Raw genomic sequence first — 62307 nt, 5'->3', positions numbered from 1 at the left:
GATGATATTATCTAAATGAATAAGAGCATACACACAGACTTTTAAATCTCACATACAAAAATTCTCTTGCAATCTAAGCTTACAATTCCCTAAACTAGTCACATGAGTTTTTGTAAAACACTAATTTTGATCTGGTAGAGAAGTTTTGTGGGTTGCGGTACTGAGCTTAACGTGCCCTAGTTTCAAATAGTAGGGCAATGGTCTCATAGTTTCACTCGCAACTTTCATGGATTTTCTTGTTCAACATACTCCTTACTTACACCGTCACAATTTCTTGCGACTTTAATTGATAAACATGACATAAGGGTTTTAAACCTAACATAAGGGTTTCCATAGTGCAGTGTTAATTGAGAAATTTTTTAGGGCTTAAAATGCCTTGTTTCATTCCTTGGATTTGAAATCTCATCAAATTGTAGTAGCTTTTGCAATTTCGATTAAGTCTGAGTGTTGGCATGCCTAGAAATAATGTGCTAGTTCAAATATTCCAATGTACACCATCTAATTTAGAAACTTAATTAGTCATTATATTTACTTTTAACTCACATTTTTCTTCCTTTTATTTGACTTTTGATTTTTAAAATTGATTGAAGATTTAGTTTTTAAATTAATGTTTTAAAAAATTAGTTTAGCTAATAGGATATTTGTGGGAGGAGTTGTTATTTTTTAAATATATTTTTATATTTCTCATATTAATATTTCATAATAAATTTTTTGATGGAGTTTTTTTAAATGATTATTTTATTTATATACTTAAGCAACTTTAAATTAGTTTAGTTTTTAGTTTTTATAATTATTTTATTTTATTTTTTACTATTCATTATATAAGTGTTATTTTTTAGATGAAAATTTATTAGTATATAATAAAATAAATAATATTTATTTAGTTTATTGAAAGAATTAAATTTTATTTTCTTTAAATTAAAAATTAATTTTAATTCAATTTATGCAGATTAAATTATAGTTTTAAAAAGTATTAGTAAAAACTTATCTCATTACAATCATAAAAGCATAAAAGTTTGGAACTACTAGTTTATATTAGTTTAGTTTTTTATTTAAATATAATTTTTTAGTTTCTATAATTTATTTGTTAGAGACGTTTTTTTTTATATTTCTCTTATTAATTTAAATCATAATAGATTTTTTTATGGGAATTTTTTTTTTTTTAATTTCATATTTGATAAATTAAATTTAAATAAATAATATTTATTAATCTATTTTAAAAGTAAATATTATGTTATTTAAATTGAAAATTATTAATAATCTAATTTGTTCGCATAAGATTATATTAAAAAATATTATTAATAATTTTATTATCGAGCACCTATCGACTTATCGTTGCAAACATAAAAGCATGCAACTACTAGTTTTAATTCTTAGTTGAAGATCATAGATACAATTCTAAATATACATGATTCCTTTTCTTAAATCTAAATTTAATATTACAATCAAGTCAATAGAATTCAAACTAGTTGATATTCTCTTATTGAAGTGTACAATATTCAAAATTGAATAATAAGGTGATGTATACAAGTTCTTAGTTAATTTTAGATTGTTTGATAGCTTGAGCATGCATGTCATTTGATCATGCATAGGTTGGATCAACTCATGTCATTTGATCAAACAAAGATTAGATAAACATATGTAGCCCTAAGATTAGATTTGGGAATATACATTGTTTGTAGCATGCTATTAACTTGATACAAACTTGCAAAACTAATCAAGGGACTTAACTAAGATGAAAGTTAGCAAGCTACATGACTTCCATTTCTTAGCTAGCAATTTCTAATGATACGTTCCGAGTACACAATGTTGATTAACAACTTAGAGACCCAAATTATACAATTAAATATTACACATAGCATTCAAGATCACATAAATTGATTTAATCCCAAAAAATCTAAATAATTGTACTTTACTATAGATCTACTATCATAGGCCTAGTAACAAAAAATAATAATTTAGAGATTGTCTAGAGATATTGGATTACTTTTTGTTTCCTATTAATTGTAATGTAAGAAAATTTCAAAACATATGATTACATATGTTTTCTCATGTGAAGAACAAAAACTTGATTACAACTTACTAAGATAAAAGGGGACATTAACAAAAACCACAACCTATATATGAACTATACAACATATATAAGCTATATGATTACCAGTAAAGGAGTTGTAATATAACACCAAACTTCATTGAGGTTCCTATTCACCCAAGTTGTCCATCCTAAAGGTCCATCCATCCATTTCAATATCATGTTATGCTGCATATAGGCTCTATATGTGCACTCATCGTCATCATTAATGTGGGGTTGTGGCACAACATCTAAAGGGATGACTACTAATGTGACTACAGTAATTGGTATATTTATGTCTTTTCTCTCCCTTTTTTTCATTACATTCATTTCTTTTACAAAGTTATTCTACCACTCCCAAAAGGAGCCTTTTCTATTGTGGACCTGGACCAAGTCTAACCGTGGAATATTTCCCACCTAAATATTCTCACTTATTTTCTGTGCAATAAGTCCAATTTTTTTTTTTTGTTTAGCCATCTTCATGACCACTGCAACATGAACAACAATGCTATGAAAAATGAGTCTCCACAAAGACTCAGTATGGTGCATAGCTCTACTGTTAAAAAATCATCATTGCATAGTTTCTAAATGAACCATAGAGCTTCAATAGATGAATAGACCAAAATAAATTACAGTTCTTAGGATTTTTAATAGGCAACCTATGAAGGATTCTCCACATGAAATGGTTCTTCTTAGGGCGGTAAAAGCACAAACCTGTGTCACCTTTTCTAAAGGAGAAGTGATATCAGAATTTAAAGTCTTCAACTTTAACGAAATAAAAGTGGCATTTGTGCTTAGAATTTGAAGATGATGTAAACTAATGAAATGTGTAAAATTGGATGAAGTTTATGTCTATAATTTTTTTTAAATATATTGAGTGAAAATTTTATTTATTTTTGAATTTTTAAAGTGTATTTTTGAATTTTTTAAAAATACTAAAAATATAGAGTTTTTTTCCCGTCAAACAAATATATGCAAATATTCATATTTTGGTTTGATTTTGGAATATGTTAGAGTTAACATGTATACCTAGTGCACCGAAAAAGAAAAATTGAAATTTGGCTAATATTTTTGAAGTTATAACTAGTCAAAGTCAAAGTTATCAGAAATAGACAGTTTTTTTCTCCCGTCAAACTTTTTCCATCAAATCTACATATTTTTTAAAACAAATTACATATTCTTGAAGAAGACTCTCTCCTCTACTGTAGCATAAAAAAAATTAATTTTTTAACATGATTTACTATTTTTTTCTTATTTTTGAATAGACATCTTCCTGAATCTTAAGATACCTACTTGTAATATTTTCAAATTATAACATATTATTGATAATCAAAATTTTAAAAAAATTATATGATCATAATTGTGACTCCGAGAACTACAAAAGTATATTTTTAGTTTTTAAAAAAACTTCAATTTAGTAGGTCGAATTGGCCTTCAAAGTGAGAGGTTTACAAAAGTTCTAATTTTTGCTTGTTTGGCTGCCACATAGACTGTTTCGGTCAGAACTGTTTCGGTCGGAATAGTTTCGGCCGAAACAGTTCCGGCCGAAACACCTGTCGGCAGAGTAAATCGCCAGCGGTTAATGTGACTATTTGATATTTTAAAAAAATTGTTTTTTCTTTTAAAAAAAATTAAATATACAGGGATGACGAAAATTGGAAGAGGGTTTTCAAAAGACAATTAATTTTGAAGCAATTTTCAATAACTATTCTGCAGATTTAATCAATATTGCAAAGGATTGAATATTTTGAAGGTATTTTTTTTCTCCTCTAATTATTTTTATTTTTATGTATTATATATTGAACCATTAGCTAATATTTAGTGAAATCTAAATTTATTTATTTTTCTTTCTATAGATTGAAATATTCAATGGGTAGTAAAAGGAAAAGATCAAGGAAATATGATAGAAAAAGAGATGACAAAATGAAAGGCCATACAAACATGATCAAAACCAACATATTGAAATTCCTGAACATGATGAGATTCATGAAGAAAATGAAAGTAATGAAGAGGAAGAAATTGGCAGTTCTATTGATAGAGACAAATTAGAAAGCATAAAATTTTTGATGGATTTGGATGAAGAACTACTTTTTAACCAAATTCCATTAAAAGATATGATAAATGATAACACTATCAGAAAGCATTATCAGAACATGTGGGATGAATATTTCAAGGATAAAAGTATATTTGGATAGGCACAATTATTTGTCAAGTTATTTAGGAGAAAAGATATGAGACCTGTTTTAGAGTTGTTGGGTGTTGATAATAGGAAAAGCCATGCCCATAATATTAATAAAACAATAGTTGAAAACTTGCAAAATGCTTATAACAAAATTGACAACACAACTCGAGGAGGTGATTTGAGTAATGCACACAAAGCATTGATGACTACTATATCTAGTAGAAAATTGATACATAGAAAATAGGTACGTGCAATTTCTGATGTACTGCATATATCTAGAAGAACTATCCAGAGATACATCAAGAGGAGAAATATGCTAGATGATAACATTGAGAATAACTAGGTGAATATTTGTAGAGTTCCTCGAAAAGACAGGATTTTTGAAGAAGTAAAAAGACAAGTTATTGAATTTTGGACCACACATTCTCGTGTTTCTTCCAAAAAGCGTGAAACTATACAAATTAAAGATCAAGAAATAGGGGCCAAAATTGAACATCCAAAACATTTCATAGATATAACTTAAAGTGAACTTTTTGAAGCATTCAAACAAGAATTTTCAAATGTCAAAATATGTCAGAGAATGTTTGAGAGTTTACGTCCTTCCTTTGTACACATAAATAAGATGCGTGAAACTTGTTGTTGTAGAAATCATGTTGAATTTGGTCTACACTTGCAATCATTTAAAAAAGTTATGGCAATACTTGATCCTAATTTGGTCATCCCTAGCAGTACAACACAATTTGTGAGGTCCATATTATCTGATAAATTAGAAGATTCAGATGAATTCAAAGTGCAATGCATCAAAAATCAGTGTGAAGATTGTGCAGATTTACACAAATTTTCTGAAATTATGCAAATTGAGAATATTAATGAATCCACACCAATTTCATGGATGAGATATGAATATGAGACATACCAAAATAATAGAGGAGATGAATCCAAAAAAATTGTATTGAAGGAGAGTGAATTGCATTATGATGAGTTCATGGCCAAGTTCTGTCCATTGATATATCCACATATCCAACATTGTCATGGTGCACGATGGCAAGCTAAACAGTTTCGTGATTCCAAAAATTGTTTTCCACCTAGTTGTATACTTTCAGTTGTAGATTTTTCTGAGAATTATACATTTGCACCTCATACAGAGCTCCAAAGCCAATATTATCATTCTGAACAAGTTGCAATATTTGTGCAAGTGACCTATAGACATGCACAATTTGAGGTGGATCAGATAGAAAGATTGGATGAAAATAAACGCATCATCATCAAAGAGGTTCATTTCTATATTAGTGATGATAGAGTTCATGACAAGAGTTATGTGGCTCATTGTTTTGCAATGTTCTTTGAAGATCTCAGAAATCGTGGAATAAATGTTTCAGAGCACTGGATTTGGTCTGATGGATGTGCAGGTTAGTATACACTAAATAGTTACACATTTATTTAACTTTATTTTAACTTATATTTATTTGGACATGTCTATTTCTATTTGATATATGTACACGAATAATTGTATATAATTATCATGTTTCATGTTCACAGGACAATTCAAATCCGCAAAAGCATTTAATTGGTTAGCAATCCAACATGCTAGAACCAATGTTAGGTTTTTATGGAATTTCTTTGAAAGTGGACACAAAAAAGGGGAGCATGATGGAGCAGGAGCATGTATAAAATGTGTGCTTCGACAACATGAACTTGCAGGTAAATATATGCATTTTTAAAATGTGCATGTTTAATACTCTAGTAGCATATATTTTTAATTTTATATATACATGCATATTGTATGTACATACAGGGAATAGGATAGAGAGTGCAAATCAAATTGTTGAATGGTGCAAAGTTCATTTTGCTACTCGAGATACTGAATACAATAAGCGTTACTTTTGGGAGGTGAAAGGTGAACTAAGTTATATTTATTTTTAATGTATTTTTCAAATCAAGTTGAGTTTTTAATTAAATATTTATTTTGTAATATGACAATTATTTTTTGTATTTGTAACAGATATAGATCGATCTAATCCTTACAATTGTCAAACGATTCCTGGAATTAGAAGTTTACATCAAGTGATGACTACAGGAAACCATAAACCTCTAGTAATTAAAGTAAGAGAGAAAACATGTTTTTTTGATGACTGCATTAAGGACAATCTAGTGAGTGCATGTGAAAATATTGGGAATGGATATGTTTCACATTGGGATTTGAAGGAGATAGTTAGAAAGCCTCCTTTTGAAGATGTTGACATTGACATTGACATTCATGATCCTGTATATTTAGCTAATTATGAGCGCATTTTTGATTTAGTTATGGAAGGTTTGTGTGCATATATACATATATATAAATTAATATACATGTATATTTGTTTTAAAATTAATTTATATTTATCTTTTTATATACATGCAGGAGATTTTTTGCAGTTCAAGCCTTACCAGATAATGCGGAAAATGTGGACTATTATCTTTTAAGATGCATAAAAGCAAAACACAAGTTGCTAGAAGGAACTATAGATGTTGATGAACAATCATATCCAATTGGATCAGTTGTTATTGAAGGAACATATTATCAACAAACAAGGGTAATTGATAGTGGTATTGAATTTATTGAATACAAGCCTGGAGAAAAGGTTTTACACTACAATAACCATGTTATAGCAACCAAATTACAATTTGAACAATACAAAGAAAAGGGCATCGTGGAAATCAAAAGTGGAAATTTCCTATTGAAGAACATGAAAAACTTCTAGAGATAATAAAAAGTAGAGAGGATCCTAACAATACATTGTTTGTGGAGCTCTAGTTTACCTATGTACTTATTGTGGAGCTCTAGTTGAGTTATGCATGTATAGCTCTTATACTTTCATATTTAATATTGACAGGATATTTGTTTTTATAAATTTTTGTACATTGGATCATTTATCTTGGATATGCAAAATTAGACATGTATTGTTATTTTTATTTAAATTCGACATGGATATCTCATTTAAGACTAGGTCTCTTAGGACCTCCCCTTAAGACAACCCCTTTAGTATTTGTATGTAGTTATATGTACATTGTTTATGTTTTCTTACATATGATTGTTAATGTTGTTATTTATTTATGTACATATAATCTTTAAATGTTCTTATATGATACATTCTTTATGTTTGTATATAATCATTATGTTCTTGCGTGTATTAACTTTTACTAATTAAATGTTGTAACATGCATTCTTTAGGTCATGCTCTTTATATGTTCTTAGATGCATATGTTATATGAACTATGTTACATATTACATACATTATATTTTATTAATTAAATGCTGTTAATTATAGTTAATTAAGAATGTATGTCATTAAATAGAGTTAATTAAGTCATTAAATAGAGTTAATTATTAAGACATTAAATATAATTAGATTAAATATAGTTAATTATAGTTAATTAAGGCATGTGTCATTAAATATAGTTAATGCATGATCTACATTAAATATAATTAGACTAAATATAGTTAATTATACAGTTAATTAAGACGTAACATTAAATATATGTTATATTCTTATGTACATCAACCATTAAAATTATATAGTTAACTATACTTAGATTAAGGCATTTAGATGAATAACTATACATATACATGTAAACTTGAATATTGGAAACATGAATAACATATAGAAACATGTGCATAACACATACATAAGTTACATAAAAGATGAAGACATCAAAAGATCAATAAAATAGACATGTACATTAAAAGATCAATAACATACATGTGCATATATCTAGAGAATATAATGCACCCGTATCAAATGTATAAAAATAGATCATGCATCAAATGTCTAGAAATAACATATATAAAACATCAAAATCTCCATATAAACATGTATCTAGGAATAACATATAAAACATCATTTAGTGTCCATGATATAAACATGTATCTAGAAATAACATATAAAACATCAAAGTGTCCATATAAACCATGTATCTAAAAATAACATATAAGACATCAAAGTGTCTGGATATAAAATGTATGCATATGGAAATAACATATAAAACATCAAACTATCCATATAAATTATATGTATCTAGACATAACATGTGTGTAATAAAATAAAAGGCCACATATGATCTAATCAACTACATCCCTCCTCCTGATCCTGGGCCTTGTCCCCAAAAGGGTCTATTAGCTGCATATGAACCCTGTGTCAAATGATAACTTGAACCATTTAATTATGTGTACAGACAAATTATATCAAGATCTACATGTATATAAATCAAATATATATATATATTTAAATTGTAACATACCTAGGACTCACGACGTGTAGGATTTGTCGGTGTCTGCAGATCATCAAAATGTAACATACTATCACTCAAACCCTATAACACATACACAAACACACACATATACATTAATTTAAACATAGAGACATATTATTTACTATAATAAAAATAAATCTAAACATATAGAGATATTTACTGTAGCATTATGTAATGCTCTGCCGATCTAACTGATATCTGAATCATGTAATGAAAAAATAGTATCAGCATCCAAGTCAATAGTGCGGCCCTGATCTGAAAGCATGGAAGTAAATAGACTAGGCTGTATGGCATTGAGATCTTGAGTAGGGCGGGGGGGGTGCTATAGCGTCCTGAGCAGCTGGGGCTAGTGCTATAGTCTGGGCCTATGTAGCAGTAGGAGCAGTAGAAGGTGCAGGAATGTCCTCCTGCCTCTGTGAATCCTCTAGGACTGTTGTACGTGACAAAATATGTCTAATCTGAGAGCTCATGTCACGAAGTGGAATCCCTGAGAGTGTAGATAATGCTCGATATGCATCTAAAAGATCAGATGCTAAATATGATGCCAAACGATGTAATGCATCCACCTCTAAGACTGCAGAAATGTCTACAGGAGAAGGTATGTCTACAACTCCATAATCATCATCAACAGGTGTGCTAGATGATGCAGCTATGGGAGCGGTACCTCAAGACCGTAGCATATATCTACCACATTGATTAGAAGAAATATCGTGTAACTGTGTGGCGACAATGGCGATGCTCAAAAAAATATGTGTCCTAATTGTGTCATCAGGAACACTCTCACCTGCAGTAGCCATCTGTGGACCTCTCGGCATAACCAAAAGGTTTGAACCCACCATTGCCCATTTGTTAACGGGCGCAAGAGTGTCTGCGGGTCTAAATCTATTAGAAAGTCTCCCCTGACCCTGCCCACATGCCCTGGATAATCTGTATAGTCAACATCATAGTGTAAATGAAATTCTGCAAACAATTGTTTGCAGAAATATAGGGGGAACTCATCCTTCTATGGCCATCTATGATGAGTAGCTAACCAACGAGGATACATCAATGGTGTGATGAGTGGATCAGTACACTTCGTCGTAGAGTAGCCTCTGACTCTGTGACAATCTACATAAGATGGAAACATGGATTTCACCATGCCGGTGGAAACCTCAGTGTCAATCTGTGTGTACTTCACAGTGCTAGTGACACTGTGAGATAAAGAAGAATAAAATGTCTCAATGCTCATATCATCAAAAGGGTTGTATGATTCAACTGTCTGAATCATATGAAATAACTCCTCTCGCATCGCTGTGACCTTCTCCCTATTAGGGAGGGTGGTAGAAGAGGAAAGTGAGGTATCCAAAACCTGCATAGCACGAGATAATCTCGCAACTGTATCTCTAAATAATTGTTGTCTATCATGAGTGGAGGAAGTCGATCTACGTGTTGTACCAGACTCAGCACTCTGACCCCCACCATGAACACTGGCATCCCCTGAGGATGCAGGAGCATGATCCCCAGAACTGGATGCCATAATGTATATATGAAAATAAATATGAGGATATGAATGTGAAGCTACAAGAGTGATAAATATCTAAAGATCTGCACATGCATATATATACAAATATAAACATACAAGTGTATTTAAAGTAAAATAATTAAAAGTTAAATTTAATTTGAAACACATGTACATATAAATACACAACATTAATTGTATGGTGCTAAATTCAATCATGTAACATACATATGTATTTTAAAACAAATTATCTTAGAGACCATATCTAATGTACATTGTAACGTGCTCATGCAAATGTGAAAAATAAATATTCGTACATGTACATGTATATGCAATAAAAATAAAATAAAATTTCTTGATTAAATGATAACTAAGTGTACACATGTATACATGCAATAAAAAAATATAATTCTTGACTAAAATCTAGATTTTGATGTAAATGCTTTGATGATTATGGGAGTGTAGATGAGAGTTAGGACATAGGGATAAAAAAATTTGTTACTAGATAAGTAAATGAGTTTAGTTAGCAAATGTTAGTTTACAATTTAGAACTCATGACTTAATTTAGTAGTTTGAATTAGAGTTAAGAATGTTAATAAAGTAAATGGGATATAGTTTTATTAAGGTTGATAGTAAGGTCAGTCTATTATGTGCTAGTAAACATATGAATACCTATTACAACCTATAACAAACGTAATGACCTAGTAGGAGTCCTTAGGTCCCCTTAACATATATATGGATAAAAATACCTAAAAATGTATCATAAGAGGTCGTTATGTGTCATTTGGTAATGTAAGAATCATCATTACCTAATAAGACCTATTATATCCTAATAATACATATTAAGACTTATTAGAACCTATAAAAAATAGTATGACCTATTACAACTCCTGTGTCCCCTTAAGACAACATGTATGGATAACGTATTGAAAAACACAGTTGACATAAGTGATCTTAATGTGTTGTTTGGTAATGTAAGACTCATTATTACCTGACAATACCTATTATGTGCTAGTAAACATATGAATACCTATTACAACATATAACAGACGTAATGACCTAGTAGGAGTCCCTAGGTCCCCTTAACATATATATGGATAAAAATACCTAGAAATGTATCATGAGGTTGTTATGTGTCATTTGGTAATGTAAGAATCATCGTTACCTAATAAGACCTATTATATCCTAATAATACATATTAAGACTTATTAGAACCTATAAAAAATAGTATGACCTATTACGACACCTCTGTCCCCTTAAGACATAGATGCATCGATAACGTACCTAAAAACATATCATTTAACTGATCTTAATGTGTTGTTTGGTAATGTAAGACTCATTATTACCTAACAATAACTAGTTGTTAAAATGATCATCATCAATATCTAAGTGTGGTTCATTCGGTTAGTAGAGGGCCTATGTTATGGTTAGAATGTGGTATGGGTTATGATTGTAGTTAATATAGGGTTATGTTAGAAGGTGTATTTAATGTCAAAATTAATTTCACCATAAGATATTATTGTTTCACCTCTAGATCCATCAGGTTATGTTAAAAACTGAATAATGTCCCCTAAAGGTTTGCTACATTTTTTACTAGTGTTTTTCTACATGTTTACCTCATGTTTTTCTATATTTTTAAACTAATTTTTTTGACATTTTAACCTAATGTTTTTCTATATTTTAACCTAATGTTTTTCCTAATGTTTTCTATATTTTAACCTAATGTTTTTCTACACTTTTAACTAATATTTTTCTATATTTTAACCTAATGTTTTTCCTAATATTTTTCTATATTTTAACTTAATGTTTTTTCTACGTTTTAATCTCATGTTTAACTACATTTTTGCTAACAAATTAATTTAAATACCATTCTAAAACAATCTTAAATAGTTTAAATAATTTAAACATATTAAAAAATAAACAATTTTAAGTATTTCACTCACAAAATAGGTCAAAAACAACTACTTTAAGTATAATTAACATCTATTAATCAAAAAATACGTTTAAAAACTATTAAAAAATGGAGATGAAAAAACCATTAACCAGTTACGGCTGAAACACTTGACCTTCTCTCTAGAAACCGCAACAGTGACAATGATAGCCGTTAGAGGTTTACGACGATTTTATTGCGATTTGGGGTTTCGGATATAACAGTTTCGGCCAAACGGATTTTGGCCAGAATGGTATGAGCCATTTAGGTGCGCACAAACACCACGTATGTTCGGCCGTACCCATTCTGGCCGAAACGGTTAAAGATATCACGAAAGGTGACACAGGTTTGTGCTTTTACCCTAGGGTTTTTTGGTTTAGTTTAAAGTTCTTCCAAGGTTTTATTCTAGTTCACTATATTCAAATAAATGCTCCAACAAGAACTCAAATAGTCAAAGATCATATTATTATTAGTGAGAAATCTATAAAGGTACTTGGCTTTAGAATTGGAGAAGGGAGTGTCATTTGGCAACTTGAGGTGGGAGATCCTGTCTTCATTGAACCCACAATTTATGGGAAGATTTAATTTTCTATAAGCATCTCTTAGGATGGAGTAAGTCCTACATTGAGATTTAAAAACATAATAGCTTTGCTACACCTTCTTAGAACTAAGGGGCTTCTCATTTTATATGATATCCACAAATCATTTAATATCTTTAGCTGCCCAACTTCAATAAAAGTGTCCTTGTAGTAATGCTAATTTTTTTTCACCATGTCCCAAGCTCCATCACACAAGATTTTTTCGACATATCAAGTTATACTCATTAGTGAGTCTATTATTTATTACAAACTGGCTAATATTCTCCTAGCCTTTCTCAATATCCTTAAATACATTGGACCCTGCTATCTTGAATGAAAAGTTACCAGATAAAATATCATTTAAATGTAGAACCTTCCATGAAGATCCTATAACAGTGACAACCCTTGCTATATTATTTCGCACCAAAATCTTTTTGGTTTCATCTCCTTGAGGGGATTTATCCATCCATTTATTATCAAGGGTAATTCCTAGGACACTCAAATCCTTAAACCCCATTCCCCCTACTTACTTTCTCAACATGCACCATTTCCAATTACCAACATGTCTTTTTCTTCTTTTTTTTCCATCTAACCATAGGAATTATCTTATTTATATTTATGTAGATAGTTGAACTAAGCTTGATTGAATAACCATGAAAATGTATAGAAAGTTGCGTAAGAAGATAAATCCTTTTGGAAAATTTTAGAATCTCCTAGCTAGAGACTGATAATGAGCATTCCATTTACTGATTTTTTTTATCAATCTTTCCTTTGATCCACTCCCACATCTCTTTCAAATTTGGATTTACAAAGAAGGGAATTCCAAAGAACATAATTGGTGTTTAGGACCTCCCCAATAAAGTGAGAATTTGTGACACCATCCACAAGTATTCATCCCACCCCTATAAGCTAAAAGTGCAACACAATTTCAACAAACTTTTCTATGCAAGGGATCCCAACAAACTTTTTTGTGCAAGCGATCCCATTGATTAGGAGCCTTTAATGATGGCTTATAGCTTCCTACTTGTAATGTGCAAGGGAATGAGTGAAATGTGATGATTTTGGCTCTCAAATGAACCAAGAAGAGTGACCCTTGCAAGGTGCATTACAAGATGGAAGATTCAATAGAATAGAAGCAAGAATGCTAGTGTCCTTCCAATTGATGATGCAAATGCAACTAAGATGATAATGCAAAGACTAAGCTATGAGGCAATGAAAGAACAAGGAAAGTAAAGCTAATCTAACAAGATCAAGCTTACTATCCCCTAATTATGCTATGTGAGTTAAGCTACAATGCAAGTAAAAAAAGACTAAACTAGTATGTAAGTGAACTAGAATGATAATGCAAATAAGACTGCTCAAGTGCTCAAGTGAAAGTACAGTAGCATAACAATAACATGAATTCCAAAGATATGAGAGAGCCTCATTTTAAATATCAATAGACGGTTAGAGATTAAGAGGCAAAATCTACGGTAAAAAATAATTCTCATTTTGACTTTGTGCACAAGATTCTCAAGAGGCAAAGTCAATGGTTGTGTTTAAGAGACAAAAGATGTGTGGAGGATATTCAGAGACATAGATAATCCATTCACCTTGGAAAATGTGCATTCAATGTGTAGACAAAAGTCATTTTCTTTTATTTTTAAATTAGGAAAATCCTTTTTCATGTGCACACATAGAAGAAAGGGGATTTATTTAATTAAAAGGGATCATATTCTTCTAATTAGATAAAGACTTCGGATAAGTTGGTCAAACTATAGGATAAAATCAAATAAATGATCAAATGATGATTTGATCAAGGATAAATGACTAATAAATTATGAAAAATTGATTTTAAGCATAAGACATAGCCTAGCATAGAGATTAAAATGTAGAAAGTGAGGCTTATAGTTTACTAGACCAATTTTGGGTTATTGCATTTGTCCCTCTTTGACTAATGTGTGAGCATCTAGGAATACATTAAGTCAAATAATGATGATGTCAAGTTGACTAAGAGAAGTTTTGACTTTGAACTAGCAGTGAACAAAGTGTAGTGACGTAACTAATCTTGAACTAGTAGTGAACAAAGGCTATCAAGATAGTAAGATAATTCCAATGCACAATTTGAAGCAAAAACTGATTAGTTTATGCAACAAATAAACCTCTTCTTTAGAGACTTTATTAGATATAATCTTGCTAATATTCTCTGTGAAAAATCTCATGTCTCCTCCAACATCCTCAAAGGTGAATAGTTTACTATATAAAAATAGATGAATTCTTTGAGAATGACATCTTGACTTCTGAATTCCCTGTCATTTTCCTAGATACATTCAATCCTTGTTTTATCTTCCTTACATTTGAGAATTTGAAATAAGTATTAAACCCTTGATCCTCATGAATGGCCCAATGGAGCCTGGATATTTTCTTAGCTCCCTAAATGTTCATATTTTATAGCTTCTTAAGGGAGTCCCTAGTTTGAGTTAAGACCTCCTTATCCTCTATACAAGAAGTTTCTTGGTGGGTTGTTTTGCATGGTAAAACTATGACTATAGAAAACCTTGTTAAGAGAGGCTCCCTATTAGCTAACATATGTATGGACTTTGTTAAAAAGAGGAGGAAAGCATTAATTACTTTTGGTGTAAATAAGTATTTACTTATTACACTTACTTAAGTTTTACTTAGGTTAATGCATTATTTAATTATTTTATTATTATTTTAGGTGAGACACTTAGGAGTTTGTGAACTCTCATTGAGTTACGCAACTCTAATTATGCACATGGTGTCTACAACACAGGAGTATGCATCATTCATTGAGTTGTCATGATGACAACAAAGATATCCGCACTCCTAATTTAGCACATGTTGTCTACTCCACTGATTTGCATGCTACACCATTGTAGGCTTATCCTCACATCATCGCACTTAATCCCGTGCTTAATGGAGGATAACCCATATCTGGTGGACATGTGCCTAGTTCTATGACATATCATGATGCTAACTTCTATGCATTCTAGAAGCTCTCCTGAAGCCTTTATATTCAGGCACTCCTAGTGTACTCTAAATGCAGTTATTGAATGAATATCATCATTCTGATCATACTCTGTCTATTTTGGTCTACTATGTGCTTGTGTTGAGTTCTTTAGTTCTTGGTTGAATTCTGGCCTAAGCCAAATTCTTACAATTACCTATTTCTACATTGTGAGTTTATTTTTAATGTTTGGGGAAATGGTTTTGCCAAGCTAAAACTATAGTGGGTTCAATTAAGACATTCAACAATTCACCATGGATTCCTTTTCTTTGCACCCCCTCATTCAACATTTTTGGCAGAAAATCACTCCCCATATCCATTGGTGCATTTGGAACAAAGATAGCAACAATTTTTTTAGGGATTCAGAACTACCCTCTAATGTTGTGCTTCAACTTGGTCTCAATTTTTTCTATGAGAACATCTTGGTCTCCAACTGGAAGAGCCTTGGCCTTCCCCAATTTTTACTATCATTCAATTTGCCAAGGATTGGAACCTCTTAAAGGGGCTTGATAGCTTTGATTATAAAAGGTTGTTCAAGCTAGGACCACCAAAAGGCTTCCCCCTAAACCTAATTAGGTTAAGATCAATTTTGATGGAACGATTAAAAATGAGGCTAAGGTTGGGGGGAATCCTTAGGGACTACAAAGGACAAGTTAGAGCTACTTTTTCATGTTCCCTACTTGATCGTGCACTATTAATCGAGTTGAAGGAATGACCCTCCTCTAGGGTCTCAAAATTGCTCTCTCCATTGGAAATAGGATATTTTGTGGTTGAGGGTGATTCAAAAGCCATAATTGATACTATTAAGGGTAAGTTCCAAGGTCGTTGGAAGGTTGATAGTATTTTGAGAGACATCAAAGGTGTCCTATCTAGATGTGGTGAAACCCATATTAGGCACACTTATAGAGAAGGGAACTCGATGGAGAATTCCATGGGTGTAATCAGTCTGCAGTTGGAGGGTTTACAATATTGGCACATTGTCAATTGACTTCTCAAGTCCATTCAACACCTAATTTATGTGAAATAGTGTAACACCCCTTGTGTTCACAATGATGTGTAACCACACTCATATTTTTGGACTTAGCTTTGGCATTATCGAGTCCACCAAAGATCTTCCCAAAGTTGCCATTCTTTCAAATTTTAAATTATTGATTGTGATTTATTGCCAACTAGATCACATGTTGGGCAATGTACTTTCAAGGATTATTTGGCATCATGTCAGTATTTATATGCCACAATTGAGGTTCAATCATCGTTTATTATGCATCTATCTTAGAAAGGTGGATTTTGATAATTTGCGCTATCGGTTGGATTTCCTTGGATTTCACAAGGTTTTTTTCTTATTATTTACTCAACTATTATGACTTTTATTACGTTTCTTCATGCACTCATTTCTAGTTGAGGCCTTTGAACAATTATTGTTTGGGCATGCTTATTTATTATAAAAATTTAATTCCTTACATCTAACACTTTCATTTTGCCCTTGTATTTTCTCTTTGCTACGTCAACTTCTTTGTGTTTTTCTTTCCCTATTTTTTCCCCCTTGCTCTCTTCTTGAATCATGGGGGTTGATAAACATAAAATTGAACCTTGTAAACTTGATGATAAGTACAAAAGTGACCTCATGGTGATGTTTATTTGTAGAGAGGGTAGTCTCCCTTTCATGGAAAATATTAATAGTTATGGTGAGCATGTTTCTCATCATTTCATCTCAATTTGGAATGAGCAAACCATTTTCGTTAATGGTATCACCTTTGAGATCAATGAGGAGGTTATTGGGAAAACTACGAGGCTCTTCACAAAGGGAAAAAAGTGGAAACATACGAGCCACATCTCAGACCAAGCTAGTTTGAACCAATTCTTTTGGGTGCTTGATGAACAACTTAGCTAGAAGCAAAGTGGCTTTAACTATGTTACACTTATATTTTTCTTTAGCCTTAAAGTCAAACATTTAAGTCATGGGAGTGCCCAAGTTGAAGTTGAAGTTGAACTTTCGGGTCAGTTCAACTTCAAGTTCAGTGATTTCATAATATAATTTTGAGTGTTGAAGTTGAAGTTGAAGCTTCCAGCCAGTTCAACTTCAACTTCATGTTCTGTCATTAGCACAAAATGTTAAAAAAGACCAGTCATTTTGCTATTCATCAGCATTCCTATTCACATATGGGGAGGTTGAAGTTGAAGTTGAAGTTTCAAGTCAGTTCAACCTCAACTTCAAGTTCATGTTGGAATCAGCGCAAAATGCAATGTTCAGTTCGAAGTTTCAGTTTCAGCCCTAGCAATTAGAAGTTCGAGAATCATTATGATTCAATCAAGATTGGGATCTTCAAAATTATATTTGAAATGGTGAATCCTAAAAAGAATCCATGATTCTTAAGTTCAAAGCTCATGGACAATTTCGAGTATGCAGTTCACAGATCAATGGCCCAGATTCAGCAGTTGGAATTTGTGGTTCAAATTCAAAATCAAGCTTAGATCCTGTTTCAAGGTTCCAAGTCTAAGACCCAAGGACAGAAGAGGATGGTGGATAATGAGATGAGATGGAAGTCAAAGGATATCATTGTTATCTACCATGAAAGATGCATTGATGATAATGGAGGATATGAATTCAAAATCGGGCCTTATTTCATTATAAGTAATATGTTTTGGCTTTCTAGGCACTTGATAAATTCGTAAATGAATATGGGCATTTACGGTGGAGACATAATAGGAAAGCTGACAGGAATCTATATATGCTAGTAACTGTGAGGTCATAGATCTTTGCATGAGCTTGAAGACACTCCAAACCTAACAATAAGAGAGGCGGCACTGGAGATTATTCAGCTAATAAAAGATGCAGTTGAAGTTGATTATCCTGAATTTGTGTAATGCACGGGAATCTTAGCATTAGCAGGCTCTTATGCAACTTACAATTATATTCCAACATGTGATTTATGTTTAGGTATTGGTTTATATACTATTATAAGTTTTAATATAGCTTGTAACCACAGATTTCTAACAACATTAAAATAACAGTAACAATGCGGGGGGCATAACTTTTAGCTCCATAGTTGAATCTGATTGAATTTTGGATATGTTACCCAAAATCAAGTTTTCTAAATCTTCACCTAAGCGATCTTCAAAATTTGACCAAGGTCAAAAGTTATAATGGACTGTATGCAGGTCTGTCAACATACCAGCCATTGCAAATATTCTGCAGTAAAAAAAAAATTCATGTTGCAGGGCCCACAACTTTTAATCCGATTGTCAGATTGAGCTGAATTCTGTATATGTTTGAGGAAACCTAATTAACTAAATTCTCTCAAAGCTGTTTTGTAAGATTCTTGACGGATCAAAAGTTATGACTATTTAAGTGCAGCAGTATATTAATGACAGTTATAGGATCATGATTGCAATCTGTAACTAGCACATGCCATCTATCCAAGAATGCACAAGGGATTCATTTTAAATTTGGTAAAAAGATTTGTTATAATTTATGAAAATTTAAAGTGGCTCAACTATTAAAATTAAAAAGGGGTAGGAAGAAGATGAGTCATGAGAATGATTAAACTGATTTTTCAAGAAACGGCTATAGAAACCAAAAGACAACCCAAAATGTTATTTATTGCAAGATTCAGATGTAGTGAGGGTTCTTCTCTTCATCGGCAGTTCTACAGTTACAAGAGAGGGAGAATACATTTTTATGTGCAGTGATTGTAACAGGGAGGGGAATAGCAGTGTTATTTCTATTTTTCTGCAACTTGACTATAATGACAGAGATAAAATAATATTGTTATTGTTTTGTTATGCATCTAAAATAAAAGAGAGTTTCATACATCAGATTCTGAAGTTTGAATATGATTTTCTTGGATTGAAAATGATTTTACAGTCATTTCTTTCATGTTTTAGGTGTAGTTTTGCATTATCATTCATATTCAGCAAAATAAAATAATGCTTCTTTGTACTTTCCTTGTGATATGAGAAATTGGATAGGTAGTCTTGTGGCTATTTGTTCATTTTCTTTCTTCATTGTACAACTTATAAACCTTATAATCATATTTATCCCATAGTGATGGGTAAATGCTAGAAAACCTTTATGTTAACTAGTTATTTAAATTCTCTGAATATCTTTCTAAGAGGGAGTTGTACCTCTTAATTCAGAGGAAAGCTATCAATCTCATGATAGTATTTCCAATTGTTAGTGGCAATTGTTCTTCTATTTGGGTGTCTTGAGTCATTCTTTGTATTTAATTTTGGAAGGACAAAACTGTTTACTAACAAACTAAAAGGAGTTACCTAACATCTGGCCTAAGGTGTGTGACATTGTTATAAAATATTTTACTCTGGAAGGATGTTATGGTGTCTTTTACTCTTACCACCTTCCATTCTTTAATTGTCTAAGAAATAAGGATTATGTTTACATCCCTTTCTTTTTATTGCACTATATGGAAAACAATATTGTAGAAATCATTGAACCAAAAGTGAAGGTGAAGAATTATGTTATCCTTCACTAGGTTTTGATGTACCACCTCTAAAAAGTCCATTTGGCCCTCTACCACACCCCCCTGCCCTAATAATATCTCTATGCAAACTATCATGCAACAAACCTAGTCATTGCCTTTCGATTCTACCCATGACCAAGGTCTCCTTCCCCCTCCAAATCTAGACGTAAGCACTGTTTCAAAAACCCTTTCAAAAATGTATAGTCTAATGGGATTTACCCTATTATGGAATGCCTTAAGAAATCTTAACAAAAAAAAGAAATATGATAACTCTACCCTTGAGCTCCAAAAATTGAAATAAGCCAAAAAGGTCTACAATGTCAACTTAGAGGTGGAAATGTCTGAAGACCCCCTCCACTCTAGTCACATTGCAAAGGAAAAAGGAAAACACACCATTAAAGAGCTAATTGAAGAGTTCGAGGGCAATGAGAATGACTCCAAGAGGGGTTCTTCCTATGAGGTCTCTGAAAGCCCTTAAAGAGACGTACTCCTCATCAAAAAAAGGATTTGGGTAAGGTCACAATTGAGGAAATGCAGACCAAGGATGACCCAATTGAGGAAACACAAACAAAGGTTGCCCCTACTGGTAGCTAGGAAATTAGTGGTATTGTGGGTAAGTTCAAGCTCTAGATTGTTGGTCTCGAGTAGGTTGTCAAATAATTGAGGGAGGAAATTGCAAGTCTGGGCAACATGGTAAATTATGTTAGCAAGTTTTCCCCCAAAATGCATGCTTTCACCTCCACCCTTTGTCTGTTGTAGGAGAAGGAACTCAACTAGAAGATGATGGATGAAGCTTATATTAGATGCCCATTTGAATTCCCCTACGAGGAATGGGCTAACATCCTCTTGTCTAAGAGGCTAGAGAGGGATAATTAATGTTGTTTATGGGTGGCTCCTTTTTTATTAGTTTTGCTAGCCAGGGGGTGGGGTTGTGTTTATGGTTTCTCTAGTAGCTCCTCACTACGTTTAATCCTCATTGGTTCTGCTTTGCATGACATGTTTTAACTATTAAATTTAGGACTTGTTATATTAGTCTATGACTAGTTATATGACCCTAGCTAGTGGTTTACTACTTTTGGGGAAACAAAAATGATAGAGGAAGATTTTGGATACTATATATGTATATCTACTACTTCTCAACTTTACTATTTACGACTAATATGTTGTTAATAAGGTTTTAGTCTATTGTGGTTTTGTTCATCCAACCACCAGTTTTTAGTTTGTTTTGTACCAATGAGAATTCTTTTATTTGATGTTTTTATAAAATATTATGTTTGCTAAAAACTACATGCTAATTTTTTAACTTTATGATTTTCATATATTAGTTTTCCATGTTTTAATTAGTTGAACAAATTGGACTCTTATATGCTTATTTATGAAATATTAAGGGCTTTGTACTTACATCATTTATTTTAACCTTATATTTTTTTGAGCTATTTTTCCTTATCCTTAATTTCCCAGTTGTGATATAGTTAAAAAAATTGTTCTCTTTTAACATAATTTATTGCTTTCAAATGTTAGCACCAATATATGGCACATACTATTATTTTTGTTATATTTTAATATATGATACATATTACTATTTATAATTTTAAAATCAGATTATAACATAATTGTACATTATAATGATAACTAAATAATTTGATATATTACTTTCTATTAGATGTCAAAGTAATAGGAATAGAACTTCGATTTTAACATTTTTCATCATATCATACATTACTAAATCTTATTTTAAAATATTATTCAATTTATTATAAATAAATATTATAAAATATAAATATTATATAGTATATGCTTGGAAATTTTTTACTTATTAATTCATTCAAGACATAACATACATTATTATATCTTATTAAAAATATTTTTCAACTTATTATTAAATATTATAAAATATTAAAAGTTTTTACTAATTATACATGCTTGAAAAAACATACATGCACTTTAAGAAATTTTAATATATTTGTAGATTGTGACAATTGAAAATTTTGTTATTTTCTCATATTAATTTATTTTCAATTTTATTATATTTTAATTAAAATTATAATAGTATATTAAATTAGTATTTAATTTTATTACAATTATTTTTTCTAAGATGAGTAGTGGCATTAGTTTAAGGCGCTGTCTATAGGTCAAAATGCACTTTTATTAATTAATTTAAAAATTAAGTATAACAGTTTTATCAATTTTAATTTATTAAAAAATACAAACAAGTTATAAGTCAATAATTAATAATCTAAAAATAGATGTCAATGATTTACAATCTAAAAGTAAATGTTCGTACTAGAAGGATCTGAAACGGAACGAAACGCAATTTTATTCTTCTGAGATGAGGTGCACGGCGAAGGGTCCATCAGGTGAATGTCACCTGGGCGGCTAAAGCTTAAACAACGTGCATCTTATGCCAGGCGATTCCTCCCATGTCGGAGCGCCATGGGCCGTTGAAGCATGTATTCAAAGCAAACCCGCTGGCCCTCCAGTCAACCACGAACCCACAAGATTTAACCGCGGTTAAGAGAATGGAGACTTCCTTTTCTATTCCCATACGCCAGGGAATACAAAATCCGCGACTTGGAATGTTCTGTCTGTCTGGAGCCGCCTTGAGTTCTATTAAACGCTCAAGCCCATGAGAAAACATCAAAGAAAAGAGGGGAAATAATCCAGTGCACTGCGAATTTTGTACACAATTCAGATTTGGTTTTGGTTTGTTGTTGCTTTGATTCGAATACAACGCGTTTTGTGTTTCCTTGGTTTGAAAATTGTTGCTCGAGAGAAAACAGTATTTGAATTTAGATGGCTGGTTCGCTGGGTCATTTCAACGTTCTTCAGTCCACATTCTCGAAGAATTCAGAGCAACTGTGTGCTGCTAAGCGGCGCCCACGGTCACGTGGCCACCGTGCGATCCGGCTGGTTTTCAAGCACCCGCTATTCTATAAGGATGTGAGTTTAAGCGGCTTTGTGCTGAGAAACAGAAGCGTTGGGGTTGTGATGGCTGCGCATGATAATGAAAGCTGTGATTCTGGATTCATGGTTGACGATGTTCCTCATCTTTCGGACTGGCTACCCAATTTGCCTGTAAGTTTTCATTTGCTTTTAAATTTCAAATTTCATTTAGTTTTTAAAAATTCCATTCATAACTTATTTTGGGATTTTGTTATAAAATTTCTCCGAGTCCGTTAATACTTTCGATTAGTTTTTCTGCATGGTGCTGAAGGGCTCACTTGCTCTCCTGTGACGTTGGAGTGAATCTGGGCCTCTCAATACATAGCTATCCCAATTGCGTATCGAAGCCATTCACTAGCGCTTTTTGTGATGTCAGAAATGGAACTGTGGCAATTGAATAAGCTATGGTTTAATAATGGTAGTGAGTCAGCACCGTGCAACCAAAAAGTGTTAAATAGACAGTTGCCCACCTTCTGCATTAGAATCATTTGTGCTTTTAATGTATTTTCGTTTCCTTGACCCATATTCATGATATTTGATTTTGAATTGCTGAAGCCCTGGCTTCAAATTCAGGGCAAAGTTTCTTACACTCATCTGGGGTAGTACGGACTCCGGAGACGCTTACTGGGCTCTCGGTTACCCTGTTCAAGTTCTAGCAGGGGGAAACATACCGGTGGCTTGTGAGCAATCCCAACGACCTAGATAATGATCCATATCAAATTCTTGTGGTTGATACACACCAATCTCTGGTAAGCAATCTTGGTGACTTCGGAGACATTCCGCATGGCAGGAGAAATGTCCCTAGCCTATAAGATCAAAGTCACAATGCTAATCTGGCTCAAGCAGCTTTACTCGGGAATTTCTCTTGCAATCAATCCCACATAGCTTTGTACCTCATTTACATCAGTTTCTTGTAAGCAACCTGATGTGCTAGGAAACACTCAACATCACAGAGAGAATCGCTCTAGCTCTAAAACAGTAGAGTTCAATAGTTTCTCAAACCGAGCATGCTTAATCATACTCTTCTCCACAATCCATCCCACTTAGGTTGATACCTCATCTGAAATTGTAGAGGATGACCCAAAAAACATCACAGGGAAATTATTATGGCTTTACCAATACTATTCTGGCTCAAGCAATGCTTAATCATAATTTTCTCTGAAAATAAAGAACACGTAATTTGATACCACACTAATTTTTGATAAGCATTCCGGAATCTGGATGACCTTGGAAACTTGTCACGTCATAGGAGTAGTTGCCCCAGCATATCTTTAAAGCACTGAGCATTGTCGGTGCTGTATACTCTGTTCTCCTTGTCGTCAAAATGTTCCACTCAAAATTTTTCTTAATTTTGTAAATCATTCTGTAGAGGCTGTTAAATGTCAATGAATTAAAAAAATGGTCAAGATTAGCCATAACTGTTACTGATTTAGTGGGTTTTGATGGATTATATGTATGCTGCAGACGTATACAAATCCCTTGCAAGATAACCCCGCTTATGCTGATGTCAAGTAAGTTTGAATGAATTAATGCTTTAATTTTTGTGTTATTATCTTCGTGGATTTTCTTTGCAATACATTCTAGTTTAATATAATTGTATGAAAATTTTGGTTTTAGAGAATCCACAGTCCTCACTAACAAGAATCAGATTTCTTTTAAGTCTAGACTTAATCTGATGTAGGATTCTTCATTTGCCATTTTCAGGCAATACTTTGTTCACCCAGATGATGTAGTTGCAAAAGATGTAAGTTCTTTTATCTGAGAAGTACAATTCATAGGTTCACTTAATTTTTCAATGCATCTTGTTTGGTTTCAGTCTAGTTTGATATCTGAATTTGTGACTTTTCCTGAATTCCAGATTGTTGTCAGGCGGAATAGTCCAAGAGGACTTCATTTTCCTCGTGCAGGGCCGAGGCAAAAGGTATTGTCTCTTCGAGGAAAATAGATTTCAAAGTAAAATCTCAAGTTTGCCCAACTTAAATATGCGACATTGATTTTTCTTAACAGGTCTTTTTTAAACCAAATGAGGTCCGTGCCTGTATAGTCACATGTGGAGGTCTATGCCCAGGTCTTAACACTGTCATCCGTGAAATTGTATGTAGTTTATGGAATATTTATGGAGTTGAAGACATCCTTGGAATTGAGGTGAGTTGATTCCTCTGTTCTTCTTTGTTCTAAGTGTTGCAAAAGAAATGACACTCACCAGAGGCAATCCAAATTGTATTGATTTCAAAGTTTTCTTAGTTTGAATGGCATTTCGTTAGAAAACTCAGCCAAATGTTTGACCATATTATTGCAAGCTTTCTTTAATCAGAAACCTTCTGTAACTTTTAGTGAATAAGTAACCTTATGGGTTCTTCCTTGTGCAGGGAGGTTATAAAGGTTTTTACTCTAAAAATACCATCCCCCTAAACCCAAAGGTTGTTAATGATATTCACAAACGTGGAGGTACTGTTCTTGGTACTTCACGGGGTGGTCATGCAACTTCAAAGATAGTTGACAGCATTCAAGATCGTCGCATTAACCAGGTACTTGATTCTTTCAATGACTTTATCTGTTCATCTTAATGCCACTCAAAGATTCCATGTTACCATCAAATGTGTTTAAAGTTTCAGTTGCTTTTGTATGCTAGGTATATATTATTGGAGGAGATGGAACACAAAGAGGAGCAAGTGTTATTTATGAGGTATTTACCATATGCATCTTGTAGATATACCATAATGAGAATTCTGCAGATAACATGATGACTTATAACATTGAGGCAAAATTCCTTCAAACTGTGAAACAATAAAACTGGGAACTAATCATAGACTTTTGTCTTGAAGAAATATGACTTCTTCGTTAGTTCATCTGGAAACTTAGAATCTTTTTTGTCTATCATGCTGCTTCAAGTATCTATTCACGTGATTTGGCAGTTTCATGAATGTGGAATGGTTTAATGTGCCATAGATTTGTTCATATTTTAAAACAACTTTGGAGTTCTTCTTTTGGTACTGAAGGTTTTTTCCCATTTTCCACCTACTGAAATATATTTATATCTGCTCCATTATCTTACTAATTCTTCTGCAATATTTTTCTGTAATGTATGATTTTTTTCTATGAATGTTGAAATGTTGTGCAGGAAATACAAAGGCGTGGCTTGAAAGTGGCTGTTGTTGGGATTCCTAAGACCATTGATAACGATATTGCGGTATGGTGAACCTTAAGTAGTAAAGTTTGATATGTAAAATCACAAATATGAACTTCAAAACTGCAATTTGGATACCAATAATGAACTTTCAAATTATCCAAGATCAGGTTATATTAACTCTGTGTTTATTTAACAATCTCGTAATAAAGTCACGTATGTGGATATTGTTCTTCATATGCCAACGGATTTTCATTAGAAATAATTTTTCAGGTCATAGATAAATCATTTGGGTTTGACACTGCTGTGGAGGAAGCACAAAGGGCAATCAATGCAGCTCATGTAGAAGCAGAAAGTATTGAAAATGGTGTGGGTCTTGTGAAGCTCATGGGCCGCTATAGTGGTGAGTTATGCATCCACTTGTCTTGGCCTATTTGGTAGGTTCAAACTCACAATTAAATAACTCAAACTGACAAGAACAATGTGAAAGGAACAAAATCAATTGTTTGCAGCATGTGCAAATATTTTTTGGTATTAATTTTTGGATACAAATACCCAATAAAATAGTCTTAAATAAAATTGGGAGGGATGATGAATTAGTTTAGGAAACAAATGAAGTTTGGAAATATATATCGTATTTGATCAAATCTCAGTTTTTGTACTTCTCAAAATTTTAGCACACAAGAAAATGAGTTTTTTATTCTTGTGCAGGATTCATCGCTATGTATGCCACACTTGCTAGTCGTGATGTGGTAAGGATTTATTCTATCTTGTTGGACTGAGATACCGATTTTGTGAATTAGAATGTCCCGTTTCCAATAATAATCATTTGTAGAAGAGTTCCTAGATTCATTCGAACAATTACAATTTAGAGGCAGTGTAATTTAATATATTGGTCATGTGATTCTTTCAGCAATTCATTCCAGTCAAACTTGTTGGTCTTATATTACTGAATTTATAAGTTTCAAATCAATGGAATTACTAACTTGAATTGAACACATTTCTTGATAAGAATGCTGAAAACTGATGAACAACTATGTCAATGATGAACATTTGTTCCATTAGATCTATAAATTTTGAAGGAAGAAAATATCACTTTTCTCTGATGTTTTCACATCCCTGTTTGTGCAGGATTGTTGTCTAATTCCTGAATCGCCATTCTATCTTGAAGGAAAAGGTGGTCTTTGTGAATATGTCAGGCGACGTACCCAGGAGAATGGGCATTGCGTAATTGTTGTTGCTGAAGGTGCTGGTCAGGAACTTATTGCTGAATCCATGCAGAGTATGGATCAACATGATGCTTCAGGAAATCGCTTACTCCAAGATGTCGGACTATGGCTGTCTCAAAATCTCAAGGTAAGGCTATAATGGTGTTGTATAAAATCTAAACATAGAGATCACTTAAGGTTGAAATCAATCTCAAGTGTTGCAGCTGATTGTGGAAGTAATGAAGATTCAACTGAAAAGCCGTTTTTTATGCTTTTTTGCAGGATTATTTTCTTAAAGAGCACAAACAAGTGATAAACTTAAAGTATATTGGTATGTCGTTGTCTGTCAAATGAGATAATCTTTTTTATTACGAACATTGTTATTTCCTTGATCTATTCCTTTGTAGGCTTATTTATTGATTGTCATACGGATAATCTTGACATTCAAGCCTAAATTATTAATACTCTCTATTGTTAATGAATTATTTGAAGTAATAACTAACAACTTAATGCATCCTTTTGTCTGAACACTTGGGTTTGGCAGACCCAACTTACATGATTCGCGCCATTCCAAGCAATGCTTCAGATAATGTTTACTGCTCTCTGCTTGCACAAAGTGCTGTCCATGGAGCCATGGCAGGATACACAGGCTTCACCGTTGGACCAGTGAATGGAAGGCATGCTTATATTCCAATTTCTGTAAGTATCCCTTCACAATTCAAGTGTACTGTACATATAAAGTTGTTGGTCAGGAGATGAGAATTGGATATCAGAAAACTTAGGTCTATTTGCTATATGGTGGTGGCATTTTACATTTGAGGAAGATACCAGACTATTTATGCATTAAATCCATGTTGTTCTGTAAATGGAAATAATATTTTCTAGTTTATGATCAGACTACAATGACAAAAATAGTGCTCTGATAATTATGCATTTTCCTTTTTTCTGCAGCGTGTCACTCAAGGTCGGAACCAGGTGAAGACCACTGATCGCATGTGGGCTAGGTTGCTCTCTTCTACCAACCAGCCAAGCTTTCTTAGGTCACAAGAGGTACCGGAGTCCAAGATGCAAGAAGAATCAGTTAAAATGTTAGAACAATTGGATGCCGACATAAAGGAAACAACTTCTCCTGTTGAAGAAGGAAACGGGCTTGCTGGGGAAAAGGGCGACTCTCCCCTGGGAGTAAATGGTGTAGCTTGGCATAAATCATGTGTTGCATTGGCAAGTCAGCTGAAAGAGAAAGAAGGGGCTATATGAAGGTTCTTATAACCCTTCATGAAAATTTGTATGATTAAAAGCAATTTTGATAGTTTATACCCAAAGCTATTAATGTTAGAGAAATCTATTTATGTATCCTATATTACACAATAAATGAGAAGCCATGAACCACAATTTTGGTTCAATTTTTTCAATCCACGTTCTATTTCGACTTCTAGAAGCCTGCAAAGTACATCGAGCTTTCCTTGCTTAAATTTTTAAGATTCAACTATCAGGAAAATACCAACTTTGAAGGTTTACTTTTTCAGTTGTTTAAGAGTTGATTTCTCAGAAAGGCATCTGATAAATTTGACTCATTTAGTTAATGAATTTGATTCAAAGAGAGCAAGCTGGTCAACAGAGTTCTAATTGCTTGCCAAGGCAACTGTAACATGCAAAGATGAACAGGATATCAATCTGTACTAAAGGATATCCTTGGGAAGGCATTCCATAATTGTTTTGGAAGGCATTGAATAATACTCAATCGGATGGGGAAATTTGAGGTCCAATTTTCTAAAACCAGTAAGATTGAGATTCAATTTCCTAAAAACAATCGATAAGGTCCAAGAATCGTCATGTTTCCACGAATTTGGAGAGTCTATTCGTTTTGATCTAATTAATAACTATGATGCAAGTCTGGAAGATTCATCCACGAATGATGGAGACTATCCATGGATTACTTAATTCAAGTGGACAACGATCTTTCACAATTTTTGAATATTATTAGGATCTAACTAATAACTATGGTAGAAAGCAGCATTTTTTGAATTACGACGAGATGAGTTTTGTTCACATTTACCTCCTAAGTACCCCAAAAAGAGCTTAATACTTTAATAAACCTAACAAAAATGATGGAACGAAATTTTGTTGCTGGAAGCTTAAATGGCACCTCATTCTATAAATTTGCAAAGAAAATAATGGTTTCATATGACCGGCACAATTAAATAAGAGCTAAGAGCAAACAACCCGTAAACAATTTACATAGGCAATTAAATAAAAACCAAACAACTAGGAAACAGTTTACTTAGATAGTAAAGTTGGGATTGTTAACTGAGTTGAACTAAATGTAACATTGTAACATTATGATAAATCAAATAGGCTATCAGGGCTAAGTGTAACATTGTGATGAATCAAATAGGCTATTAGGGCTGAGCTTGGCTATAGTCAAACGATTCTATTGTAATTTTGGATGATGCCTTTTTTAATAATGAAACTCTCAAAAGTTTGGATTAGAGTAGAAAATTTTGTAGATCAATGGTATACATTGTGTAATTTTTTCTATCTATTGTGAACTTCATTTATAAAATTAATTAATTTGTGATTGATTATATTTGTATATTGAATATTATTGAAGTAAAAAACATGCAGAAACAAGAAAGGATTTGGGATCATTTATATATTAAGAAGAAATAGGCACAACAACTAAAGCAAACAACACCAATCAGAAATAAGATAGTAAAATTTACTACAACCCAAGTTCAACACTACTAACATTGTCTTCAAAACTATACATAGAGGAGGTCATGGACATAAAAAAAAATAGATTTGAGTCCATAGAAGTGAGGAATTGAGATGAAGAGAACAAAGTGTATGAAGCGATAAAGTACACAAAGAAGATAGAGAGGGGAAATAATTTTTAAGAAGTACATATCAAGCATGCAAGTGAAAATGGAGATGGGACAACAAAAACTAGAAGCCATAACTACAACAATGGAAATCAATTGAAAGTAAGGGGTCGGATTTAACAAAAGTAGAGGACACAAAAAATTCAAGTAGCCTTGGTGGATATGGAAGTTAGAGTCTCAACTAAGGGCATGTGTAGAAGACGTGAGATCTTGGTCTCAAGTGGTTATCGAATTAGAAAACAAACAAAAGAGGATTGTTGAAGAAGAAGTCAAAAGACAAATTAAAGAAGAATAAAACAAGCATGGCAGAGTGGCGAATATCATTGTTAAAGTGACAAAAGAAAAAAAAGAAAATGAGAGAACCAACACTCTAATGAGGGACTTTCCTAGAGATCAACTGAAGTGGACAAGTGGTATTCAACAAGCAAACATGATAGGTAAATGGATGGATGGAGGGAGGGAGAGACAAACACATATGGGTTACCTTAAGAAATGTAGAGGACAAGAAAATTATTCTTAGAAATAGAAGGTTGCTTAGAGACACATTTCTATCTAGATGAAGACCTATTTTTTCCCCAATAAGAAGAAGAAAGGAAGGCATGGGAAAAGGTGAAAACAAAAAGAAATAAAGGGAAATGGGCTTGGTTGAAGAATGGGAAAGCCCAAATTAGTAAATGCGAATCAAATGATAAATAGGAATTAAGGGCCCCACATGATGCTTAAGTGTTGTAAGTTGGAACTATATCCCTAGATAAGAGGTCCTGAGAAGGTTCCCATAAAGGAGTTGAGAGATATTATCATCAGTATAGAAATATGCAAGCACGATGGTTGTAGTGTATCATACATTGAAGTACCATAATTCAAAGGTTACAAGACATTTTTAGTTTGGAGTAAAGGGAATGAGACATGTAAATGACAATGTGGGGCTATGGTGCTTATTCATGAGAGGTGGTATGACATTGTAAAATTTGAGTAGTATCTAAATAAATAGTATATTTGGTAGAAAATTACAATGAATTAGATAACTTTCAGGATGACTGCATTTTACTTTGCCATGCAAAACTCTAAGTTCTATAAGAGGAGGAATCTAGACAATGAAGATCCATATGCATCATTGAAAAAAGATATTTCAGTGTTCAACACCATCGGTGACATAATGTTAGTGGGGGCCTTCAAAGCTAGGACAACTTTTAATCATCATAGCTGATTGATAGTGAAAAAATGGAAAATAATCCTTTATGGTTGGAAGAGGGAAACACTCAATCTTGCAAAAGAGCCTCATAAGATGGTAATGAAAGTGTTACACATTTTGAATTGAATTAGTGGGTTTGCATAGTTTGCTTGGTATGATTATTTTCAATAGGTTGAGAGGTTTTCCAAAGTCAGGGGTATCACATGCAAAACATATAATGGCTAGTATGGGGTTGACTATGTAATTTGTTCACGAAATCTTACAATTAGAATGCTTGAGCTTGACGTTGGTGTATGCCCTATAAAGATAAATTTTGATTACATGTCTCTATATATTAAGTTGGATGCCACTTCTAATAGCTCACATTATAAACAAGATCCTAACATGGAAAATAAAGGAACCAAAAAAGGATAAATCCTTTTAAATCAAAAGAACAAGGACATATTCAATGCGGTGCTTGAGCAATAATTTCATGAAATAAATAACCTCTTGGTGGTTGACAAGGTTAATGATGAATGTGAATAGGTATGTAGTAGCTTTGTTGATTTATATAACTCACTTGACTTATATAATTCACAAGGTTTTAAATCCATGTAAAAGATCACACAATAGAAAGAGGGATACTTGCACCAAAATTCCATGGTACCATGAGGAACGTAAGGCAACAAAGAGATCCATAAAGGGAAAAGACAAACAAAGAACTCAAGAAGTGGTATGAAAAATTGATTTACCCAAAAAATAAAGGGTATGCTAAAGGCAAGAAGGCAAAAGTTAATATCCCCTGGAAAACATGATCTTGAGAAGTTTTGGAAAGAACTATAGTAGGTGAGAAAAAAAATAAACAACAATATTACAGATGCACATTGGCTTGAATATGAAACATTTCTCTATGAACATCCATAAAAAGAGAACACTCCTATAGTGAAAACATCAGAGGATTTTTTCACAATTGATGATATCAACCTAGAGATAAATAAATTGGCAAATAATATAGCTTGATATTGATAGGTTGTAACAAGATGAATTTCTAAAATGGGGAGTGGGAATCCTTGCATCTCACATAAAAGGAATCTTCAATCTATCACTCATGAGGGTTTCACATTTGATTGGACAACTAGTGTGGTTGTTCCTCTCTTCAAGAGTGTGGATATCAATAATCCATCTAACTACCACTCTTTTATGGTTAACCCTCTTCTTGGAAAACTTTTTGGGAGCATTATAGAAATGTAGAATTAACAACTAGGAAGAAGGTGAGGGTAAAAGAGAAAAAGGACAAGCTGGTTTTAGACTAGATACTACATGATTGGTCATTGCATCACTATTTGGCATTTAATATAGAAAGTATGGGACAATAAGGGAGAATAAGCTTATTGTTGTTTTGTACACTTCAATAAAGCCTTCGACATAGTGCCTAGTAATAAGATAAGGTACAAAATAAAAGAATTGGATAATTTGGATGAGTATAGAGAAGTGATGCATAGATTACATGATGAAGTTAGAGCCAAAATCAAAACTGGTGAAGGAATTTCTGAATATTTTGGTAGCAAAATTGGTGTTAAATAGGAATGTCCTTTAAATCTTACTTTATTTGGGTTATACATCAATAAACTAGAAACTTGGTTAAGTAAATAGATGGGGAATGTGTTCCTTTGTCTAGGTATGTGGTGAAGCTTCTCTTGTACACTAATGATCTTATTTTGATATAAAAAATGACTCAAGGATTAAGACATAATTTAGAGGTCTTAGAGAACTTGTGCTAGGGATTTGGGATGCAAGTGAATATTACTAAAACCAAAATTATGACTTCTCTTTAAGGAGAAGATAAGAACTTATTACAATCATTTTTTAAGACAACCCACTAGGAATTGTGAAGGAATACAAGTATCTTGGGATTGACTCCCATTATAAGATTGGTTAGGAGATACATAGAGAAAGAAAGAAAACAAGGGATCTCTAAAGATTCATTTTAATTGCAAAATAGATGAAAGACAACAAAACTTTGGGATTGGAACATCAAGAAGACTCTTTTTGGTTTGCTAGTCATGTCAGAGGTTCTTTATGACTATGTGTAACACCCCGCTCATCAACCCAAAAGAAATAAACCTAACATGTTACAATGTTTACTAGATATACATATATCATCAGCAAAATAATCATGAACACATGAAATAACTAAGTAGCTCATCACATAAATCAATTGAGTATGAAATAACATCCAAATGAAATCTGGTAACTAAGTATTGCTAATCATAAAATAGACCTAAAAGAACCTGACAATCCAACATGAAAATAAAACTAGGGGTAGGCATTACATCTACTCCCCTTGGACTTAGGCTTACTCCTAGAAGCCTACAAGAAAGGTAAATTAAAGCACTCATTGTGCTAGTCTCATAGGACCCTTTCCCCCTGTAGAAGGATAAGACTCCACTGTAAACACCCAAATAAGAACAACAAAAATGTTCATAAAGTCAACAAAGTTATACCACCTTAAAGTGAAATCATAAGAAATATGTCTAAAATCCAATCTCAAGACTAAATCAAGTTCTTCCTTTTTCCATGTTTCAAGTATTTCAGTTTGAAGTTTCCAAGTGTTCAAGTTGCAAAGATACATAACACTATTTAGTTTTGTTTCAGTTTAACTAGTTCGAGTGTTCAAGTTTTGTTTTTAGTTAACTAGTTCACAACTAGCGGCGTTCCAATATACCCAGAGCTCCCAATGTAGAAACTCAAGCTTTGATACCAGATGTAACACCCCACTCAGGAACCCAAAAGAAATAAACCTAATATGTTATAATTCTTACTAAACATACATATATCATCATCGAAATAATCATGAACACATGAAATAACTAACTCATCACATAAATCAACTGAGTATGAAATAACATCCAAATCAAATTTGGTAACTAAGTACCGCTAATCATAAAACATAATCATAAAACAAGCCTAAAAGAATCTGACAATCCAACATGAAAAGCAAACTAGTGGTAGGCATTACACTATGAGGTTTGGAGTGGCATCATGTCAAAGTTTGGATGGATACATCTAGAGAGAATTCATAAACACCTAATCATAAGAAATCTCAAAATTAAAACCTATGTGACTTATTAAATTCTTTTGGAAGAGGTTGTGACTTCCATTCAAGGCTTCGATGATGGTTTGATTACTTAGTTACTTAAAGAAGGTTGAAAGCATGCATGATTGTTGTTGGCCAAAAATTGTGAAAGGAGAGGTTCTTAACCATAGAAAGAAAAATTGGATGCATCAAAATTTAAAATGGTTGGATAATAGAACACTAAGCTACATGAGTATCCTAACACAAATTTGGACATAAAAAAGTTTGTTTTAGAGAAGTTTCAGATTGCCACATGCACTAATAATGTTGGTAGAAAACAAATTACTACATTCAAGAATTCAACCCACTAGGGAACATGGTGATAAAGTGTATCTAGGGGCTGCAACTAAAGGGAAGGCAAGGATAATAGTGGCACTAATGAGGATGGGATCACATCATCTCAAATGTAAGACAAGTAGACAAAAGAGGCCAAAAGAGGCTTTGGTGGAGAGAACTTGCATCTTTTGTAGGATGGCCAAACAATTATTTTTTGGTTAAGATCCATAGTAGAAGACCAAAAACAAAAAAATATATGGAAATTTCCTAGAGCTAGAAACTTTTGGTCCCTTAGAATGTTTGGTCTCGTGGGCACAATTGAAATATTTCATTTCATTTCAAAGTGGTGTAGAGGCATCATTAAGGTGTGAGTTTACTCAATAGGTAAATACTTTTCTTATTGGGGGTTCAAATTAATAGTGATGAGAAACATCAAATATAGCATTCTTAAATAAATGATCTATATGATAATGATGCAATTTTGATTTATTTATTATTTTTTAGGTCAAAATCTTTAGTAGCCCAAATTAAAGTGATAAGAAAGATTAATATTATTCCCAAACAAATGATGTATATGATATTAATGCAATTTTGATTTTTTATTATGCTTTAGAATAAAGTTTTCTTTATCTATTTCTATTGCATTTTAACATAAATATGTGTTGAAATAAAAGCATACTGGATGTCTTTAAATTCCATGACATAACATGTTGTACAAGATATGTGTAAGATCAACTTGTAATGTTTTAAAACAATGGCTGAAAAGTTTGAATTTTATTTAGAATCTTGAAATTTAGGGACCATTCTTGCAATTTGCAAGTTGAGCTTGGTCAACCTTGTAACCAATAATTATACCATCTTAGAATATATATTATTTATTGTAGGTAAAGAAAAAGTGTTTAGAAATCAATGCAAAATAGGGTTGAAAAAAGGGACCCAAAAGAAATAAAAATTAGTATCATATGATAATTTTACTATAACATTTTGTCACCTCTTTGATATACATGCAAATCTTGGGACTGCACATTTCAAAGTATATGTAAATTATGCAATGGCCCCACCTTCTAAATTAAAATCTAATAATAAAGAACAAAATACAATATCTAAAGTGCATCAAGACAAGTACTATATTTTATTCTTAGTATTGAATATTACGATCTCCTATTTTTTTTCATATTTACAAGCTTATCGTAATTCTAATCTCATGTTGACATGGTCATTGTAGGTTCGCTACATTGGATATTGGAGTTCTTCTCAAGAAAATACCTCAAGCACTCAAGATTTTGAATTGTTTGAGGACAAGCAATTTTGGGAAGGACAAACTATGATGTCCCCACCTTCTAAATTAAAATCTAATAATAAAGAATGAAATACAATAAATAAATAGTAAATAAAAAATAATAATAATTAAAATAATAATAATATTTAATTAATTATTGATATAATATTACATATCAATTATTTGATTATAATATGAATATAATTTAATTATAATGTAATATTAAGTCATAATATATAATACAAATGAAATCATTTCAATTACAAGAAAGATAATTTTATATTCATTATACCGAGAGAGATACACAATGAGAGAAGCAAATCCTAGCAAAGGAATATTCCAAGGAATAATCCATGTAAGGAAAAAATATTTGATGGGAGTTACAAAACAAATTTAATTGTAAAAATCAATTCAAAATAGCAAATTCCATTTGGCATTCACAAAACAATTTTAAAACAAATTAATATGTGTAATGTCATTTGGCACTCATAATTGTTAACAAATAGAAATAGAAAAGAAATTTAATAGAAGTTACAAATGAAATTTGTTTTTAATAAAATGTGTAATGCCATTTTTGGCAATCACAATTATTAACATATAGAAATAGAAAATAAATTTAATGCGATTTACAAATGAAATTTGTTTTTAAAAATCAATTTCAAAAAAAAAATGCCATTTGGCATTCCCAAAAACTTTTAAAACTATATTAAAATATGTAATGCCATTTGGCAATCATAACTATTAAGAAACAAAATAGAAAATAAATTTGATGGGAGTCACAAACTTTTTTTAAAAATCAACTAAAAATAGAAAATGTCTTTTGCATTCAAGAAACATTTTTTTTAAAAATAAGATAAATTGTCAAATAAGATTCTCAAATATAAAATAGATAAAAATTAATATTAACTATGCCTAGTGACATTTGCTTTTTCGGATTTGATTTTTCAATTTTTTTATAATTTTTTTTCCTAGATTTTCTATTTCTAAAGTTAGAAAAGTGTATATAGGTAGATTTAGTAAAAAAATAAAATAAGAAATTAAATACCTCTTATTTTTCTAAATTATAATTAGGATGTTTCTATATTTTCTTCATATTTATCTATTGGAAATGTCATTATACTTAGTTAGAAAAAAAATATAATAATATAGAAATGATTTAGTTATATAATGATAACAATTTCTTGCTTTTTATTATTAACCATAGTTAATGAGTTCTTTGAAAGTAATAGGAATACCATGAATGATAAATCCTAGAGAAAAATAATTCAATATGGAATATACGTTCAGTATAAGGTTTATCATTAAAGAAAGTGATCATCAAATTTTTGAATTTAATATTAATCTATAATCTATGGTGTATATGTATTTTTAATTCTTTTTCAAGTATAATTGTGTTGTACTTTTTGACTTAATGTTTCAAATCACAACTTCACCCTTAATTGAGACTTAAACTCTAACAATAAATGTTCATGTTTCAAAACACAAATTACCTTAAATAAATTGAAAGTTACCCAATAAAATTGAGACTTGGCACTAATACTAAATTAAGTTGAAATCTAAATTTAATTATAATTCCACTTGCAATCTTAATAAAATATTAATCACTATTAGAGGGTATAATGTGTGTGTGTGAGAGAGAGAAAGAGAGATCAAGGGGTATTTCTAGAGAGAGACAAGGCACCCTATTATGTTTTCAATAGAGAGAGAGAGAGAGAGCTTAGAGATATGGTTAGAGAGAGCGATCACGATGGTGAAATAAGGGGGGAGGGAGGGAGAGAGAGAGAGGGAGAGCGCAAGAGAGGGAGGGGGGGAGGGAGGGAGAGATTGAGAGAGAGTGGGGAAGGGGTAAAAGAGAGAGGGATCAACATATCTAGAGAGAGAGAGATGATAGTGAAATAATGGGAGAGAGTGAGAGAGGTTTATTAGAGGTCATAACGAGAGAGAGAGAGAGAGAGAGAGAGAGAGAGAGAGAGAGAGAGAGAGAGAGAGAGAGAGAGAGAGAGAGGTGGGTGTGATTAGGTGTCATATATATAGAGGCAAGGAAAGGGGTAGGGGAGGGAGGGAGAAAAAGGGAGATAAATATTAGACAACATATCTAAATAGAGAGATATAAGAGTGAAATAATGGGGGTGGGGGGGAGAGAGAGAGAGAGAGATTCATATTTTTATTTTATTTTAGAGAGGGAGACTAGCAGTAGGGGATAGAAAAATAGAGAGAGACGGGTTATATTAATATGGTATACTATAATATACCCTAACCTAAATAAAATTTAATTATAATTATTAAAAATAAATAGTAATTGTCAGTTTACTATTAATAATATATTAATTCATATAATGGATAGGCCAATATTAATATAATATAAGTATATACTTAGATTAAAGTTTTTAAAAAATGTCTTCCATGGTGCGTGGCCTACTAGCTTATATATATATATATATATATATATATATATATATATATATATATATATATATATATATATATATATATATATATATATATATATATATATATATATAATATGTTGAGAGTCATCCTTCTCAATTTACCTATTTTAATTCAAATCCTAACCCACACAAAAAAAACCATAGGATTTAAATTAAAATAGGTGCCTCGAGAAGGATGACTCTCGACATATTATATATATATATACAAGCTAGTATAGATGTAGCTGTATCCACCAATATCTTGTCATGCTATAGAGGACTTTCATATTATTTTAGCGGCGGGACCTATGCCCTTGTCTAGCCCTTGTAGGCATCGTTAGAATGCACAGTTCCTCACCCTCCATCTAAGGTGCAGTACTGGGACCGCTAAGAGAGGAGGAGCCCCACGTTGGTACTTGGCCTTGGATGACATTCGTGATTGCTGCAGAGGTGGGAATCAATAAGTAGATCCACAACTACCATCCCACCCATCACTGCGAAGGCATACTCGAGCAATAGGAGCCAACATGTGAAATCCTAACATGAATGGAAAGTTTAACATAGTCGCTAAGCTGGAGTCTATGATGTATCCTATGAATAAAATTACTAATTACCATAAATAAATCAATATGTTACAAAAAGGTGTATCGTGATCAACATGTCTCTTGGATGAATTAGATTCATCTGCAAGTATAAGAGGGCATTCGACCTCTCTTTACTGGAAAAAGGGATGTAAGAGATATATCAGAGAATTACTGGTAAATGGAGGAAGGTCTGGACTAAACGATCTCTACAGTTCACTACTGCATATATATATATATATATATATATATATATATATATATATATATATATATATATATATATATATATATATATATATATATATATATATATATATATATATATATATATATATATATATATATAATATGTTGAGAGTCATCCTTCTCAATTTACCTATTTTAATTCAAATCCTAACCCACACAAAAAAAACCATAGGATTTAAATTAAAATAGGTGCCTCGAGAAGGATGACTCTCGACATATTATATATATATATACAAGCTAGTATAGATGTAGCTGTATCCACCAATATCTTGTCATGCTATAGAGGACTTTCATATTATTTTAGCGGCGGGACCTATGCCCTTGTCTAGCCCTTGTAGGCATCGTTAGAATGCACAGTTCCTCACCCTCCATCTAAGGTGCAGTACTGGGACCGCTAAGAGAGGAGGAGCCCCACGTTGGTACTTGGCCTTGGATGACATTCGTGATTGCTGCAGAGGTGGGAATCAATAAGTAGATCCACAACTACCATCCCACCCATCACTGCGAAGGCATACTCGAGCAATAGGAGCCAACATGTGAAATCCTAACATGAATGGAAAGTTTAACATAGTCGCTAAGCTGGAGTCTATGATGTATCCTATGAATAAAATTACTAATTACCATAAATAAATCAATATGTTACAAAAAGGTGTATCGTGATCAACATGTCTCTTGGATGAATTAGATTCATCTGCAAGTATAAGAGGGCATTCGACCTCTCTTTACTGGAAAAAGGGATGTAAGAGATATATCAGAGAATTACTGGTAAATGGAGGAAGGTCTGGACTAAACGATCTCTACAGTTCACTACTGCATATATATATATATATATATATATATATATATATATATATATATATATATATATATATATATATATATATATATATATATATATATATATATATATATGTCGAGGAGAAATTGTCATGACTCAATATTTCGACATGCTTTTTATTCAGACTTATTACGTTGATTGACTGTTTGACTAAGACTATGTATGACTCAACTTGAGTCGAATACCTTTATATTTTTGTCAAGACTTTATTAGTTGATGATATTAGATGGATAAATTTTACTTATTGTCAATATGTGATGTTGTTTTATGTTCGACTTTATGGTTTGCAACATAATGGTTAAAGATTGTGATTTCAATTATATGTTTATATATGATGATGTATGTTGAAGGTTTTAAAATTTGTATTTAAGATATTATTTATTTATTATAATGATGACATTACTGACGCATTGGGTGATGTCGAGTTTGTGAGTGTGCAGGTACTGAAGGCAGAAGGGTGGTTGAGGTAAAGAAGTGTAGCTCCTTGGCAAGGTTGGTTTGGAATTTGTATGGTGTAGTCGCACACACACTTAGTTGTTTTTATTTGAATTTAAATCATTTTCTTTGAATTTAATTAATCTAGATGGATTAAATGTTTTCTTTATGATAATGTGGCATAAATGAAAATAAAAAAATAAAAATAAAAATAAAAATGAATGATTAAATATTATTCCTTTAGTAATATTATAAGTTAGATTATAAAATAAATATTAAACTCTCAATTTATTTTTCCTTAGTAATTACAAACATGAATTTGAAATGGTAGTAGTTAGTCGGAAAAAAAAATGGTAATTAATAGTTTTTCTATTTTGAAAATGGTGGATTTGAATTAGATGTGGAAGCTTTAATAGAACTTAAAGTTTATTTAAAATTCTTGAGCCAAGTGGTAGTTGTAGATCCAAATAAGGAAAATTAATTGATTGCTAACAATTTTAAAATTTATGATCATGATGGAAATCACATAAGAATATGGAAGTGATCTTGATTTAGTTAAAAAAATTTGTTTAATGGAAGTGTAAGTTTATTTATTTCTAAAGCCAAGTGTAATTTTTTTAAAATTATGAATCATCCTATTTGTTGCTGGCTGCAATAATGAGGGGAAGAATGATCTGTTAAAAGAAGAACTGACAAAAAAAGATTTTATAACTACAAGTATCATCGAGTATCATTAAGAAGAAAAAACAATTTTTATGGAGGAAAGGCGACATTAAAAAGGGTGGGTCAAATTGAAGAGGGGGACATTTTTTTTTTGTCTTTTAAAAAAAGAAAGAGGGAAGACGTTTTTGGGCAGAGAGGGGGAGAAAGTGTGTGGGAAAAGGGGAGAAGGATTAATCCTTCCCAAATTCTGTAGGGTGAATTGGACGTATGCAAAGGGAGGACAAATTTGTTGATAAAAAAAGAGAGAGTCAGTGGTAAAATAGGAGAGGAGGACACAACAACTGTAGAGATAATTTGATTTTTGAGAAGCTTCAAGGGTCTTGCGCTTTCTACAAATAGTTTAGGTTCCCTTTTACTTTTCTTTCCATTATTATGATGTCAGTATGTGGTTAAATTATCTATTATTGGCAATGCAATTATCAAGGAAGAAAGTTTTAGTTGCTATTTGACATGGTAAATTATTCATAGATAGAAAAGATGTAGTCCGCTTTCAAATCTGTACTGATACAAACCAACAATATGCCTAGTTTGTTTATTTATGTAAAACACTTAGATTGGAAGGAAGTATTATAAGTTTGAGCCTATAATTAGTTGAGTATTGGTTTCATTTTATTTTATTTATTTTTATAAATTTACATCTGCTATTTTCATTAGCATATGTTTGGGAAGGAAGTTGTAACTGATTAGTTTAGTTGGAAGAGGTTTTATTTATGCTTCTAGATTTTCATATTGTTTTTTTGAAATTGTGTTGTGATTAATGAGGAGGAATTTATTCTTTGCATTGAGACTTAGTTGTGGGATGATTTATGTGTTTCCTTTGTTGAACATTTTGAAGCATTTGCGTAGTTGATTGCAAAGTAGGTGGGCATAAATTGAGTCAAACAGGGAGTGTTCGGTCTGAATTAGATCAATTATGCATGAATATATTTTAGTACACACACACACACACACACACACACACACACACACACACACACACACACACACACACACACACAACTAAAATTGATATTAGTTTAAACAAATCAAAACCATTACCAATAAACTACACTTGGTTTATTTCTACAGCATAACTTCCTAGAAATTAGCGTGGATTTTAGAATTTGAACATTTAATTGAAAATAGTGAATGTATACATTAGTAAACTCTAAATTTTTCTTTATGATCAAGGAAAATAAACCTCTATTTAGATGGAATTGTATCTTTTTATATTCGGAAATTGACTGAATATTATGTGATGGGAAATAGGATGAAAATGAATTATGTTTTATAAGTTTAGATAATATCTAAGTTATGATGTATTATCTTGTAGTTCAATTGAGTCAATAATGAGATATAAATTTTGATGGTTTCTAATTAAATATTTCTTTTTCTTAAATTCTTAAGCCAAGAAGTATGGGAGTACTGATGTTTGTACTTAGATTTCATATACTTTAAAGAAAATTGTGATGAAATTTGATTATTAGGAAGGATGTTGAATGTGGGATCAAAGAGGAGGGTAATTTATGGGAAACGTATTGTTTTTCCTTAGAAATTTACCTACTAGTCTTTTACACTAAATTGGTTCATGATGCTTGGCCAAGCTAGGTAAAACTTTTATGCATATGTTTGAAATGCATTTGGTTATTATTACATTATTTTCCCTCTTCCACATCCTTGTGTATGTTTCTACTAGACATATGTGTAAGTAGATTAGGTACAAAGGCTGCACCAGATCTTTCTGATCCAATTGTGCTGAGTTGCTAGTCTTCTTGTGCCAGGGTCAAGTAGTTCTCCTTAACCATAGAACCTCGGGGAGCTAACCACTCCATGGTTGGGCGATAAAAGTGCTTGGACCACTCTTTTGTCTCATGATAGTGGATGGACATTGTTCAGATGGCTCGGAGATGAGATTACATGCAGATGGACACTAAGGTTCGATGGCATGTTAATTTTATGTGATTATGTTTTATATGTTTTATATCATGCAAAGAGCCGATGTTATAATCATGTTTGACGTGTAGGATTTACATAGTCTTGACAAAAGATGTCATGTTCATATGATTTATTTCCAACATTTGTACTTTGCTTTGTATATGGTATCAATATGTGGTCGGCTTTGTATTATCAAGTGTATTTAGAGAAATTGATGATATGTAATAATGATTGTGTTTCCAATTATTCTCGACTATTTGTCAATATGTATAGATTTTCCATCTAGAAATGGACATTAAATTATATAGTTATGTGAATAAAATTGACTTTTGACTTTTCAAATTTAATATATATTTCCGCATCTTGAGGTTATTTGCATATGTGGCAATGATGTGGATTTTGATCTTTACAGAAACAATAGTTGGAAGATATATTTAACAGCCACATTAGCGTCCAACTATGCTATCGATATTCAATCCTTATTCAATAGAACTATTTCAAATCATAATATATAACTTTTTTCCATTTCTGGGTACTACATGTGTTTCAAGCCTTGTCTAAATTGGTAATTCAAGCAGATAGACTATTCAAATAGCAGCCAACATCCCTAAGACAAGCATCAAATCAAGTATTATGAGCATACATATATCTACATAATCATATAGAAGCAACCATTGAGAGATTAGGAACTCAACAAATATCTTAACCAGTTGTTAGAAAAAGAAAGGCGTGTTCTTTCCATTGGATAGAGGAAGATAGTAAATGGAGAGTGCTTACAGACATCTCTATGATAATTGAAAGGAGGTGTATGATAGATTGAAGAACTTATACACACCAACTGGCATTTATATATTTAAATTATTATACTAGAAAGACATTCATATGAAGTCACAAATAATATCCCAATACATAATATAAAAAGCAATCAAGATATCCATAAGTTCGCATCCTCCAAATCTATATATTGGCCCCCTCTCATTAGAAGGTCCATAGAGATAAGATCATCCATAAACCAATGTAATCATCTTATTGGCCAAAAGATCATTGTAGTTATAATATATCAATATATTCTAGGGTTTACAATTATGGTTTTATATAAAAATCAAGGCATATATTATCTACCATCTGTTTATTATCAAAATAACTATTAAGAATAAGAGTCTTAATAGGAAGAAGTCCCTCACAATTGCAGTGGTTAGATCATTATCTCGATATTATAAATTTGATTTTGATAAGGGACATTACAAATTCTCAATTAGATATGAACAATAGTTATTTCAACATTATTAAAGTATATCATCTCTATAAATGGATATAGTGAACCTAATTTCTATTGTTTTGGTGTCAATGCTCCATCAAAGCTAACAGAGATATAAGAAAATGCAATCGCTGGTATTTGTAACGTTATCAAAATGAGCTAGTACTAATAATTATTTTTACTATCTAAAAACATGAGAAGAAAAGAAAAAGGAGCGGTAAGTATTCTTGCCTTGGGTAGTGACAGGAAAAAAACGTGCAATGTAAAAATGTGATAAGGATTCAATATGACGTGATAAAAAATCTCTTCAAATATGACATTGAGTATCTATCTAGCACAAAATGACATCTTAAATTTCAATAATGAAAAGAATTATTATATATATATATATATGTCCCCTCCAATTGGTTGCATCACATGGATACAAAGTATTGGAAATAAAAAATAATACATGATGGTAAAAGATAATGTCAAATAATATGTGGCCATGTTTAAGCACATATATCGCGAGGACAACATTATGTTAGTATGTTTCTCCCAAGCGAGATTTGACCATGTTAGGGTATCATATGGTGACATAAGATATATTTAATAAACATGAATTTACAATCATATGATAAAGGCATGACTACCATAGATATTAACCTCAATATTGTATTGACATAAACACATATGTTGAAATGAAACACACTTATATCGATAAATCTTGTATAGTATAAAATTGAGCAATATGTCTTTGTAGTTTAGTGATTTCCTAGTATGCATTGATACTTGAAAATTGTGAAGTAGCACATGAAGCAAATTAGTAGGAAAGTGACTTAATATGCTTCGAATGAGACATAGATACATGCTAGTTTAGCATATACTACTTTCATACTATTGGTTTATATTGTTTTTATTGTTAGATCCACTACTTCTTTAATCCATTGGCTAGTTGGTTCTCTAAATTAACTAACTCCTTAAGCGTAAGAATGTGAGCTTGTATACATTCTCATTCTTCCCTTTTTTAGCATTATAAATCACAATGACAATCTTATTGTCATCTCGTAGAAATTTAAACCTGACCTCAAATGCCCTCTTTAGTGTGCCTCAAGAGATTGTGGATTCATCATCAAGCTTTGTAAATTAATTAATGGTTACACACCATAATGTTGTCAAAAGTACTCTCAACCAATAGTCATTTTCCTCCCAATTTCTTGTTATTCATATAGTTTCACATGTCTTGGAGGGTCGTATTGAGTCCTTAGATCCATTTGATTATGTGATCTCTTCAAATTGACATTTAGAATTTCTAGAGCAGTCACTATTTTTCTCAACCAATAAATACCCTATGCCTTAAACAAAGATGGCATTTTCTCTCTCAACATTTTAGTGCTTCACTTGCACTCGCTCCAAAATACGAATACACATTCACATTTGACATCCCTTTTACGTAAAAAATTACCTTCTGCTTTGTTCCTAAACTCTCTTTAATTATAAACTTATAATTAAATAGAAAACTTAAAGTTTTCTCTTTAATATTCTTAATCCTATATAAATTAATTATCCCCCATCATTACATACAACTTACATCTAATTCTTCTAAAGTCATATAACCCCATCAAAATTTAAATTAATCTAATCTAAAATTTATCTAAATTCATTTTTCGTTCTTACAAAAATATATCAATGATTAACTCACCCACCCCCTTAGTTTTCCCAAAACTATTTATAGGAAAATAATTTCTTTTAACTCATCTCTTTTAATTATATTCTATTAAATTTAATACAATTTAATCTCCAATAAAATCGTTATAAACCAAATAACTTCCCCAACTTTAACTAATAGGATCCAAATTCTAAATTGAAAAATATTTTAATCAAAACATTTGAATTAAAAGAGACAACTCCCAAAACAACGGCATCAAAAGAAAGCCAGATGATGGGACCCTGGTTTAGCAGACATTGAAATTGACCCAATTACATATTCTCCCGCTTTTCTTCTTGAGAACTTTCGGCAACAGTATTTCTTCCTAAGAACCTTCGGCAACAGCAATGCCGGGTTTTGACTCAAAACAGCGGTTTCCGCACTCTGTCTCGCTTAGCCGCAATTTTTCACTAAACAACCTGCAAAACACTAATATATTAACGGATCTCTTCTAATGTGCCCATTGCAACGAACGATCAGCTTTCTTACAGTTATTTCTGTATTCGAATTTCACATTGAAGAAGAAGAAAATTTGAGGTTTCGTGGATTTGAATGGCTTCATCTGCTTGCATTTCTGATTTTAGTACTCAGCACTTGGTCGCTCAGAAACAGTCATGCCATTACTCCTGCAGCAGGTTCTATGGTGGCAGCCATAGGAACACTAGGGTTGTTTTAAAACAAAAGTTCTTGTTCTTGACTGGGGACGTCAGATTAAGCTGTTTTCATCGCCGGGAAACCACTCATTTAAGGCATGGCGATCGGTTTCCGAGAGCAGAGTTGCAGAGAGAGAATTCTGATTTTGGGTTCGTGTTGGATGGCGTACCTCACCTCTCAGATTGGCTGCCCAACTTAACTGTAAGGATCCATGACGTCTTTCTATAAAATGCTTTCCCTGTATCATCTTTAGTGTTTATTTGTAGCAGATATATGGAATGATTTGAAGATCAATTGGTAATTTGGTAGCAAATCGCTCCATTATAGCCCTTTTAAAAATTGCAATGTTCTTGGGGGATCGGCTCATTGGTTTGATTGATTCCGACAATTGTTGTCTTCCTACAGTACCCGTCGTACCCTATGAAAATTCCCAATCGCAAGCAATCGATCACAACAGCATTGCAATCTGACACACTGGGAACCAGAATTCTTAGATATAAGTATTTGGTGTTTTTGTTACTCGTTAGTTGCAAGGGGCGAGTCCTTTATAACCAGAAGCATTTTGCTTCTTTGCATTGGAACTGTAGAAATCAGGGCATTTCAATTAGGTTAGTTACCTAATTTTCTTTCCAAAATATTGATAAATAGATGTTAGTATTAAGGCCGGAGTTGCCAGAAGCAACCAGAAGTTTAGGTATGCTTATTAGAACCGGCGTTTGTATCAAATTCTATATTGCGGTTTTAGAAATTGGGTCATTTTAAAGTTCAAACAGTTCAAGCAGATAGCCCTTTTAAGTCTAGCCCATTTTTTGTTGCAATATCAGTGGAAGCGCCTTTTGACGCGTCTCTTATAACTAGAGTATGAATCTACGTCTGCATTGAAGGTGCTGCCGTTAAAGCTTGTATCTAAATCTTCATTGAACTTGCTGTCATTAGAGCACGCACGGACATCATCATTTTGATTTTAGAAATCAGACCGTTTCAGATATTGCATTTCTGATTTTAGAAATCAAACCGTTTCAGATATTGCATATCTACTTTCCTAGCACTGAAGGTGCTGTTGCTAGTGGTAATCTATCCTTTTGATGCGTTTCTTATACCTAGAGCATATAGCTAGGATCTGGCTTATAATTCTACAGACCATTTCATTTCAAATTGATCAGGAGGATAGTTTTTTTCAATATTGTCTATAGGTGTAAATGATATGGAAGGGGCTACTGCTAGTAGAAAAGTTGCCTTAAGTGTGTTTCGTATAATTGAAATGTCTATCCACAGTTGCATTGTAATTTGGGTTCTAAATTTTTTGGTTATCTTTATCTTCTGTTTTTATTAAGAATGTGGAATTAACAGAGATAATAGAAACGAATTCATTGTTCTCTCAGAAATCTTATGCTACATTTGATAGAAATGCTTAACCTTATTAAGCAACCAATCCACATACGTAATATGCTGGGAAGTATTCTGCAAGGGCTATATAGTATTAGTAGTTCTTGTATATCATTTCTTGGCTTCCTCATTTAGCAACACTAGTTGCAAGAAACCCTGTATTTCGTTACTTTCGTGTTTCTTGCATGTCAAGTAATCCCATCAGTTGCAAGCTCAATAACTCTTTGAAAACCATAATTGTTTTGAGTGTATCAATATATTTTGAAGAGTTCTTTGGTTACGTGTTCAATTACTCTTTGGTTTGTTCGACGTAGGGCTTCGTCTAGTATGACTCTGGTTTGTTTAGACACTGTAGGCTATCACATATGTAGCTTATGCGATGTTTCAATTATTAAAAATATGCATGATTGAGGAATATCTTTAAAAATATAGTAAGTACATATAGGAAAATTTGTTTTACCGAAACCTTCGGAGGTTCCCTCATGTTTTGCTTTCTTATTTCTTTTTGAGGCCTCTTACCAAATGAGAGCTCTGTTGGAAACAAGAGGATCCATGTTTTGGCTTCTTGTTGATTTTGTACGGCTCTAATCAGATGAGATTCTCTTTGGGAACAAAAGGGTTTTCACTTTACTCATATGTATGGTTGAAATTCTGTTACCATTAAGTTTTTATCTCATGCCTTTTACTATTAGGCCTTGAATTAGGTTACCTATCATGGTAATCACTTGCAAATTATTCTATCTCTCTTCATATTAGGTTTAATTTATTATTAACAAGGCTGAACTTTCTTTCCCCTTAACCTCTACAATTAGGCCCGATATCTAGTTGTGCCCTGCTGCTTTGACTGACAACATGTTATTGGTCTTTGATATAAATACTAGAACTTTAAACAGAAAATCTCTTATTTATTTTGAAAGTAATCACAATGTTTCATATAGCTAATTCATAAGTTCAATTTGGTTGTTTTTGCAATTTGCAGACTTATCCCAATCCTCTACAAGAGAACCCTGCCTATTCTGATGTTGAGTAAGTCTAGACCATGAAATTCATTCATACTATTGTGCTTTTCAATTCAAGAGTGATGGTTTACTAAATAGTGTCATACATATATCTCACAAGATGCATTCATTTGATATGCCTTACGATATTCTTTGGGAGATTTCAGAGCTTACTGTGAATTATTACCAGGGTTTGTTATTCTACACTTCATTCTGCTTTCTCATTTAATGCTTTTTGTTTTGGCATTTTCCAGGCAGTTCTTTGTTCATCTGGATGATGTGGTTCCTAAAGACGTAAGTTCTTAGTTCTAAGATTGCATTTCATACATACAGTTGCTATTATGGCACTTACAATTTTTAACCGCTTACATTTTTGAATAAAGTTTATATCAAAAGCTTATTCTATTATTTGTTCATCCATATCGCAGATTGTTGTGCGAATGAATAGCCCCAGAGGAATTCATTTTCGTCGTGCAGGACCACGGGAAAAGGTATGTATATTCTATACAAATAGACTTCTAGATGGAGGGCCTTTGCATGCTCACACTGATTTCATGATGCTCGTTTTACTCAACAGGTCTGTTTTGAACCGGATAAAGTGCGTGCATGTATAGTAACATGTGGAGGATTGTGCCCCGGACTGAATACTGTCATTCGTGAAATTGTATGCGGTTTACAGAACATGTACGGAGTTACTGATGTTCTTGGTATTGTGGTGAGTGGATGCCTAATCCATTATTTCCCTTGAGCTGAAAGATTGAGAGTTATTTTAGATTATTTAAAACTGAGAGTGCTATCTCCTACGATCCTATCTCAGCAAAGAAGGGATAGCACATCTCTTTGTGCCCCACAGTCAACATCAAAGCTAATTGCGTAGTTGTTAGATTTAATGACTTAATATGAATGACAAAATTCTGAATAAGATATTTGTTATAGTCTTCCAGATTATTTTGGTTGAAGAAAGTAGTTGCCAAATGCATTATTTTCCTAAGAGATGTCAAATTTATGGATTATACTCTGCAGGGAGGCTACAAAGGTTTCTATTCTCACAATACAATTCCATTAAATCCAAAAGTTGTTAATGATATTCACAAACGTGGGGGTACAATTCTTGGTACTTCACGGGGTGGTCATGTCACTTCTAAAATAGTTGACAGCATTCAAGACCGTGGCATCAATCAGGTAACATATTTTTATTCTGAATAGAACTCCCATTTCCTTTACAATTTAGTGCTTTCTAGCAATATATATAGCATGGCGGATCGTGACTATTACCGTTTTGGGTATAGGTCTACATACTTGGAGGTGATGGAACTCAGAGAGGAGCAACGGTTATCTACGAGGTATTTAAATCTTTCCCAGATACAGTAACTTGAGCTCTGTAGCGTATAAAATGATACTACAGAAAAACATATTCTTGATCCAAAGAGAAAATGTCCTAGTACCAATTTTCTTAGTTCCATGTTGAGTAAATGAGAAAATTCCGTGAAGTGCATTTATTTGAACCCTCCAAGCAGAAGGCCTTTTGCAAAGGGATCAAAAGAAGTTTTTTGCAGACTCGTATCCTTTATGTTTAGGAAACAGGCATCCATTCCAACACCACATTTTGAAACCATTTATGCTTTTCCTATGTTGTCCTGTGAAAGACATCTTATCAGAAATAGTGGCTTAACTATTGCATCAGTGCTTGTAAATGTTCTAATTTTGGAGATTACGTGTGTGTCAAGAAATTCCCTTTTTGATATTTGAGTTCTGTATTAATCTCGAAGCCTGAATAGCAGCTTGTTGTCGTCTGGAAAATTAAGATTGTCACTTCATCATGTTCCATTTTAATGCCTCACTGTAATTTTGTAACCACTGTTGCTGTGAATGCTGAAATCATATGCAGGAAATCCAAAGAAGAGGTATGAAAGTGGCAGTTGCTGGGATTCCTAAGACTGTTGATAATGACATTGCGGTATTACGAAACTTTGAGTTTTATATATATTATGATTTATCACGAGCCATGAGCATTGTCAATATGAATTAACTATTGCTAATAAAATTGTTGAAACTGTCCAGATGATTTGGTACATACAATTTCTACTGTCTTGGCTTTGCATTTTCTACGATTAGCAGATTCAAGAGTAAGGAATACTGATCTTTCTTCTGGATATGAATTTTCAGATCATTGATAAGTCATTTGGTTTTGATACGGCTGTGGAGGAAGCACAAAGGGCAATCAATGCGGCACATGTAGAAGCAGAGAGTGCAGAAAATGGTGTGGGTCTGGTTAAGCTTATGGGTCGATACAGTGGTAAGTTGAGAGGGTTGTAATAGTTGTTTTCTTATATTATAAAGCCAATCTTTATGGTTTTATGTTTCCTAATTCATGATGAAAATGACCAAATCAACTGATTGTTTATGTCATAGAAGTGAAGCTTTAATGTAAATTTGTAAGCCATAGAGTATTGTTGGACACATTAGTGCCCCGATTTTCTAAAAGCAGATTGAGATCTGTATTTGTGTGTCACTCTATATGCGGCAATTGGGAATATATAGTATACCAAATTCTGATAGTCCAAATTTCTGAAATATCAATTTGATAAGGAAATGAGTGGGTTTCTTTTATGATGCAGGATTCATTGCTATGTACGCCACACTGGCCAACAGGGATGTGGTAAGGCCTTGATTTTATTTAGGTCTATTGAGTAAATATCTTATGACTTAGGATGCCTATTTTTTCCTTTGTGAGACTTCTTTACGAAGGATTAATTTTTGCGATCAGTCATTTTATATGTTTAAGTCTTTGATATTTTTTTGAAGTATTCTTTCTTTGCTGGGATTTATTTGGTGAGTATTTACTCACTAGTACACAAGATATATATTTTAAGTTATGCCAAGTGAGACTTTGGATAGATTGTAATTTCAAATCAACTGGATGCAATGTGCCACAGACATATTTCCATTGCTGCATAAGAATGCAAAGAAGTATCAGTTGAATGTAATCGTAATAATTAGTTAGGTTCACCAGGTTCTGAAGTTTATCACATGAGACTTTAAGATGTTTCTTTCGGCCAAGGAGACTTGTCATTAATCTCTGACCAGATTAGGTGTCTTTGTGCAGGATTGTTGTCTAATCCCTGAATCCCCCTTCTATCTTGAAGGGGAAGGTGGACTCTATGAATTTGTTAAGAAACGTATTACCGAAAATGGGCATGCTGTAATAGTTGTTGCGGAAGGTGCGGGACAGGAGCTTGTTGCTGAATCTATGCAGAGTATGGATAAAGCTGATGCTTCAGGAAACCAATTACTGCTGGACATTGGTTTATGGCTCTCCCAGAAACTCAAGGCAAGTTTAAAAATTGATTATAACATTGTTTCAAAGATTTTATCTACATTCTAACAAAATTAAACTTATCGAAGCCATTTAAAAAGAAGTAGCATTCATATTGTTGTCTTCAGGATCATTTTTGTACAGAGCACAGAGTCCTGAACTTGAAGTATATCGGTATGTCCCTTGCCATCACTGAAATCCTTTTTTTGATCCTTTTTTCTACTTTTTTCTTCTTCCGGTAGATTTCCATCTCATCTGTTTCCTTTCACAGAATCCTGAGTGCCACCTAAAGGATCTTTACTTTCTAGGTTGGGAAAGTAGATATGATTTCATCCAAATACTCTGTTTTGCAGACCCAACTTACATGGTCCGTGCGATTCCGAGCAATGCATCAGACAATGTTTACTGTTCTCTTCTGGCCCAAAATGCCATTCATGGAGCTATGGCAGGATACACTGGTTTTACTGTTGGTTCCGTGAATGGCAAACACGTTTATATTCCGAATGCTGTAAGTATTCTTTCACAAAATTTGAATATTTGACCATTTTATAGTGGGCAGGCTTAATATGAACATTAGAGGATAAGGTTTCTGGCATTTTAAGGTCATTCATGACAGATCAGAACAGGATGCTCCCATCCGAGGAACATGTTATAGTTTATATAATTACGCTTTTTTAAGTTTGAATAAACTTCTAGAGTATATCTTAGTCCAGTACTGTACTTTGGCATACCAAATTGAAATATTTTTCACATCTTCTGCAGCATATTACAGAGACTCAGAAGCAAGTCAATACCACAGACCGTATGTGGGCAAGGTTGCTCTCCTCTACAAACCAACCTAGTTTCCTAAGGTACGAAGAGGTTATGAAATACAAGAGGGAAAAAGAATCAACCAAAATGCTACAAGAACTTGACGCCTCTACTGAGAAAACCATCTCCTCTACTGTACAGGAGAAAGGAGTTGATATGAAGACAGCGGAGATTGCTTGTAAAGGGAATGGTGTGGCAAAGAACAAATCGTATGCTTATGTTAAAAATAAAGAGAAGAAGAAAGAAGAGGGTGTTAACTGAAGTTCCTGTAGCGCTTTAACAAACCTGCATCTAATATTACAAAGCATTGTTTAGATTAAGAGGCAAAGTAAAGCTTTTAATAGAGATAATCGATTAGTAGTGAGTGATATATAGAGAGAAAAGGAATCCAGAGAGTTTGATTTGGTTTGTCATTCATGCTCCATTTGAGCTTGCAGGGTCTGCACTGCAATACAAGATTTCCATTTGTAAAATTCATCAATTTTGACAATATAATACCAATTTAATGTGGCGCAGCTATTAACTGAGGAAAAACATGTGACAAACGTAATTTGAATTTCTTTTTTATGAAACCAATGTTAGCATGTGCTAACTAACATGTTGATTCGTAAATTTTTGTAAAAGACTAGTAATGGTGATCCCCACACTGCAGTTTTTTTAAAGCTCCATTGATTGTACAGATTCAATTGAGATGAAGGAATGTTACACTGTTCCCAGTACACGTATGACACATCTACCGCAACAGAGTGTGCTCGCACATTATAAAACACATGCGGATATATGCAATCCAATAAATAATTTCATTATTAATATGATACAAGAGTTAGAGCCGTCAAAAATAAGCATCATAATGTATCAATGTGTTAGGCAATAGGTGTGATGAGCAATAAAAAATAATCATAGTAGTCATAATGAGGGGCATTATAGTGAACAACTAGTCATTCCACAAACTGAGGATTAAGGTTCGTAAGTAGACATGTTGGCCAGAGGATGTGCCATACAAACATCTTTCCATCAATTTACCTTTAGTGGACTTGTGACACTTCACTTTCCTATCTTATGTGGGTGATAATTTATTTATTTATATTTCATGTTGTAAGACTAAGACACCTGTCATAATCATGTGTATTCTATGTTCTCACCTTGGTCTATTTGGCTAGGGGTGTTATCTTTAATCTCATTCTAGTTGATTCATTTAAGCGAATTCAATGAATTTTGCTATCATATTGTATTCCGATGAGGATACAATTTATTCTTGTCATATTGATTATCTCTTGTTGTTGTACTTTCTTATAGGCCTTTAGATCTTAGGTGGCCTCCATGACTAAATCTAACAACTAGGATACATGTACTTAGTCATCGTAATAGGGGATATCTTCCATATGCAACATCAAACACATAATTCTTCCTCAAACCATGAGATTATAAAGATGTTTAATAGGACCATAGCAACCTTGTGAAATTGAGTTCCTTTATTTGAAACCAAGAAAACAAACACTAGAATTTGTTTTTTTTAGACATCAAAATTTCAACCATGGTAATAGCCTAAAAGATCCTCCACCATGTAACAAAAAAATATGTGGTTGAAGGGAATTTATAGAGGAAGTTGGGAATATTGAGAATAATATATTCATGTCTAGAGACCACTTTTAGTTTGGTCCTTGGTCCACTGTTGTAGAATCCAACACTTGTTCCAACCATGTATGGTTGGTGACTTCTAAAATGATTTGCAAAACTATCTACACATTATTTTTTCTTAGCACCTAAGACCTAGAGCATGAATTCATTTAATATTCCTATCATAAGCTTAACAAGCTCAATTTTGGGAACTCTTGCCTTCCTGTTAGGTACTTAAAATAGCTTATCATTTTCATCTTCAGGCACAAATTTTGTCACCAATTCAAGTACTCCTGCATAAATTTAGCAAAAAATACAAATAGTTGATGTTTTATGTTTTCCCTTATTATTATTTCTTGAAGGTTTGCTTCTCCATCTCAAAACTTATTGTTGCTACTTGACTTTCACCAACATTATCTCAAGTTCTTAATCATCCACATCTTCACACCTATTATTCAATCCTAGCCACTCTATTATCACTACTTAATCCTCAACCTTGATTTTCATGAGACTTCTATGAAACATGTTTTTCCCCTCATTTGGAATCCGTGTTGGAAAATTTGTTTAAAAGAGTCAAGTTATGAGACTAATAGAGCTTAATGGTGAGATGGGTAAAATAAAGTGTTGTTAGTGATGTCAATGCATATACCGATGCATGAAAGAAAATTGGTGAAACAAGGAATGAACATAAGCTCATCTCAATCACTATTGGACAAGATTGGAGCAAGACAAAAATGAGACTAGTGAAGACAAAATGCTCTTCACAATCCATGTAGTTAAATTGGACTAAGTACAAGCTGACAATGAAGCAATGAGCTAAGACAGGTGAACAAGAAGACATGACAAAGAGACTGGTGGTCTCATAGACAGAAATAAGGGTAGGCATCATGGTCAGAGGCAAGTTACTTGTGGCTGGACACACCACTGAGTAGGTGAGATTGTTCTGACGCCTTGAAGAATGGTAAAGAAACTGTCACTTCAAGTTTCAACAAAATGATGGGTGGGAGAATTCAAATTTGAATTCCTCCCAATGAAATAGACAAAGGTTATATAAAACCTGTGACTTTCCATTAATGGAAAGTATGCCCGACACACTACATGTGGAAATGACATAGGTCAAAAGAAGGAAAGCATGCAAGATGGAGACTGTTGAGTTTAAAAGTTTGAATTCATGGACTAAGGTTGAATGTAGAATGTGCAAAATGGTATTTTGACTATTATTTTCAAAAAGAGAAGTTCGTATTGCAAATTGAGAAGCTTGAAAAACAATGGTGTTAAGTTGTGTGTAACCTCTTAAAAAGGATACCTTTTGAGTATCTTAGAGGAAGGTTGGGGCTTATACCCCTACCATGCCTCAAGTAGAGCAGAGAGGTTAGGCATCAATCCATGGTTCTCAAAGACTGTATATAAATTAGATTGATGTCCAAGTGTAAATACTCCACATAGGGAGTGGTCACAAAGATAAAGGTGGTAGCCATGCACCTTTGACAACATTGTCAAAGGAGGAGAAGTAATAAAGGGAAGGGAAGTGATTAAAGAAAAACAAGCCACTGTTGTCACAAAAGTTTGCACCCTAGTCCAAAGTTTTTACCTAAGGACAACCTTGTGAAACATGGAAACAACCTCCAAGTTGTGGGACTTCAACAATGAGGTTGAGTCTCTGGAGAAGGCCAACTTCCTTTACTATCAGGATTAACCTACACTACACTTGGAGAGGAAAAGGAAAGGGGAATGCATAAAAGTGAACTACCTAATCTATTCTAAGTAGGTGATGCACCAAAATAGGGTGTTCAGACCAATATCTACCAATACCTGCGCAATACAATTATCATAACAATCCAAAGTTATACAGATTCAGACTTGTTTTAATCCAATAGCCACATGCAAATCAGACAACCAAATGAGTGACACAAGGGAGAAGAGATTCAATTCTTATCATTCATAGGCCAGAAGAGATACAAACATGTAGGTTATAGATATCCATAGTACATTGAAGAGAGGCAAATAAAGCTTGTACAGTACATCGATGGCTGAAAGAGATAAGACCAGGTGTCATATAATTTAGAGGTAAAAGGGATTTTACAATAGTATGCAAAGCAATACCAGAGAAACAAAGAAGATCCGACCCTAAGAAAGATTACAAAACCTACTTTTATAGTGTAAGCATTACTTAGATAGCTTCCACTCTAAGATAAAGCTCAACAATTGCATTCAAATTTGCAGAGAATAATTATTGCAAAATTGGAAAAGATCTGATCATAGCGCAAATCCACCAAACAATCTCTGAGAGGATAGGGATGATGACCATTAATCTTATAAATGAGTAGATGGATCAACAAGCGGCGATGAATTGTTCTTTTGCATTTATCAAACTTGGGGAATGATGAAAGTGGTTGTAGGAGATCGAAAAGATCGGATCTATCATCAAAGAGTTGCATCCTTTGTCATCAATTTTCCAAATTAGATAAAAAGCATAGGTCAATCGTATTCAACTGTCACTCTATACCCATCTTGCTACCTGATTGGTCAAGGACTCCTCATTTTTATAGCTCGGCTGATGAAGGTCTTTATACTTTTTTGGTCAATACTGAAACTCACGATCCTACGCTCATCAATTGTGGTCAAAACTCTTCATGTCACCTTTCATTCATAACCTTGACGTGTACAATCTTATGATCACCTAAACCTTGTAGCATCGAGCCCATCCTTCATTCTGTTTACGATCCTTTGGCAACAATAAGACCTACAATCTCATGATAGAACGACGATACGATAACACCCCTGGCATAAGGTTGTGGTACCATTATTCTCCCCTTATGATGTCATGGACACGACTGATTTGACCTTCGCGATCTTATGATTGCAATCCATCGTAATGTCGACAGCCGTGGCAATAACCCTTGCAATCCTACGATCACAGTTTAACTATCTCTTGTTGCGACCTTGAGAGGCATCCTTTCTTGTACTTGCGACTTTATGATAGAGGAATATTGTAAGATTGGAATGCTCAGCATCTATCTGAAACTGGCCTCCACCCCTTTCTTACCTTGTGATCTTATGACTCTAAGATCATACAACCAACCTTCCCCTTTGTAACATTGGCAACCTGGGAAGTCAACCTCGCGACCCTATGATCGTTGACTTTCATGGCATTGAAACACATATCCCTTTGGCACGCAATCCTATGAGATCTTCGATATCACGACAACCTGACGCTACACCAATGCTCTGCCTTGTGTCCTTGGAAGACATCCTTGCAACACCTACGATCTCACAATCATTTACTTTCGTAACATCGGGCAAGACTTTTCTTTGGCTTATGATCCTTTGACTATTTGCGATTTCACGACAACCCGACCACTTGACTAATAGGAGCCTCATAGCATCTTATCACTGCTTGATTTTCCCAACTATCCTCCGATACATGAGTTATTGTAAGATCGAGAACATATCATTCTGTTGTGGCTTCGAGACTTGAAATATAACATGAAATTGAATCTTGTGACTGTTGGGTGGGTTTAAATATTTTGAATTCAATCCTTGCTGGGAGGCACTTTGGCCAACATTTCTGGTGACTCAAGGAAGATGAAAGCTTGTTTAGCATATGAACAATGACCATTAAAAGCTTTCTTGGGTATTGAGTCTTTGAAACCATGAAAACTCATCAATTTCATCACTTTAGCTGCATTCTGAGCCATAAAACATGCCCTTCTACCTCTGCAACTTTGCAAAACCGGGACCAAAATTCTCTGCAACAAAACATATGCTTGACACTTCTTGGAAAACAAGAACAAATAGAAAGCAACTATTCTATGTACAAGAAACATCATCTTTTCTCAGAAACATGGTTTAAGATATATTCCATTTATTGGAATAGGTAGGAATTCACCATCAAGCTTGCTTAATTGGAAAGCATTGGCCTATTTACAACTGATAATCACATAGGAACCACTCCATACGTCATCAAATTTTGAGTGTCTCCTTGCTTTTTCTCTACGTGCGTCTCATTTGAGAACAAAATCACCTTCTTTGAAATTTCTTACCTTAGCTCTCTTAGCAAAGTTCTTCATCCGTTGTTGATGTGTTTCCAAGGTCAGTGCAACTTGATTTCTTTTCTCCTCTAGCTCCATCAACTCTTCCATTCTTACAGACTTAACATCATTTTCAATTAATTCCAACTAATGAGCTAGCTCTAGGGATGGAAACTCCAATGAAATATGAAGTCTAGCTTCCCTACCATATACTAACATGAATGGACAACTTCCAATAGCCCTCTTAGGCATTATTCTATCACCCCACAGGGTTGTCCTCAATTTCTGCTGCCAACACCTTTGATTATCCTCAATAGTCCTCTTAATGATTCTGATTAAATTTTTGTTGGAGGACTCATCCAAACCATTACCTTGAGGGTAGTAATTAGAAGGTGTGGTCAAGTAAATACCATGATCTACTACCCATGCACATATCCAAGCTCTTATAAATGACTTGGCATTATCTTTTATTATGGTGGAAGGAGCGCCAAACCTGGTAACAATTCCATTAAGGAATTTGACTACTAAAGCCTCTAAAGAATCTTTCAAGGCTACTGCCTCTATCCACTTTGTAAAGTAAACTGTTGCAGCCAAAACCCACCTGTGACCAGAGCTACTACGTAATTTAATAAGACCTATAAAATCTAATCCCCACTGAGCAAAGGGTTGATCAACCTGGATGGGATGAAGTGGAGGGGTTGCAAGTCTCTATTTACCTAAAAGGAAAGCACACTTTTCATACTTCCTTACATGTCTACGACAATCATGGAACAAGGATGGCTAGTAGTAACCAGTGTTGACAATTGGCTAATGGAGATATGTAATTGCTGTCATTTATGGCAACACATGATGTACATGCTTACAGGAAACCTCAAAAATAGTGATACTTGGCTTTCGGTACTCAGAAAATTGTCTAAGTATGAATTTGGTATACAACAGTGTATTATTTTGTTTATAACTTGTTGCTGATGTCATATTATGACTAGCAAAGTTAGATGGAGATAGTATACATGTTGATGATGACGTGTATAACCTTGGAAGTTAGTACAGATTGTACGGAAAAGTGATATTCATGTTTTAATGAAACATGACAATGAAATTGAATGAAAATAATTATTTTATTTATAACTACATGTCCAATTAGGACCGACATCCTAGATGTTTACTCTAAGTTGGAAAAGTGTATTGTGGTCTTGGCCAACCTAGCAGCAATTTGTGTAAAGTCATGGTATTTATGTAAAGGACATCTTGCTTATTCAAGTGTGCTATCTTGAAGTAATAGTTGTGTTGAGCAATATGCGAACTTTGTGAAAGCGATATATGTGAAGTTTTATAAAGCTATTTGTGATCCAAGATTGAGCTAAAGATTAGAAATCAGTCAAGGAAGACAATACAATAATTATATTCTAGAAGTCTAATTACTTGTTTGGGTGGTGAGCTCTTCTTTTAATTGGAAGTGCATGCTTGGGCAGTGGGCTCATCTTGCATCTACTGTACTACAAATCCTAATAGGGTTGGCACAACTCCTAATAGCGATTCAAAGTCTCCTAGCAGGGACTCCTTATACTAAATTTTGTCATTGACTCCTAACAAGGTCCATCCTCTAACAAGGAACTTATATATCAGTATATTATCTTGTGGGTATCATCCCCACCGGGGTTTTCCCTTAGCCAAGGTTTCCCTAGTTAACAAAATATGGTGTTATGAGTTATCTTTGTGCATGACTATTGTTACTGTTCACCATTACTTTATTGCTTTGTTATGTATGGTTTAAAGTAAGAAATAATATCTAGTTGGTGACTAAAGTTTGTAGATTACTCATTTAACCCCCCCTCTCAGTAATCCCTATTTCTATCAATTGGTATCAAAGCACAATTACTCTAAAGAGGCTTAACAGCTTGAGTAAGATCCCTATGGATATGGAATAATTAATGAAGAACCTTGAAGAGGTACTTGAACAAATTGATCTCCTTATTGAAGTAAGAGATAAGCTAAAGGACAGATATGAAGACTCCAAAGTATACATTGGACAATTAAAGGAAAAGATTGAACATCTCAAATCCAAGCTCGAATCTACTAAATCTCAAACTAGTGATGATGATTATTTGAAGTTGAAGACAAAATACAAGATTTTGAAGCATGAATTGAAGATTACGAATCTGAAGTTGACTTTGAGGAATGATCCTAGCAAAGATGAATCTAATTTAAAGACTAAAAATGCATATCTGAGAGGAAGTCTCGCATTTGAATTTGAAACATTGAAAGAAGATCATGAAGAACTTCATAAATACAATACCATTGTGAAAGGTGAATTAACTCAGTGCAAGCATCAACTTGAGAAGCTTTATTCTAGCAGAGAAAATTTTGATGATTCAATGTCAATAGAGAGACCTACTTATGGTAAGATTGGTCTTGGTTATCTATTTAACATGTTTTCAAAGAAACCTGAGATTAGAACATATCCAAAAGAAAAAGATAAATTTGATGATAAGATTGAATCTAGTCAATCTTCTAATAAACCTAAAGAAGTTGGACAAGACAAGGAAGTTGAAATATTGGATGAACCAAAGCAAGTGGAATCTTCTAAGGAAACTAGGTATGAATTTAGAGGTAGGTGTTTTTCATGTAATGAAATAGGTCATATGAAAAGAGATTGTACAAATAAGTCATTTGATCATGTTAAGGATTTTTATTTTCATAATTGTCATGGTATGGGTCATAAAGAAATTGATTGTAGGAGACCTAAATATGATAATGATAGAAGGAATAGTAGAATGTCTAGAAATACTAACCCTGCAGATAGAAGATCTAATGAAAGGACATCAAGAAAAGGAAGACCTTATGAAGACAAAAGACATATCGTGTGTTATAAGTGTAAAAACTTTGGACACATTTCTTGGAATTTTCATGCACCTGATGATCAAGAAAATCCTAGAAGCAGAACACCAATATGTTAGTTATGCAACAACTTTAGACATACAACAAAGTATTGTAGAATGGATAGAAACTTCAGAGATAGAAGGAACAATGGAAGAAACTCTCGAAACAGAAGGAATGATGGAAGAAACATTGGAAATGATAGAAGGAACCATGAGAGGAAGAGATAGAAGGAACAATGGAAGAAACTCTTGAAACAAAAGGAATGATGGAAGAAATGTTGGAAATGATAGAAGGAACCATGAGAGGAACTCCAAAACTAACAAAGATAATGAGGAACAGAGAAATGCAGTCAGTGAACTTCAAGAATAACTCAATGAGGCATTTGTAAAAGGATTATACATCCCAAAAGAAAAGATAGAAGATGATAAGAGAGGAAGAGTGAAGT

General features: G+C 33.0%; 2 protein-coding genes across 2 annotated transcripts; both read left to right on the top strand.

The window, feature by feature from the left end:
- The first annotated feature begins 22352 nt into the window (after positions 1-22352).
- Positions 22353-28724, top strand: LOC149550909 (ATP-dependent 6-phosphofructokinase 6-like). Its single transcript, XM_089786476.1, has 14 exons — positions 22353-23109; positions 24442-24488; positions 24682-24721; positions 24836-24898; positions 24985-25122; positions 25347-25505; positions 25610-25663; positions 26099-26167; positions 26378-26507; positions 26816-26856; positions 27236-27460; positions 27595-27643; positions 27857-28011; positions 28264-28724. The coding sequence occupies exons 1-14, from the start codon at positions 22828-22830 to the stop codon at positions 28567-28569; spliced, it is 1758 nt and encodes a 585-aa protein (XP_089642602.1). The 5' UTR covers positions 22353-22827; the 3' UTR covers positions 28570-28724.
- A 17620-nt stretch (positions 28725-46344) lies between these two features.
- LOC149550908 (ATP-dependent 6-phosphofructokinase 6-like) lies at positions 46345-53868 on the top strand. The gene is made up of 14 exons (XM_089786475.1): positions 46345-47025; positions 49190-49236; positions 49463-49502; positions 49637-49699; positions 49786-49923; positions 50232-50390; positions 50498-50551; positions 51097-51165; positions 51375-51504; positions 51827-51867; positions 52315-52539; positions 52653-52698; positions 52878-53032; positions 53287-53868. Exons 1-14 carry the CDS (start codon positions 46723-46725, stop codon positions 53593-53595), a joined length of 1779 nt encoding a protein of 592 aa, XP_089642601.1. The 5' UTR covers positions 46345-46722; the 3' UTR covers positions 53596-53868.
- Positions 53869-62307: the final 8439 nt, after the last annotated feature.

The sequence above is a fragment of the Cupressus sempervirens genome, chromosome 6 (assembly GCF_028749045.1).
Source record: "Cupressus sempervirens isolate cs-2001-9-10 chromosome 6, ASM2874904v1, whole genome shotgun sequence".
NCBI classification, from domain to species: Eukaryota; Viridiplantae; Streptophyta; class Pinopsida; order Cupressales; family Cupressaceae; genus Cupressus; species Cupressus sempervirens.
This window is presented reverse-complemented; position numbering and strand designations above follow the sequence as displayed.

Bases quoted from the DNA above. Each gene is read 5' to 3' on its own strand.
- LOC149550909 (XM_089786476.1), top strand. From the start codon at position 22,828: ATGGCTGGTTCGCTGGGTCATTTCAACGTTCTTCAGTCCACATTCTCG. The intron at 23,110-24,441 runs GTAAGTTTTCAT...TGTATGCTGCAG, and splicing joins ACTGGCTACCCAATTTGCCT to ACGTATACAAATCCCTTGCA. The intron at 24,722-24,835 runs GTAAGTTCTTTT...CCTGAATTCCAG, and splicing joins ATGATGTAGTTGCAAAAGAT to ATTGTTGTCAGGCGGAATAG.
- LOC149550908 (XM_089786475.1), top strand. From the start codon at position 46,723: ATGGCTTCATCTGCTTGCATTTCTGATTTTAGTACTCAGCACTTGGTC. The intron at 49,237-49,462 runs GTAAGTCTAGAC...GGCATTTTCCAG, and splicing joins CCTGCCTATTCTGATGTTGA to GCAGTTCTTTGTTCATCTGG. The intron at 51,505-51,826 runs GTAAGTTGAGAG...TTTATGATGCAG, and splicing joins GCTTATGGGTCGATACAGTG to GATTCATTGCTATGTACGCC.